The 55,972-nt window shown below is 42.0% G+C and overlaps 1 protein-coding gene across 2 annotated transcripts; it reads right to left on the bottom strand.

Annotated features, from left to right (window-relative positions):
- Window positions 1-2,006: 2,006 nt before the first annotated feature.
- LOC137621827 (uncharacterized) lies at window positions 2,007-42,066 on the bottom strand. 2 transcript variants are annotated; one of them, XM_068352344.1, is made up of 4 exons: window positions 42,054-42,066; window positions 40,448-40,655; window positions 40,199-40,286; window positions 2,007-3,542 (listed from the first exon to the last, which is right to left on the bottom strand). In XM_068352344.1, the coding sequence occupies exons 2-4, from the start codon at window positions 40,612-40,614 to the stop codon at window positions 2,400-2,402; spliced, it is 1,398 nt and encodes a 465-aa protein (XP_068208445.1). In that variant the 5' UTR covers window positions 40,615-40,655; window positions 42,054-42,066; the 3' UTR covers window positions 2,007-2,399. The 2 variants fall into 2 exon arrangements, with proteins under 2 accessions (XP_068208445.1, XP_068208438.1); XM_068352337.1 differs by lacking the exon at window positions 42,054-42,066 and adding an exon at window positions 41,963-42,049.
- Between the last annotated feature and the right edge of the window lie 13,906 nt (window positions 42,067-55,972).

Below are 55,972 nucleotides of genomic sequence, written 5' to 3'. Positions count from 1 at the left end.
CTACTTTTCTGGCTGACGACTGGAATGAGACCAATTTGGATTCATATAAATACAGTTATGAAGCCTTCATCTATCAATTACGAAGTTAATGACCTTAGATGACAGGATGCCCGATAATTCATGATCAATCAATTAATCATCTATCAATTACTCTTCCAACCCGATGATATGTACCGTTCTGCTTGAAACGAGTTGCAACTTAAAGAAGAAAAAGATCACCGAACCCTGGAACGTCCCTGGACTTTGTATATAAACGAAATTTCATAAGTTGTCTTTGAAGAAAAATACTCTATTCATTTACTGACGACTTTACAGAATGCAATGCCATTGAAAAGATGAAAATTAAATTAATAAAAAATGTTTTATAAATATTACGCCACTGAAGCAGCCTAGTCTTCAATCAAACATGCATAAATAGAGGATTTCCTACCGAAATACATTAAGATCTAAGTTACCTACGGGAACAAGTTTAGCTACATGTGATTGTAAGGCCAGAGAATTTACCATTAACAGTTTTCAGTTCCCTCTCGTACAGTTTTGCTTTGTTTGAGATGAAATCTTATGATAGAACAAACAGAAAACCAACGTTTTTATATCAAAATCTCAAACATATGGGTTTGAAATTAATCATACATAGACAATGGTGAAATCAGAGAGTATCAAATACAAAATCAAAGTTTTTAGATAATTATGCTAAGTTATAATCATCTAAAGATCAAGTGGTGAAGGGCATGAGCGATCATATAATGGGAAATTTAAAAGATAGAAAAACATATTTTATATAGACCTTGTGTAAATACAAGACATGCATGATATAGGTAACAGAATTATTAGAAAGCCATGAACACGTCTGCCATTGCAAAAGTCAAGGTTTTTCGTCCTAAAGTATTGAATGAGTGAGCAAGCGAAGACTAAATAATTCATTCATAAACTAATATATGTGCAATTTCTTTACTGGGCCTATATACTGGGCATTTAATTTAGCTTAGGGTTCAATATGGGACCTTAATCTTCAATATTAACAATTAATTTGGTTATCATCTGCGGTTTAACACCTACCAAAGGTTCCTAGTAGCATATGCATTACAGTATATAATATAATAAACAAAATATATTGGAATATGTTGGTGTCAAGTACGATCCTTAATTGCATAAATTGGAACAAAATAAAGCCCAGAAAGTTCAAGATTAAGTACAATTCAATGAATATTTGAAAAAAAAAGTGCTCGGTCATTACATGTCAAGTGGCGAAACAGACCACTGAACTAAACAATTAGGTGGCTAAAAGTCAACTTCCAGCTATTCAATAGTTCTATGAGGAAATCTATCTTTTATAAACACAAATCAACCCTCAGAAACACCAGAAGGTATGAATAAGCCACAACTCCTAGAATATTGACGAAAAGCTGTAAATAAGCTTTCTCTTTCTGGATGTGATGTAACTAAATTTTTATCAAGCGAATCGTAAGAGGATTTTTATTTTGAGGAATTTTTCTTCATATAGTCAAGAAAGCAACAATAAGGTGTTGGGACAATTGCTGGAGGCGACAACAGAAATCGATTGGTTTTGTAGTGCTCGAGTTGGCTGATACTGGAGTGGAGTGCCACTTGGAAGAATGTTTATAGTCATGTTTTTAGTCAACCTTGAAAAGAAGACATTTGTATTCCCATGGCAAATGTGATGAGTTGGATAAATGCAGCCAGCAAATAGCTCCTAGAGGCAATGAAAATGAGAGTAAAAGACTGGGGGATAACCCATCAACGAGATATTAAAGGGGATAGGCCCCAGATAGTTGCTGGGAGACTGTTGAAGTAGATTGACCAGTTGTGGTACAAGGAGGCAGTTGTGAGTCGATTTTCTAGAAACAAATAACCTAAGCCTGACGCCTTTTGGCCACTAATAAAAACAGACATAGTGTATTGAATGATATATTTCTCCACTTCTTTGAAACTAGAGATCACCTCATCTAATATATACAATACCAACAGCTGGTGATTTATTTTATAAATAAAAGTACATTTCTTTTAAATAAAATATATAAAAATTTATTCATATGATGTTGACGAAGATTTTATTAACCATTATATTCCATGAGCAGTACACAGATTTATATCAACGAAATGAGAGAAACAAAATGATCTCTAGAAGCATGGATTTTATAAAGGGTTACCAAGACAAACCATTTCCATAAAATTTATTTTATTTTATTCAAAAGCAAAAGTTGTTAAAATATGTTAGAAGGAAATCTTAATTCAAAAAGCTCTTTTAAGCGGTAGAACAAGAATTCAGAAATCTTTTCCTGATTATAATTCATAATTTAGATTTTAGGTACAAATTTCTTAATAAAGCTAAATTGTTTAGTAAAAATATATCAACGTTTAATTTACTAAAGGGCAGTCTAATAAAAAGTACCATTTAAGACCTTTTCCATTATGCTAAATATCTGGTCACAGTGTTTTTGAGTTACAGCTTTTGTAACGAACTTAGTATTATACAGTATACTTACTATGAATCGACCCCTAAATGTATGGATAAAATATGAAAAGTTTTTGATATCTGAATAATGGAGTGAAATGTGTCGCCCTAAAAAATAAGGTTTTACGTGACATCTAGCGTCTTCCAGAAAATGAGTTACGTCTCCTAAATTAGAAAACAAACAATCAATCTGCATCAGGTTGGATAAACTGAATACATCAGCAAAATTGTGATCTTTGGTGGTTAATTTTATATAAGCTTCGTGAGTGAAAACCGACTCAACTTTAATATGGTGGAGAAGATCTCGATGAAGAGTTCGAGCAAAATCCCAAAACTTTTTACCGAAATCTCTGGGTACTTTTGCCCATAAATACAGTGGAGTAAGGATATGGCATCCCAGTGATTCGGTTCGATCAGTTGTCCAGTACCGACGTAAGTTGATGGCGTGACCACTACACATTCTATAGCAATCTTCAATATACTGGTTCTCCACCAAGTACGATGCTATAGCCACATTGACAAGGGCAGAAAATCCTGCATTGAATGTAACTCCTTCGGCTCTACATTTGTCAATAAATCTTGATGTGGTGTCTTTGTCTAAAACATGTGTTAGATTACAAGTCTTGTCTTCTCCTTCTGGAGGAGGTTGAACTTTTAAAAGCAGTGGGATTCCAATGCCTTTGTCGTCTGCATTTGAAATGATCTCCTGCATTAAAGATGGGTCCATTTGAACGATAGACATCTTAGCAGACACAATTTTATTTGTTTCTGGATCATGTACAAAATAGCCAATCTGATCCTTGTCACACACAGGTTTGTTGTCTATGACATCATTAAGAATCCTGACAAAAGCTCCACAGACTTTCATCATGGTGAATCCGTCACAGATGCCGTGATGTATTCCAATGAATAAGTGAGAGGTGTAGGGGAGTTCTTTATCCAAGGCTAAAGGATCATCCTTTTCACCTATTAGCAATCGGGCACACCATAAAGGGCCTTCTTCGGAGTTGTACTGATAAGTCTGCAACAAATCTCTAATTTCGTCAGGATCTGCATCTTTCACAACCTATGGAAAAGAACAAAAAATTCGGCTTCATAATTGATCTCAATAAAACTGCTATGAAGCGTTATCATGTTATAAGAATTCGACAAAGATCATAACAATTTCCAATTTGGTTTTACTTGAACCACTTTTAAGAAAGAAATACATGTCCAAATTGTTGTTGCTTACTTTTGTATAAAATAATGTGAAATGCCCACCCATGAAATCAGTAAGTTGAAGCTGTTTGGTAAATACTTGAAGGAAAGTAGGGACATAAATCCTCAATTAATAAAAACAAAACAGCTCACATTGTTTTATTCACGTGAGTAAAACATAATCTACCTTAACCCCTTGACTGAAATATATTTACTAATTCCGTATTTAATAGTCATTCAAAAAGAGGAAGGGTGGACATTTACCTGGAGTCTGGATAGAGTTTTTATAAAATGCGAAAGCTTTAACAATTAGTTCATAAATTTATACAAACGTTCTTCCACCATCGGTTCTTTAGTTATCATTCTGGATATTAAACATTCTATATGAATACAGGGCAATAACATGCTTCCTATCTCAAAATTACAATATAATGTATATATATATGATCTTACGAAGCTGGTCTAGTATAGAGTAAATACAGTAGTTTATTAATGATTTTATTTATATTTTATTTGTGCATTGAAGAGAGGTTAGCTAGCTCTTAATGCGAGTTCTCCTCATGTAGATTCAAGATTAATATGTAAGTTATGTAAGACTTTTGTCGTTAATTTCAATGTATGCTTTATTCAAGTTAGTGTTTGTAAATTTACGTTATCTTTAAGAATTAACTTTTTATTTCACGTATTTTTGTTACGAAGTCTTACGTAACCTGTTTGAGAGTCTTATGTGATCATGCACGACAGGAACAAGGGCTTATGTATTGTTCTTTTATATTTTACGAGGCATTATGTCATGTTTGTGAGAAAATACGCACCTGCCATGTGCTTTGGTAATTTCGCAAAGGACCTAGTGATTTGACGTTATCTTTTTTTATTTCGGGGATAAAGGTTAGGCGGAGCTAGTTGACTGAGAGAGCCGTCACGCGTGACCTGAGTGGCGTTCGAGAGAACGATACTTGGTAACTCTGATGCTTTTTGCTCAGCCCGCCCCCCTTCCTAGTTCATTGGAAAGTTTCTGGAAGCAGTTAGGTTTTATATAAAAGGCTACACCAGGTTTACATAGACAGATAGCGATTACCAGCCTTAAAATCGTCATCTCCCTACTTCTCTTATTCTGTTTTAAAAGTGTTCAGTATGTATAAAGTGTCCTCTCCTAAGTGACTCTGGGCCCCAAAGCAAATCGTTTATCGAAAAGATACGCAAGACAAAACGGTGATTTTGAATTCATTGTATTAAGGTGAGTGTTGGTATTGTGTAAAGTTTTTGTAACAGGCCCTGTAGGAAGGTTAGGTATTTGTATTGCAATCTGGTTATCTATTTTTCATTAAGTGTCAAACTTAAATATTGTATTCAGATTTAATTTCAAGTGAAAAAAGTGAGTGTATAATTTTCATAAGAGTTATTTCTTTTCTTAGTCTAAGGTTTATTCATATTTAATATTTAAAGTCAAGTAATTGTATAAGTTCAGACCGTAAAATTTTTGTCTTAATTTAAGTTTTGTTCAGACTTAATTTATTCAAGTTATTTATTTCATTATGTAAATTCTTTTCAAAGTGTTGTAATTTATGTAGAATATATTTATCTTTGTAAAGACTGTATTATTTCAATCACCATTGTTTAGAATAGAATCCGCTCATATCCTGTTAGAAAGCCGTAGTAAGTCATAAATAATTCTTAAGAGTAATTGGCCAGTTTAGTTTTGAGTGTAATTAAGAGACCTTTATTGTTTTATATATTGCTGTCTGGGAGTTATTTAACTGTCTCAGAATTCGTGTATTAATATTTTAAAGTGTAACAGTTTTAATGTAAAAGCAAACAAGTGAGTTTGGAATTCGAGAGGTTGAGTAACTTGGTTCCCAGTCACGAGCCATAGTATAATATATTTTTGGGGCCCAGACCCGAGAGCCATAATCATATAATATATTTTGGTGCCCAGACCATCGGGATCAAGTGAGTCTGTTTTAAATAGCGGATTTTGAGCAAAGCGAAAAATCTATTTTTGGGTGATATGGCCATGTCGTCCTAATGGAAGGTTCCTTTAGGCAGCTTTCTAAGGGAATATAACTTTAAGGATATCGCATAAAATCAGGGGACGTATTTTTTGATACGACACATGGCAATCTTCACCCCGAATAGATTTTACTCTTTGAGGGGGAAGAGTGGCGAAATGAAGGGAGCCGTTATCAAGTACCCGGTGGATCCCCTCCCTGTACTACTATGGCGCCTTATTCCTTGTTGCATTTAAGCAGGAATAGCCGCAGATAGAGTAGTTTCGGGTGGGGTCTTTCATTACATAGTTATTTTACTCCTTATGAAAGAAGGGAGGGTCCATCAGGACAACATGGTCATATCACCCAAAAATTGGTTTTTCGCTTTGCTCAAAATCCGTTTTTTGGGCTCAGCCATGTCGTCCTGATGGAAGTTTAACAGAGAATTACTTGAAAGTACTATATCTGTGGGTTTGTATAAGTGCCTTTACTTTGAACGAGTTCCTTATATGGTCTCCTTGACTTTATATATATGACATGACATTACCGTTATTTGTCATATCCTCTAAGTTTGGAACTAACTTAGGGCTTCCTGCCCCCGGCAGGGAAATTGTCGACTTCGACTATAAGGGTTCAAAGTTTGTATTTCTGTAGGAACACGAGGGAAACTTCTTGAGATTACCAGGTTGTTCTTTTAGAAATTTTACTGACAAGATTTTATTTTAGGAAAAATAAAAGGCTCTGGACAATTTTATTTGTACTTCTAAGGGCGAAGAAGACGCAGATACATTTATATAGTTTTTTATTTTCATAGACAAAATATAAAAATTTGCAATGTATCACTAGAAATAAACTATCTTGCATATATGAACATCTTGGAATATATATATATATATATATATATATATATATATATATATATATATATATATATATATATATATATATATATATATTTCATAACCTGTAAGGGAAGAATATACATATATTAGTTCATTGGTAAATGCCACTCAATTTGTGAAATTAAATTGTTTGATTTTCCTTAGATGTTGGATATGCTTCAACACTGTGTACAAATGTTCACACAGCACTGTTGTTATTGGTTAGATTCTACACCTATATAGAACTGTCAGTAAATCACCGTAATGATTTCACTACAAGGTATTACACTCGAAGGTGCTAACACCTGTTCACCCAATACGCTGTCAAGTCCCAAAACAGTCCACTATTCATCGCAGCACTAGACGACAGGTTTTATATCACTACCTGCCGCCCACCACAGAGTGTTTTATCTCGTGCACTGGCTTCGCATAATGTTTATAGAAGACTCTGGATGATTTCCAACCCATATATGAGCGGATTCTATCAAAGTCCATGTGTTGAAAGAAGTTCAATGAGGAAGCAACTTTTCTAGGATCGTGACCTGCGGGGGTACTGTCAGGATCCGCTCTGTGAATAAAGTAGTGAGTTTTGCCTTCAGTTGTTTTAGGGATAGGTTTGATCCTGAGGTTTCGCCTCGGAAGAGCTGTCCCTCCTTGAAGTCTGAAGTTCTTCAAAGATAGACCTTAAGACACTCTACAGGTTATAGAGAGATATCTTCCTTCAGAGGGCAGATTCTCCAAGGACCCCACCTTTTGGTGGGCAGCTTGTTTTTGGCGAGAAAGGTAAGATCGGGAAAGAGGTTCAGTTCTCCCTCTTCTGTGAACTGAATATGGCCTTCGTTCCTGGATAAGGCCACTATTTCACTAACTCTAGCCCCTGAGGCTATAGCGAACAGGAATATCACTTTTTGTGTTAGATCCTTTAGGAAACAATCCTCATTGTTCAAATTAGGAGCATAGTGCAAGATTTTGTCCAAAGACTATGATATGGGCTTTGGAGCGGTTGCTGGTTTGAGTCTAGCGCATCCTTTCAGAATCTTATTGGAGATTTCACTTGAAAGGTTCACCTGAAAGGCGTAAAGAAGAGGTCTAGTCAAAGCTGACTTACACGCAGTTATTGTGGTGGAAGCTAGGCCTTGTTGATGAAGGTAGATGAGGAGAGGCAGAAATCTATTGAAATTTCTGTCGGTTTCATTGTTTTCAGGAAGGAAACCCACTTCTTCCAAGACGATTTGTATTGTCTTCTAGTTGAGTTTGACTTGTATTATTCTATAAAGTCAGTGTTGTCTTTTGAGATCCCGAACCTTTTCTTGGCCGCTAAGACGAGAAAATCATGAGATGTAGGTTTTTGGTTCTCAAGGATGAAGCATAGACAGTCAACTTCTGGACCAGTTGGGATAGAACTGGGTTTGGTAGAGGGAACAGCTTCAGTTTCAGTTCTAAAACTAGAGGGAACCAATTTCTTCTGGGCCATTTGGGGACCACTACTGCTGCTGTTCCTCTTAGGATCTTAGCTTGTTGAGGACCTTCAGCAGGAGGTTGGTTGGTGGGAACAGATAGATGTGATTCCCTCTGTTCCAATCGAGAGACATGGCGTCTATCGCTTCTGCCCGAGGGTCCTCGTAAGGGGCTACATATCGAGGTAGTTTCTTGTTGTCGCTCGTTGCGAAGAAGTCGATCTGCAGTTCCGGGACTTTTTCCAATATGAAGGAGAATGAGTCTGCGTCTAGGGACCATTCTGTGTCAATCAGCTTTCGCCTGGATAGAGCATCCGCCGTCACATTGCGGAACCCTCGCAGGTGAACTGCTGGTAAGTGCCATCTCTTCTTCCTTGCCAGGCGGAAGATGGCTAACATCACGTGATTGATGTGAGGTGATCTCGAGCCTTGTCGGTTCAGACATTTCACTATTACCTCACTGTCCAAGACCAGTCTGATGTGGGCTGATTTGCGAGGGGATAGTTTCTTCAACGTTAGGAAGACTGCCATAGCTTCCAGGATGTTGATGTGAAAGGTTTTGAACTGGTGTGACCAATTCCCCTGAACTTTCCTTTGATGGGAATGGCCTCCCCATCCTTCCGGTGAGGCATCTGTGTGAATTACCACTGAAGGTTCAGGTGGTTGTAAGGGAATTGTTCTTGTCAGGCTCTTGACCGTTGACCACAGCCTTAGGAGCGTTCACTGTAGGGTTGGTGTCAATCTTTGTTGATTTCTTCAAGCATTTGATTGATGCGTATTTTCTCCAGACTCCTGACACATCTTTTAGATGTACTTTTAGCACTGGGTCTGTCACTGCTGCAAACTGGAGAGAGCCCAGCACTCTTTCCTGTTGGCATCTTGAAATCTTCTTGAGTTTCAGTAGTCTCTTGACAGATCCCGCTATCTCTCTCCTCTTCTTTGAATGGAGTGGAGAGACGATGTGACTACAAGTTCCAATGGATTCCTAACCATTTAAACTCCCGAGCTGGAGAAAGGCAAGACTTCTTGTGGTTGATCTTGAAGCCTAGGTGTTCTAGGAACTGAATCACCTTTGTGGCTGCCTGTAGACAAGCTGTCTTGGATGCTGCCCACACCAGCTAGTCGTCCAGGTATGCCGCTACCTGAATGCCTTCTAAGCGCAGCTGTTGGACAACTGTATCCGCAAGTATTGTGAATATCCTTGGGGCTATGTTTAGCCCAAAGGGCATGGCTATGAAGGCATATTTTGTCTTCTGTAGCCTGAATCCTAGGTAGGAGGAGAGGGGGTGGCTGACTGGTAAGTGCCAATAAGCATCCGCTAGGTCTATTGAGACTGTGTACGCTCCTTTCGGTAACAGGGTCCTTATGTGTTGCAGAGTAAGCATCCTGAACTTGTTCTCGATGAACTTGTTGAGTGGAGACAAGTCTAGAATGACTCTGAGTTTGTCAGAGTCCTTCTTGGGAACACAAAACAGCCTTCCCTGGAATTTGATGGACTTCGTTTTCCTTATTACCATTTTGTTCAAGAGTTCTGAGGTATATTCTTCCAATAAGGGGGTGGAGTGTTGGAAGAATTGAGGAAAAAGGGGTGGAATTTTGTTCCATTTCCAACCGAGTCCATTCTTGATTAGGCTGTAGGCCCAGGGATCGAAGGTCCAACGATCCCGAAAGTGGAAGAGTCTTCCTCCTTCCTGGAGCATCTCATTTCTGAGATGTTCCTGAGGATTTACCACCTTGACCATGTCCTCCTCTACCCCTTGAGGGGTTCCTCGAGGAGCCTCTTCTTGAGCCTCTACCTCTGGGGTGAAAGGTAGTTGTGTGCCTCTCAAAGCCTGGGTTGAACACTGGCGATTGAGATACCAGCTGCTGGGGCGCCATCTGGAAGCTGGTTTGCGGCTGAGCTACCATTTGGGGCACTGTGGTCATGGTCCTGGTTGGATGCTGTGCAGGCCTGCGTGGCTTCTTTGACTTCCTGTTTTTCGGATGGGTACCAGCATCTGAGGATGATTTCCCCTTGGAAGACATGCCCCACTTCTGGAGAAGGTTCCTATTCTCCGTGGCGGCTCTTGCGATGACCTCCTGAACCAGTTCTTTTAGGAAGAGGTCCTTGCCCCAGATACATGAAGTGATCAGCTTCCTGGGCTCGTGTTTGACCATTGCTGCGGCAAACACATGCTCTCTACAGGCCCTCCTGGACCTGACGAAAGCGTACATGTTCTTGAAAAGGGTACCCATGTGAGTTTTGGCTAGGACCATGTACATATCTGGGGTATTGGAAAGGCCTGCACACATTTCCATACAGTTCTGAAGAGACAAAGAAGCGGCTAGTCTCTCTTTTGTCTCCTGTTCCCTTCTCAAAAGATGCTCTGGCAGTTTTGGAAGGTTCTCATTGAACTGTTGACCTGCTATCTCTGGATCCAGTTTAGAGACTTTGAAGGTTAGATGAACCTCATTCCATTCCTTCTCGCAGGTAGGCATGGCTAGAGATAATGGTCTGCATTCCTCTAACACTGGGCATGGTTTGCCTGCGTCAAGTGCTTTCAACACGCAGTCGAGAGCTTTGACCGAAAAGGGGAAAGCTCTGGAGGAAGGAGCAATGAAGGTAGGATGCTTCTTTAGGGTCTTGGACAAGAGAGCCTGTGCCTTGTCATGCTCAAAGACCATGACCTCTTTTGGTTCCGTCTCCTCATGAGATGCTGGTTCATCCCGCATCCTCACATAACAATCTGGGTATACCGATAGGTTAGGTCAGAATTGGAGATCTTCGAGGGGTTTGGCCCCAACTTCTCGGAGATGTACAACTTCACATTCATCATGGGCATATGCTCCGCATACCTCCAGGGATTGGTTTCGGAGCATTGAGGTAAGTCAGAGACCTTAATAGGCTTATGAGAGCCTTTGAAAGCTCCCGGGTGTTTCACTTCTCTTACTTCCTTCCTAATCTCCCGTTGTTCCTTGCGAAATGATTCCATCATCTGCTGAAGTTGTCCTAGGAGCACCTCGCTCTTGGCTATCAGCGGCTCAAGATGGGGAGTTGGGGCTGAGGAAGTTGATGGCACGGGTTGATATGCCGTCAGAAAAAACTGAGGGTCTTCAGTTATCGTAGATATGGGTCCTTCTTCCTCTGTGGGTGGTTGAGCCACCTCTTCTTTAGGATCTTTTTGCAGAAGGCCCTTTTCGGTGTCGGTATACACCTCCGACATCCGTTCCTGGAGGATATCCATGCCTTCGAGTGCCTTATTAATGTCCGCCTCTATTGTCAGCTGGATGAAGGGAGGGTTGACCTGTACCTGGGGCACAACCGCGTCGGATTGGGCCTTAGGGGACAGAAGGCATCTCATAACTTCATTAGGCAGGTAAGGTCCCGGAGAGTTCTTTTGGAACCCTCTTACCCACCTCCGAAGAGTTTCTCGTGCTGCATCCTTTGACTCCGTAGTCTCAGGGATGTCTTCATCAAATCCCTCGGTCATCAGAGCCGAGCAGACGGAGCAACCCTTCGGGTCCCAATACTTCAGGGTTTCAGTTGCGATGGAGCAGGGGGCATGAGACCTGCACATCGTGTGCCCACAAAAGTCCTTACTCTTGTGGTTGCAGAACAGGACTGCACACTTCACCTTAGGCTCCTCCTGTAAGGAAAGAAAGAGTGAAATGAGTATAGGGTTATTTATATCACTGATATAAATACACATGTTTAACAATAGTATTACTTACTATTATTTATAATAGCTTAGGATAGTAAGCTAGAAAAGAAGTAGTCAAGACGCATATCTGTGTTTCCTCTCCAGGCCATTGCTGTGACCTCCTACAATATTAATATTTTTAATTTCCTTATTAGGGAAAATACAGAGTGGAATAACTCTCGTACGTAGAGCCGGAGTCAGAGAATATTAACACTAACTCCTCCACTTGTAGAATATTAATACTGAATGGTAATAATTGGTGTCCTGATGATCTAGGATTCATCAGGATGTTGAAGGAATACTTCACCTCAACATCTTAATCGGTCTCAACAATGGACAGTGAAAGGACACACAGAGTATGTTGGAAATTTTATACTAATGTATCATTATATATTGTACTTTTCTAACTGCTGTATTGTTATATTGCAGGAATACTGGCTACTGTATTGTCTTACACTGTAGTTTTACCGGTATACTACCGGGTTAGGCTAGTACCTGGCGGCACTAGCCGACAGGGGGAGAGAAAGAATGGAAAGAAGGACTCCCGTATTATTATAGTTTAGTACAATAATTGGGAGTGTAGGGACTATTGCCTCTAGAGCCTTCTTCCCAGAATGAGAATTCAAATTTGAAGGGGAGGAATACCTTGATTCTAGCTTCCATCCAGCCACAAATTCTGTTGCCGGCTGTACTGCCGGTTACAAGGTTTGTGGATGGCAGTCCAAGAGAGGACTGAAGAATTCTCAACAGTATAATGGGTTTCCCACCGGCAGCCATCAGGGCCGGCTCAACTTTTCCCGGAGCTTTGCTTCCGATAGGGAGTTGGTCGAGGCGGTAATCTAACCTCCGTTGTAGGAACCCGGCCGGTAACCCAGTCAGCCCGACAAGCAGGGATGATTGTAGAATACCGCCAAAAGGACATTTGTGACAGCTACGCCAGCACTAAAGGACAGAAAGGGAAGGGAAAGGGTCTTATATTTTACAGAGGAGAAAGGTGGCGGCAAGTATGCCTCCTATTTTCGGCCGTCATGGGCATCAGGGGAATAACGATTCCCTATCCTGTGACCTTGCCGTATATAAGACGTGTCTTCTAGTCCACAAGGGAGAAAGGCGGCGGCAATTATACTGCCCACTTTTGGTTGAAGACTAAGGAAGCCTAGCTTCCTTTGCCGACAACGCTGTAGCCGGCAGAGGAATTACTATTCCTCTGTCGATAACGTTGTCGGCTACAAGACAATACACTCTGAGTTACTGTCATATTTCAAGGCCGGGATGCTCGCCAGCAAAGAGGATCGACAGTAAAACCCTATCCAAGTCAAGCCGGAGTTAACTACTCGATGGCGATGACGGAAGCTAGGGTTGTCACCTGGGATGGCGGCACTCAGGTAGGAAGAAGGGTTTATCCTCTTTTCTCTAAAAGAGAAGCGTATCGAATTATACCAATAATTCTAGGGGATATAAATATCCCCGACCGAATTAATAGAAACGATACTAGAGGTTAAACGGGGGATTAACGTTACTAAAGTATACTAAAATGGGTTAGGCTAGCCTAACTCGAGTGGGGATCTCGGCTAAGAGTGATACCACCGAGACCCTATCGTATACGAGAGAAACGTTTATTCAGAAGAGGAAATATCATATGTGTAACGCTATCTTCACTAGTATAATTTTGCCTAGCTAGCTAGAAATTTCTTTATAGCTAAATACCGAGAGCGTCGCACTACTAACTAAATAATTGCATTCATGGCGTGCGACAGCTGTCTCAAAATAGCCGCCTCCGGAGATGGCAGTGCTCCACTTAACACACCTAAATTATGTTAATTTAAATGTAAGAAGGTAGTTATAAAATTATACACAGGAAAGATTAAATACTCAACTTTCCATAGGATGAAGATGCTGGAGATTGCATGATAATATTCCTTAAAAACAGTAACAACACCGAGAGAAACGTGGGAGAGCACCGTGCTTAAATGCTACGTTCAAAGGAATAAGGCGCCATAGTAGTACAGGGAGGGGATCCACCGGGTACCTTGATAATGGCTCCCCTTCATTTCACCACTCTTCCCCCTCAAAGAGTAAAATCTATTCGGGGTGAAGATTGCCATGTGTCGTATCAAAAAATAAGTCCCCTGATATTATGCAATATCCTTAAAGTTATATTAAGGATACTTGTGCCAGGAGTTAGAATTCTGGAGACCTATGGTTAATTTTCTGGGAGTATCACTGTAGCTAAACATCCCTTAGAAAGCTGCCTAAAGGAACCTTCCATCAGGACGACATGGCTGAGCCCAAAAACTGGTGATAACAGGGCCATGTTTTGATTGGAATTTTGAACAAATTCAGTGTTAATAAGAGTTTGTGTATTGTTTGAATATATTTTTGGATAAGAATTTAATATTGGTAAATTAAAAGATGGCACAGTTTAATATCCAAGAGTTTTTGAATAACCCAAGTGTTCAGGAATTGTCAGAAGCTAATGTAACTAAAGCTGAGTGGCTCTCTATCTTAATGGCATGTGGTGGTCATGCAACAAGTGGGATGATTAAAGCCCAAATCAAGTGTCTAACCTTAAAAGCGTTGATAAACTTGGGAAAGTTGTCGGAAGAGAATATTGTGGAAGCGCGTGAACAGTTGGAGGAAGCCGAGGAAGAATTTTCAACGAAGCAAAGACCGGTTGACCCACAGCCTAAAGGCATGAAAGCAGATAAGGATGTAGAGGCTGATATTTGACGAATTGCAGCGGAGGAATATTTGATCAAGTTGAAGATGATGGCAAAAGAGAAGAATGTGGAAGCAAGGCGAGAAGAAGAGAGAGAAGAAAAATGAAGTGAGAAGGAAAAGGAAGAAAAAGAATGCAAGGTTATTGGAAGCGAGGGAAACCGCAGAACAAGAAGAAGAGAGAGAAGAAAAACGACGTGTGAAAAAAATAGAAGCAAGACGAGAAGAAGAAGAGAGAGAGATCGCAAGACACGCAAGGTTAATGGAAGCAAGGCAAAAAGAAAAAGAGATGGAGGAAGCGAGGTATGCACGGGAGTTGGAGTTGTTGAACCCCCATGCACAGCTGACAACGTAAACCGAGGCAGCCCCTGCTATGCAAAATCCAGTGTTTAATGTGTCGGAAGCCCAGAGGTTAATTCCAAGGTTCACAGAAGAGTCTCCAGATGAGTTCTTCAATCATTTTGAAACGGTCGCAGCGACCATGAAATGGCCAGAAAATGAATGGTCTGTGTTATTGCAGAGTATGCTCTTTGGAAAGGGCCGCAGTGCTTACTTATCCTTATCTCAGGACCAGAGGATGGAGTATCAAGAAGTGAAGAGGAGCGTGCTGCAAGTGTATCAGATGTCCCCTGAATATTATAATGAAAGATTCCGAAGTTTGAGAAAGGACGAGAAAATTACTTTCTTGGATTACGCTTATGAGGTACGACGATGTCTTAAGAGATGGACAGAGGTTGCTAACGTAAAGGAGATGGCGGATTTAGAAGAATTGATAATACTAGAGCAGTATCTACGAGGAATTCCTGAACATATTAGAACGTACTTGAGAGAGAGAGAGAGAGAGAGAGAGAGAGAGAGAGAGAGAGAGAGAGAGAGAGAGAGAGAGAGAGAGAGTGAAGAAACTTGATAAAGCCGCTTCGTTGAGTGAAGATTATATTATCAGTCGTAAACCCTCCTCAGGCATGAAGTTCCAACCGTCGTTCTGACCAAGTGTCAAGTATTCGCTGAACCATGAAAATGCGACAGGCCGAGAGAGGCTGTGACTAAGAAGGCAGGACGAAAGCAACTGAGTAACTTTATTGCAGAACATCCATTCTTATATACATAAACTCCAGGCAAAAAGGACATAAGAACATAACGGGCAATTTCATGTTCAAGGGCAATTTCATGTTCAACCGACAACCGTTGCTGTTAACAGTTAACGGTGAGAAAAACAGACATGTTTATTCAGGTCCTTATCAGTGCGAGGGGAGAGCGAAGATACAAAGCATAATATATACAAAAAAAAAGGAATGTCGTTACTATGTACGATCGTGTGACACACGGTTGGTACATGGCTCCCCCCCTAAAAATGACATACTGTACATGTTAAATAGGGCGCTCTGATCTAGAAAGGCGAACTGTAGGCGGGTCATCTGACAGGAGATAAGCAGGTTTTAGACGATTAATGGAGACCCAGTCTTCTTTGCCACGAATGTTTAGTAGGAATGCTTTCAGACCGCGTCGGATCACAAGGAAAGGGCCCGTGTAAGGGGGCGTTAGCGGTGGGTTGCTAGTGTTGTTGCGTAGGAAGACATGCGTTGCAGAGTTCAATTCTGTCGGTATGTGATGCTTCGGTGGGGGCTCGTAAGTTTGGCGGTATGGAGTAAATTTTCCCCACGACGTGACGTATGCGCTGGAGATCGTCGGAGGAGGTTGTAGAAGGAAAAAATTCGGCAGGGACAAGCAACGGGTCGCCATACACCATTTCAGCTGCCGAGACGTCGAGGGCGTCTTTAGGAATGGTCCTTTGTCACAGAAGGACCCAGGGAAGCTGAGTGAACCAGTTGGAATCCTTGCAGCGGGACATCAAAGCTGCTTTGAGGGTGCGATGAAAACGTTCAACCATTCCATTGACAGCGGGGTTGTAGGCAGTTGTCTGATCTAGGGTGATGCCCAGGAGATTCGCTAATGATGTCCACACTTGAGAGGTGAAAGTGGTACCCCTATCAATAAGAAATATGCTCAGGGATACCAAATCTTGCAATCCATCCTGAGACTAAGACAGATGTACATGAGGCGGACGTTGCAGTTTCCATGGGAATTGCTTCTGGCCAACGAGTGGAGCGTTCGATGACAGTAAACAGGTAACGATGTCCTTGTGATGTGGGTAGGGGCCAAGAACGTCGACGTGAATGTGGGGGAAACGATGCTGAGGTTAAAGAAAGGTGCCCACTCCTGAATCCGTGTGTTGATGTACTTTGGAAGTGTGGCAAGAAGTACAGGCACGGACCCAATCCTAAGCATCCTTAGAAATGCCGTGCCAAATGAACTTCGTCTTCAGCAGCTGTGCAGTAGAACGGCACGAGGGATGAGGAAAGGCCATGAATGAAATCAAACACCTGTCGGTGCATGGGAGCGGGAATCCAAGGTCGCGGTCTACCAGTACTGACGTCACAGAGGAGGGTGGTGTTGGAGTCGTCGGGGGGGGGGGGGGGGGATGTCTTCCCAACGGAGGGATGTGCAGGATGTCCTACATACTTGATACTCTGGATCCTGTTGTTGGGCTTCACCCAAGGCGTTGTAATCCAATCCCAGTTGAACGGCAGCCAACGTGTTTCTTGACAGGGCATTGGCAACGGGATTCATTTTCCCAGGGACGTGTTGAAGGGTGCAATTGTATTCAGCCACGGCGGAGAGATGTCGGCGTTGACAGGCGGACCAGGCGTCAGACTGTCGAGTGAAGGCGTGCACCAGAGGCATGTGGTCTGTGCGAATGACGAAGGGCATACCTTCTAAGAAATGGCGAAAGTGACGGGCAGCCAAGTGCACCGCCAGCAATTCGCGATCGAAAGGAAGAATAACCCGATTCTGCCTTGGACAGTTTTCTGCTGAAGAAGGCCAATAGGCGGGGCGAGCCATTGACCACCTGTTCGAGTACTGCATCAATAGCGATGTCACTGGCATCGGTGGAGAGAAGGAGAGGGGCATGTGGGATGGGAAAAGTGAGAGCTGCAGCAGTTAATAGGGACTTCTTAGCAATGCAGAAGGCCACTTCTTGAAGGGGACCCCACTTCAGATCTTTTGGCTTGCCCTTGAGGGAGGCGTAGAGGGGAGCAAGAGTGGTGGCAATGGCTGGCAGAAAACGGTGATAATAGTTGATCATGCCCAAGAATTCCTGCAGAGCTTTGACAGTCGAGGGCGTGGGGGAAGTTCTGAACGGCTGCTACCTTCTCAGGAAGGGGATGGACTCCTTCAGGAGTGATGCGGTGCCCTAAGAACGACACTTCATTGGCGCCAAAGGTACACTTATCGTACCAGACTACAAGGCCGTTTGGTTGCAGGCGGTCGAGCATGATGCGCAGGTGATGGAGGTATTCCTCTTTTGAGGAAGAGAACACAAGTATGTCGTCCACATAACATACACAGAAGGGGAGGCCCATGAGACGTAGAAAAGTGGCCCCAGCGTTACGAAGGCCAAAACAGGAGTAATTGAAGGTGTATGTACCAAACGGAGTGGTGATGGCAGTCTTGGGGATGTCTTCTGGGTTCATAGGCACGTGATAATACCCCTTCAGGTGGTCGAGCGTGGAGAAAACCTTTGCTTTGTGCAGGTAGGAGGTCACGTCGGCGATGTTTGGGAGGGGATAGTGATCCGGTTCTGTTTGCATGTTCAGGCGCCTATAATCCCCGCACGGACGGAGGGAGCCGTCTTTCTTCAGAACGATGTGTAAGGGTGACGATCATGGGATGGAGGACTTTTTGAAAAGGCCCATTTCCTCCATTTTGGCGAACGTTTGTTTGGCGGCTGCCAATCGTTCCGGTGCCAGACGTCTGAATTTTGCGAAGACTGGGGGTCCGTTTGTCTTGATATGGTGATAAATACTGTACTTGGCAGGAGCCGTGGGCATTTGGTGAAGTTCTGGACGGAAAACTTCCGGGTACGACGTGAGGAGTTGGGGTATGCATCCGTGGGTGCGCTGATTTGGAGAGCGAGGTTGGAGGGGGAGGGTTGATGAGGTGTTGACAAGTACGAGTCTGCGATGACCAATCGTCGTTGGGCGACATCGACCAGAAGGTGGAAATGAGAGAGGAAATCCGCACCGAGGATTGGCAATGTGACGTCAGCAACGAGAAACTTCCAATTAAGTTTACCGTTTCCCAACGATATTGTGAGGTTCTCGTAACCGTAAGTGGGTATTGCAGATCCATTGGCAGCTAACAGGTGGACATCGGCAATCGTAGACAGACTACGTCGTGTCCTGAAGAGTTCCCTTGGCAAAAGAGAACGTCAAGCACCCGTGTCTACCAAAAATCACACGCCCGTTCCTGCATCATGTAAAAAGAAAAGAATAGAAACACGTGAGGCCACTGCCAGGAGCGATGGCCTACTTGCACGTTTTTTGACCACTGACAATCCTTGGCATATTTCTTCGCGGCTGCCCCGAATCTGTTGTGGTAGTAGCAAAACTACGGCCGATGGGTGGCAGTAAGTGGCTGTAGAAGTCGTAGGTTGGGGTGCGAGCGAGTGGTGGGTGATGGGTGGCTTCGTCACCGCTCCGGCACATCACGGGGTAGGTGTGTATGTCCTACAGCATTCACGTCAGCTTTGGTTGACGTTGAATAGGCGTCCTCTTTGTCAGGAGTGGAGGCGTTGATGGAGGTCTTGAGGGTCGTGAAGTGGCTGTCCATAAGGGAGTCGGCTTTGGTCATCATGTCCTTTATGGGTAAACTATCAACATCGGGTATGGCAGTTCGTACCTGTTCGGGTAAACGACGTATCCAAAGGGTACGAAGTAGATTCACCTCACGAGGAGAGCCGTCTGTGGCAGGTTGCAGGCGAGCGATACTGGTCAAATCCCTGAGGGTGAGTGAACCCCTTTGGTCCCCAAATGGTTGTTGAGAGAGCTTTGCTATATGGGCGGCTGGCGACGGCGAGTACTGCTGCAGAAGGTATGTTTTGAGGGCGTCATACGCTATTGGGGTGTCTCCTTCTTCACAAAGCCAGCCGGATATTTCCGGGAAGCTGTCCTCGGGTATCGCCGCGAGAACATAATCTGCTTTGGTGGTTGAGCGAGTCATGCCCTTGATGCGGAACTGGACTTCTGCCCGCTGAAACCAAGCAAACGCCTCCCCGCTGGTGAACAACAAAACTTCTGTGGAGTCCGTCATAGTACCAATGCCGGGGTGTGCGTGTGTGTGTGTGTGTGTGTGTGTGTGGAAGGCGGGAGGAGCGAGTCGACTTCCGGGGTCACCAATGTGATGGGCCGAAAGAGGCTGTGACTAAGAAGGCAGGATAAAAGCAACTGAGTAACTTTATTAGAGAACATCTGTTTATATATATATCGATTCCAGGCAAAAAGGACATAAGAACATAAGAGGCAATTTCATGTTCAACCGACAACCGTTGCTGTTAACAATTAATGGTGAGAAAAACAGACATGTTTATTCAGGTCCCTATCAGTGCGAGGGGAGAGCGAAGATACAAAGCATAATATATACAAAAAAAAGAAATGTCGTTACTATGTACGATCGTGTGACACACGGTTGGTACAGAAACCAGTTCAGTAATAACTACGGGAACAAGTTCAACAGTTACAACGGAAGTAGTACTGTTACTGTCCCTAAGCAGAATGCGATAGTACCACAGCAACAAACGTCGAATCGTCCTCCTTTAAGTATCATGAAAGATGTGCAAAAGGTTGATATTGTCTGTTTCAAGTGTGGCAAGAGAGGCCGTATCAGTAAGGAAAATTGGTCAAACCAACCGAAACCAGTTCAGTAATAACTACGGGAACAAGTTCAACAGTTACAAAGGAAGAAATACTGTTACTGTCCCTAAGCAGAAAGCGATAGTACCACAGCAACAAACGTCGAATCGTCCTCCTTCAAATATCATGAAGGTTTCTCAAAAGGTCGATATTGTCTGTTTCAAGTCTGGCACGAGAGGCCATATCAGTAAGGAATGTTGGTCAAACCAACCAAAAGCAGTAGCCCGAGAGATTAATGATAATTTGACTTCACAGAATGCGAAGACTAAGAAGCAATTGGGAAAGGACGGAAAAGAAAATAAACCAGCCATCCTTTACATGACGAACAGGCCAAACCCAAACAGCGCAGATGCCTTTAAACCATATATTTATGAAGGTATGTTAGCAGCAATATACGGCAGTGAGCGAATCCTGGTCATGATATTTCGCGACACAGGTTGTAACCAAAGTGTGGAGGTACAAGGAGTACAACCGTTGGTGGATCATTCTCTCACAGGAGACTCAGTTATTTTGAAGGGGATAGGAGGCGAGGAGTTCACCCCTATTTTCCGCTTGAAACTGTCATGCGACCTGGTGACAGATAATTTTGACTTTGCAGTAAAGGATTCATTGGCTGTCAAAGGAGTAGACGTCCTGCTAGGTAATGAGGTTGGTGGAGCGCCGTTCGTACCTTGTCCCATTGTTATGGAGAAACCTTTGAAGCATAATCCTACGACTGAACTTGAGAACGACCACCCGTATCAGTTTCCTAGTTGTGTTACGACTAGGAGCATGAAGAAGAAAGTGGCTACTGGAAAAGAAGAAAAAGAAATCGAAGGGACAATGAACTTGGAGGATTTGTTTTCCAAAGAAGAGGATTCCCTTGATGGTACGCAAGAATAGAACTCCAGAATAGGCCCGGGCAAAGAGGAATGACAGGCGAGTGGATAAGAGGACAAAGAAGAAATGGGCTTGGAAGAAATAGAAAATTCAACGTTAGAAGCAAACAAGTAGATTCGCAATTCGAAAGGTTGAGTAACTTGCCAGTCGTAATATATATAATATTATATGTTTGGTTCTCAGTCACAAGCCATAGTATAATATATTTTTGGGGTACAGACCCGGGAGCCATAATCGTATAATATATTTTCACGTTAGAAGTAGGACTAGTGAGTAGGAAAAGGCTGGTAGGATTGCAAAGGAAGGATGCAACGTTAACAGAGTTATTGTACCGTGTTGTGGACGAGACGGACCCGCAGCAGTCTCTGACCTGTTATTATCTTAAGGATGGGTTGCTTATGAGGAAGCATATACTGGGAATGCTGAATGGGGGATTTATTATCAGAAATTAATTCCCGCGCGATTGAGAAGATAAGTGATCTCCGTCGTGCACGAGACGGGACATATGGGGGTAAGGAAGACGACGGAGAAGATAATGAAACACTTTTTCTGGCCTGGCATGCATAAGGATATGTGCCAGTTTTGCCGTGCATGTCACGTATGTCAAATGGCTGGAAAGCCAAACGAGTGCATTAAGAAAGCTCCCTTACACCCCATAGAAGTGCGAGGAGAACCCTTCAGCAAGATAATGATCGACATTGTAGGAAGGACGAAAAAAGGTTACGAATATATGTTAACCTTAATGTATCCAGTAACGAGATACCCAGAACCATACCTGTCAGGAACATCAGTGCCAAGATAAAAGCCGAGAAGTTATTAGACTTTTTCACTAATTTTGGTAGACCAGAAATCGTTCAAAGTGACTGAGGAATGAATTTCACATCAAAATTATTTCAGGACATAATGAAACTGTTGGATGTGAAGCAACAATTATCAACTGCTTATGATCTGGACACCCAAGGTGCATTAGAGAGGTTTCATCAAAATCTGAAAAGTATGTTAACGAAGATCTGCAACAAAACGGGAAATGAATGGGACATTGGACTACCGCTGATGTTATTTGAGGTACGTAATGCTTATCAAGAAAACATGGGATGTAGCCCGAATCAAATGGTATTTGGACGAGAAGTACGAGGACCGATTAAAATGTTAGCAGAAAAATGGAAGGATCGAGAGGAAATGGATGGAGAATTTGTCAAGAATTTGAGTTAAAGGACCGGCGAGATTAGGAAATTTTCTCTGGGAAACATTAAGGCGAGTCAAGGAAAAATTAAAAGATTCGATACGAAAAGTAAGGACAGATAGTTTTCGATAGGACAACAGGTATTAGTTTTCCTTCCGATAAGGAGATTCCCACTCACCAACAAGTTTCAAGGACCATTCAAGATTTTAGAGAAGGTCGGTTACCTGACCTACGTTATCGAAACCCAAGGACGAAGGAAAAGTCAAAGTAAATTACATGTCAACCTACTGAAACCCTACTTGAGCGAAAACGAGACCGAAGCTTCACAAGGGTATATGGCACAAACCATACCATCCACAGAAGAGGACGATGGTGAGGTAGGGGCAGTAAGCAAAGTGAATAATTCGTCTATCATTTGGAGTTTGGGAGAGAAATTAACTCATTTTGACCAGGAGCAACTAGAGGAATTAAGCAGATTAACTAGAAGTTTCCTTGAAATTGTCTTATATGTCCCAAAACAAACCAACCTGTTGAAGCATGAGATACACCTCAAAACAACGGAAAGACCATTTAAACAATGCGCCTATCAACTGTCGCTGTATCACCAAGAAGTCATGAGAAAAGAAGTGGACTACTTGTTGCAAAACGGATTAGCCAAAAAAAATTCTAGCCCTCACAGTTCTCTATGCTTGCTCGTAAAAAAACAGGACGGATCTTTTAGGATGTATGTGGACTATCAAAAGTTAAACTTGATCAGTATGGGCGCTCATCGACCAACTACTCGACAATATCGGACAAGCCGTCATGTCCTTTGGCCTAATGAACGCTCCTGCTACTTTTCAACGAGTGATGGATAACCTTCTAGGATCGATAGATGGATTAGGAGTATATATCTCGACGATATTGAGGTATATTCATCAACGTGGGAAGAACATCCTGAAGAAGGTATTTCAAAAGCTGCGAGGAGCATGCCTGATGATTAACCTGGAGAAGAGCGACTTTGGAAAGGCAACAGTTCGGTATTTGGGATTTGAAGTAGGACGAAGACTAACTGCCCGGTAGCTGCTAACGTCGAAGGAATAAGGAAAGCATCACCACCTCCCACAACAAGGAGGCAGTTAAAACACTTTTTAGAGATGGCAAGATTCTACCAACGCTTTTGCCTGAACTTTTCGCCTGTAGTCGCTCACTTGATGGATTTGATTTGCCCCAAGAAAAAAATTGTATGGATCAGCGATTGCCAGGAATCCTTTGACAGAAGAAAGGCCATATTAACTTCGAAAGCAATACACCTAGCCCCTGATTTCAACAAGACATTCCTTATTCAAGTGGATATGTCGGATAACGGGATTGCAAGAAGACGAGGAAGGAATTCTTCATCCTGTTTGTTTCATGTCGTAGAAGCTAAAGAAACATCAGCGAGCCTACTCAACAGTTGAAAAGGAATTACTAGTAACAGCGATAAACAAGTTTGAGGTTTATGTGAATCGATGAGAATCGACAACAAAATGAAGAGATTACAGTATATTCCGATCATAATCCTTTAACTTTTGGGAATAAGATAAAAAATAATTATGAATTAATAATGAACGGTTTACTAGGTGGTCATTATGTTTACAACCTTATTGTATTAATGTAAAGCATATATCAGGTAAAGATAACGTGGCTGCAGATTATTTATCTCGGGCTGAATCGATGGATTCAGGCCCAAAATAAATAATTTTTTTGGGGGGGAGCTATCTTAGTGTAAAGTAAATACAGAAATTTACTAATAATTTTATTTATATTTCATTCGTGCATTGAAAAGAGGTTAGCCAGCTCTTAAGGTGAGTTCTCTTCGTGTAGATTCAAGGTTAATATGTAAGTTACGTAAGACTTTTGTCGTTAATTTCATTGTAATCGTTATTCAAGTTAGTATACGTAAATTTACGTTATTTATAAGAATTAACTTTTTATTTCCCGTATTTTTTTTTTTATGAAGTCTTACGTAATCTGTTTGAGTGTTATGTGATCACACACAACAGGAACAAGGCTTATGTAATGTTCTTTTATATTTTATGGGATATTGAGGTTGAGTAACTTGCCAGTCGTAATATGTATAATATTATGTTTGGTTCCCAGTCACGAGCCATAGTATAACTTATTTTTGGGGTCCAGACCCGGGAGCCATAATAGTATAATATATATACATACATACATACATACATACACACACACACACACATATATATATATATATATATATATATATATATGCATATATATATATATATATATATATATATATATGTATATATATTATATATATATATATATATATATATATATATATATATATATATATATATATATATATATATTATTATATATATATATATATATATATATATATATATATGTATATATATATATATATATATATATATAGTTTATTAATTTGAATGAGAATAATTTTCAAGCTCTTGGGTTGCATACTCATTTTTCGTATTATTTATGGAAATAATCTGTAGACTAGAAAATTTTATAGAAGTATTAGCATCTTAAATATTAGTGGCGTCAGCTGAAAAGAGAGCATCACTAAATTCCTTTTTGGGAAGACATAGAGCATACCTCCCTGCCACTGAAACTCTCAAATTCTTTGAAACTCACAAGAATAATTATTTGAGATCGACATAATCAAGCATTGTATGCCTAGTTTCTCGGTAGCTTTAGAAGGATCACTGATGATAGCATCCTTCACTTTAAAATTGGGTAAAGAAGACGGGATGACTTTGTCACCTTGCTTTCCATTCTTTCAACAAACAGCTTTCACTTAGATCTTAGAACTGATTTAGAAAATGTAGTATCAAAACAAATTTTACATTTCATGAACTATTTTACCTAATTAGCAATGGTACAACACAAGCAATTAGTTTCATATCTTCTTTAGTGGTAACTTCAGTAATCTTTCTGAGAACACTACATGTTTTATTCCACCTTGTAACTTCAAGTCTATGAGGATTACCATCAGTTTCGGTATAGAACATGAGCACATTTCAAGGTTTCTTTCATGAAGACTGAAAGAGTCAAATTCCCTATGCACAACCCTGCGCTAAATGAACAATGTAGATTCTATACCTTTCATTTAGGAGGACATTCAAGAAAATCCTGTAGTGGTCTCTTGTCATAGGTGATAAGAGATTACCAAAGATAATAAAAAAATAATTGACCAATCAACATGTAGATAATGGATTATCAATATAATCTATTGTTTACCCTTCTTTGTACAATGCTTGAACACCCTTGAGAGGATTAATGCAATGAAAATATCAGGAACTTAAAAGGAGACATGATGCTGAATTACTAAATTCCGAGCATAATTTTGATTGAAGTCACACTTGAAGAGGGTAGAGGGAGCATAATGTCAATTGTCTATCTGGCCTTATATTAGTAGCCATTGTTTGCAAATAATTATTCATGTCTAAAGCCGACCATACACACAGATGACTGACCATACGGTTTGTCCTGCAGGACTGTAGCAGCGCCTCTGTCCTGTGAAAAATGCCCACACACTATGGACTAGCCTGCTTAGTTCAAGATGGATTGAGCACCCAGGATTACGCCTACATGGTTACATTTATGGTACTTGTTAACCAAATTTGGTACAGTACGGAGTATCAAGTACAAATGGTAATCTACATCTAATTTTGAAAATGCCAACTTTTGGTACTTTTTACTTTTTTTATTCTTTACTCAATATAAATCTGACTTAAAATAACATGAAGGAACGTGATAGGCATTCCCTGTCTGCTTCTATACGATGGTGATTTGTCCGCTACGGTGTTAATGTATTTATTTATCTTGAAGTGATTATAAGACCAACTTTTCCGTTTATCCCTCTTAATCCAAGAGTCCAAATGTATCCTGGGAGAAATATACTAAAAGTATTTTTGGACCTTTCAAGAAATTATCTCATGCTGAAGCAATACCACACTTTTAATTAGGCGTATTTGTTTGTGCGTTAATTAAATATAAATTTGAAAAGGATTGTGTTTATGTAGGCAGAGAAAATTTGAGATATATATATAGGTTAATGGAATTATCGGTAGCTACTTAATTTATCCTCTATGCATAATTTACAACTTAATTTTTTTCCCATGATGAGAATTCATAACATTTAATCGGAATATTCATTTTTTCCCTTTGTGTCAGTAACTGTTTATTAAAGACAAAATATACTATGAAAAAGGAAAGGAAATTTAAGGAAATCATAACTTGGTGAATGAAAACCTAAAATTATGATCAATGAAACGCAAAATATTACAAACTGGTTTGAGAAATAATCAGTATGGCAGACGGAAATTTCAAATAATAAAAAAAAGAATAAATAGAAGTTACTCTACCGACAAGATTATAAGAAAATGTCAGACATGATAAATGGTAATGACTAATTTTGTATCACTTTTAAGGAAAAAAGATAATCGAATATGTGTAATATAAGCAAAATTTAAAGATATAAGTAAAAAAAATATATAACCATAAATAAATGCTCGAAAGTAATAACATAAATTGCAATAATTGTTTTAACACAGTAATAAGTCAAAAAATTGTGGAATGTAATCATTGTATCATTATAATACAAAAAGTGCTCCGATCAAGGGATGAAGTATGGAATGCTGTACATGTAAAAATAGGTGTGTCAACCCAGTCACCATGCTAGTCCATGCCCACACACGCAAGAAACTGGCGGGGCATACTGCCAATGGCGGCGGGAATGGCCTGTCCGGTCAAACATGCTGACAGGATGAGAGGACAGGCTAGTTGCGCTGGGTTTGTCCTGTTCACTAGGATTGGCAAGTTCGTGCCAATCGTGGTCAAATCAGCGCCAGTCCTCTGCGTGTATGGCCTGCTTAAGATAGAGAGCTGTAAGGATTTCTGTACTTTTATGAGCACAGTCATCATAAAGAGGAGGAGCGGAAAACAGAATAAATCATTCCATAAAGAGAACAATCTACCCAACAAGGGTAGCTTTCAGGCTCTATTAGAATATCAGAATTTAATTTAAAACATTATTTGGAATTCTACTAGACATACTTGCTCTGGGAGAGGAGGTATGTTGTTACATTTTTTGGAATTTTACCAGACATACTTGCTCTGGGAGAGGAAGTATGTTGGGTATAAAAACTTTAAGAGCATCTTTACCATAGGAAGAAGAGGAATTTTTTAGCATTTACTCGAGTATCTGATTTTAATCTCTCCATTTAGATGAGGTTCACCTTATTCATGATCTTTTCATATTAAGAAATGAGATTCATAGTAACAGCAACACAGTAAGTAAACACAGAACATATTTTTTGTATCTCAAGAATTTTAGTATCTTTAGGGAAATAATGACTAGCACAATTCTTATCACAAGGAAATATAAACGCCACCCTTTTTACTGGAAATGGTATGCCAATGGATGGCAATGCGTAACTTAGCTAAAGTGTATTCCACTGGGATTTGGTCCTCTTCCTCCCTCCCTATCTCAGGCAGGTTAGGTAATGAGCCCAAGATGTTCGGGAAGAATTAAGTTACAACAAGAGAACCAGACACAAATATGATTGAGCTGGAGGAGGTAAACCAGACCTATTGATAGCCTACTGGAAACGTCCCTGATTAGCAATCTGCTGGACTGGGATTCTAGTCCCGCTCAAGCTAGATAGTTTCTTGTAGTGTCAGCAACCTCACCATTATTGTGAGCTACGGATAGGGGGGGGGGCCTACAGGTCTACCTACTGGGCCATCAGCAGCCATTGCCTGGCCCTCCCTGGTCTTAGCTTGGGTGGAGTGGAGCTTGGGCACTGATCTCAAGTGCATATGGTCAGCTTCTAGGGCATTGTCACTGTGACTTGTCTCGTCATTCATGAGTGATCTTTAAAACTTCAAGGACATATTTTGATGTAGCAGTAAAACCAAGAATGGAAAGTTCTTTGGATGGGATAAAAATTGGTTGTACGTATTGTTCGGGACATGCAAGGTCTATAAGGGATCCTCTCTAAATTTGAAGGATTGGAGGTTTCCATGTTTTACAACCGGGATCAGACTTTTCGTCCGATGTCACTTCGTCCACATCTTTTTGTACAATGATGTTTTTGTCCGATTTTTCTGTCCAAGGTGAACATTAAAATAAAATGATAATTGGTAACTTTATTGACGATATACACGTAAAATACTGTGGAAATACAATTAAAAAGATTTATAATCCTAGATGTAGTTACTTTCATCAACTATTTTCCTTTTGATTACTGTCGTCGACATAATGAACTTTGCCATTTCAGGATTGGTAGAGAGTATTAGCTAAATTTGCATCACTCTTTATATACCGTGCCATACTCAAGAGAGGGAAGAAAAAGAGAAAGTAAAGAAAAAGACTAATGAGCAAAAGAGAAGACAAGCATAGGGTTTTGACGATACAAAAACTGTTAACAGAAGAAAAAGAGATCGATAACAATTCTATAATGAGGCTCGTTACAGTTCTGAGTATATCATTGAAGATATATTTCCTCATGTTTTTTTTATTTTTTTTTTGAAAGAGTTTATTTACTAAGATAAAAAGTCATGGATGAAGTGACGTTGGATGAAAAGATATAGCACCATTTACAACAGAGGTAAATGACAAATTCGTAGATAATTTGTATTTTTCCTAACTATACAAACCTTAGCTATTTATTAGGGGTTATACTTTCGGCGGAGCTGAAATGACGAGCCATTAAAATTTAGCTAGGGTTAACTACCCACACCGCTAGTTAGCGGGGGTAGGGGGAGGGGTAGCTTGCTACCACTCCTATTCACACACCTGTGATTTAGTCACTTTGCTTGGAGGTAGGACTTCAAGAGGGATAGGGATGGTGGGCAAGTTTGTATAAATAGCTAAGGTTTGTATAGTTAGGAAAAATACAAATTATCTATGAATTTGTCATTTGTTCCGTAACTGGAATACAAACCACGCTATTTATTAGAGGTGACTCACCCATTAGGAAGGGTGGATGTCCCTGCCAATCTGGCTTTTGGCTTTGCCCGGGGACTCCTTATCTGAGTATGTTAGTACTAAAAAATAAGGAGTCCCTGCCCTCGCTACACCTTGCTACGCAAGGTCCGTGGCCTATGCAAGCTGTGTGTTGAGACGTGCAGAAGTGTGACTGTCTAGGTAAAGTTATTCCGAGTCTATGTAGGAAAAACCTGACGTAACCAAGCCTTCCCAATACCACCTCGCCAGGGTATGGGGACGCAACAAGGGAGCATGGTTTACCTGCAGTGGTTTGAGGTCAGCTTATGCAGAGAACCCAGGATGCTGCTTTCCCCACGAGAGGGTAGGATGAAGAAAAGAATAAGAGCCAGTCAAATCTTTTCATTCACGCAGACTAAAACCGGGTAACAGTACCCTCAACCTTCTGCTAATTGTCCAATAAGGAGCTTGAGGTATACAACCAGCTGTTGTGCAGCCACCACCGGACCGATAGAGATCGTATCAAGTTCCTGTGGGTCACGTCTTGCAGGAGAAAGGTTGTGAAAGTCACCTGGAGCATTCACATCCTTCCTTGTAAAAACCTGTGTCACAGAGTAATCTACTAAGAAGGACCAGGGGCATAGTTATGCCCCTGACACTGAGTTGTCATGTCGAGATGATGTTTCGGTGATCCTCCTCTAGTCTCTCCCAGTGCTGACAAGAGGAGGGACCCGGGCAGGCTGATGCCGTTTTCTTTAGGTAAATTCTCATACCTTACCCTGGGTACAGTAACGGATGATCTGGATCGTCTGTTACCTAGTTGAGACTTGTGTAGGATCCGTCACCTCTGGAGACTGTGTCTGGCGACATACTCAGGGACGAAACTGAACATTGTCTTTCGCCCTTCTCAATAATGGGCGATGTCGAAAGAGAGACCATGAAGTTCCTTGACTCGTATGGTTGCTGTCCGAGTGTGTAGGAACATTGTGTTCTTAAATCAGGAGAAAATTTGTTGCCTGGTGAAGTGGAACATATGGAGTTCCCTTTAGGGATCGGAGATTTGAACCATGTTCTGAGAGGGAGGTCTCAATTCCGACTGGGGAAAGGCAAGTTGTATGTCCTTATGAGTTATGAAAAGTCTATCGATGAGAGGGTGTCCCTTTCTTTCAGTTTGAAGGTGAAGGATCAAGGTTGAGTGATAATCTTTACCTGTCGGAACTGAATAGGGGGGCTTTTCCTCTTGCATATACTCGAGGATTCTGCTATTGCTGGAATCGAGGTATCGAGTGGAGAGACACTTTCACATGACACCAACCACACAAGACGCGATACTGCCTGGTAGACTGATACTGAGGAATTCCTCAGATATCTAGACAACCTTTTCATAAAGAGGTATTGGGTAGTCTTCAGGCGTACAATCATAGCAAAGCTATAGCTTGTGGTAGGTGTCGAAGTGGGTTGTCTGTGATGTGGAGAGGGTTCTCTTGGAGACTCTATCAGGAGCTGCAAAAGGTTTGGAGACCGTTCTGCAAAATGCCATAGGGGAGCTAGGAGAGTCCTTGAGAGGTTGACCGATGTTCTAGCCTTGTTGAGTGCCCTTCTCCAGATAAAACAGGGACGAGACATAAACGTCATTGTTGTACCCACCGTTGTTGCCAGCGAGTGTGTAGGAGAGTACTGGAGCGATGGTACACAGGATGATGCTGGTGCTTAATATCTGCCTGGAGAGCAGGCAAGCGCTGATTCTTAGGCAAGAGCTGGTGCATTGGATCTGCGAGCCTTGACTCTTTGGCAAGAGCTAGCACATTGGATCCGGGACCGTAACTGCACAGGAGGGCGCAGGAAAGTGAGGAAGAGCGCTGGCGCGCAGTAAGGCACTGTGTAGTTTCGTGCATTCTCCCTAGGATGCGCCGAAGCGTGTGACTGGTTGCGCAAGGGTGGGTGCATTAGCGTGTGCGTGAGAGTACTACGTGGAGACTGTTGGAGCGCGCGCGCGGAAGACTATCGGTCTCCGTGCGCAGAAGATTGTCGGCGCGCGCGGAAGGCTGCCTGCGCGCACTTAAGATTATTGGAGCACGCACGCGCAAAGGCCATCGGCACGCGTGCGCGGTAGACTGTTGGTGAGCTCACGCGCCCACAAGACTGTTGGCGTGCGTGCAGGAGACCATCGGCGCCCGCGCACAGAAGAAAGTCGGAGCGCACGCGCAATACTGTTGGTGGGCGCGCGGGAGACCCTAGGCACCCGCGCTCAGAAGAAAGTCGGCCCGCATGCGCGGAACTGATGCCAATACTGTTGGTGCATGTGCAATACTATTGGCATGCGCAAGAGCATTGGTGCTCGCGCGTGCGGAAAATCGTCGGCGCGCGAGGAAAATGATCGGTGTGCACGCGAGCGCAAGACTATTGGCGAGCGTGCGGAAAATCGTTGGGGCGCGCGGGAGACCATCGCCGCCCGCGCGCGAAAGATTGTTGGCGTGCACGTGCGCGGAAGACTATTGGCGCGCGCGCAAGAATATTGCCATGCGCGCGGAAGACTATCTGAGAGCGCATAGCACTAGTAGATTGGCAGGTCAGCTGGTAGGATGACCAGGAGCAGGACAATCAGGAACTGGGATGTGCCCTTTAAAAAGGGCGAACATCCACCGATGGGGACCGTAAGCAGGTCTGCGTTATAGTCCAGGACCGAAGTCCAAAGGACTTCGATGTAGCGCAAGGCTGCGCTGGTAGATCGGTAGGTCAGCTAGCAGGATGAACAGGAACTGGGATGTGCCCTTTGGAAGGGCCAGCATCCACTGATGGGGACCGTAAAAAAAAGGTCCGTGTTAGAGTCCAGGACCGAAGTCCAAAGGACTACGTTGCAGCACAAGGTTGCGCTGGTAGATCGGTAGGTCAGCTGGCAGGACGATTAGGAACTGAGATGTGCCCTTTGGAAGGGCGAGCATCCGCCGATGAGGTCCTGGTAGATCTGCTGCGCTGGTAGGTGTGCTTGATCCTCCGAAGAGGTGTCTCTATGAGTGGCCTCTCTCGTGAACGAGAGAGGTGAATACTTCGTAGAAGAGACTTGAAGACACCCGCGATGATGCCCATGAGGGCCGGTGGATCAGCAAGCTGACCTTTAACAGTAGCGGTCCTCCGAAGAGAAGTCTCTATGAGTGGCCTCTCTCGCGAACGAGAGAGGTAAACACTTTGTAGAAGAGACTAGAAGACGCCCATGATGATGCCCCTTGAGGGCCGGTGGATCAGCAAGCTGACCTTAACAGTAGCGATCCTCCGAAGAGGAGTCTCTATGAGTGGCCTCTCTCGCAAACAAGAGAGGTGAACACTTCGTAGAAGAGACTTGCCAAGACCGTGCTCCGCCCCTGAAGGAAGAGAAACTCAGCAAGGGGGAAGAGAAGTCTGGGTGAAGGCAGCAACAGCAGTTGGAGACGATGAATATATTAGGATGTGGGAAGTTCTCCCTCTGAAGGGAGAAACAACCTCACACCTGGGGAGGAAACTTCCCTCGGAAGGGAAGTTGTCCAACCCCTAGAGGAGAACCTCCTTTAGCATTCTAAAAGGATCTGAATTGCTGGTCATGTTGTCACGGGAGTACTTCTAAGAGAATGATGACGCCCATGACGACGTCCTCTGAGAGACGGCAGTGACAGCAGAGTCCCCACGCATGAACTGAACAGCTCTGCTTCGTTGGCACTCTTAGTCGAACTAAGAAAAACCGCATAGTTAACTGGGAAAATAAAATTAAATAATTAAAGAAGAACCCCGAGGAACAATATAAATAAGTATTTCACCGACAAAAAAATAATTATTTAACAAATTCCCCAGGAGGAACTCCGAAGAGGGGAAGCATAAAATTAAGTATTGCGCCCTTCCTTCCCCAGTCGACATCCACGGGAGAAGGGGGGAGCAGAGTAATTGTAATAAAAACAGAATTACAATTATTTAAATCAGCTAAGAATATTTACTAATAGTGAGAACCACTGACCCTCCGAAGGGAAGTGTTCCACACGGAGAAAGCTGAAAAGTTAAAATACAATTATATTTTCACTAAAAATAATTAAGACAAACAATCGGAAGAGCAACTTAACCCGCGCACGGGAAAGGAGCTTCCCCAATAGTACGCTGTTGTTGTAAAGGTGAATGACCTCGAGAAGAGAGAGACCATAGTCAATCTTTGAAAGGCCACATTCTCTTCGCTCAGAAACCATGTTTCTCATAGGAAAAAAGGAAAAGGCGAAGACAATAGTTGAATGAAGAAGGTCCAGGCGATGACGATACCCTGCGGTGGCTGAGTTAACAGTTATATACCGACGGGAAGACCGATGGACCAGAGAGGGAGAGGTCGTTCCCCACGAAGTGGAACTGTGCTGGCCTTGCTACTACGCAAGTGTCGTCGTATATGTATCACACACACAGCACAAACACTGAAAAGGAAATTTACCACATTTCTATACACACACACACACACATATATATATATATATATATATATATATATATATATATATATATATATATATACATAAACATTAAGAATGTTTTCATATATATACAAGTATAAGAAAAAGTAAGTTAAAAAGACAAAAATTAATGGCAGTCCAGAATAGGCGAGGAGGGAGAGAGGTAACAACCGCTCTCGATCCAAGCCAAAAGTAAAGTGACTAAATCACAGGTGTGTGAACGGGAGTGGTAGCAAGCTACCCCCTCCCCTACCCCCCTCCCCCAACTAGTGGTGTGGGTTGTTAACCCTCACTAAAATTCTAATGGCTCGTCATTTCAGCTCCGCCGAAAGTATAACCCCTAATAAATAGCATGGTTAGTATTCCAGTTACGGAACAAATGTGTATTCAGGGCTCCTAATAGTATCAATAACATATATGGCACTGGTTATACTTTGTTTGCAATTTCCAGGATAACTTGTTGAAAATTAGACCAACAGCATGCACTGTGAATAGAAATGTCAGTTCTGTTTGTTACAGCGCTTTAATTCAGAGTATTCAAATCATTTAAAGTGCTGACCAGACCTACTTATGATATTTCAAGTCACAAAAGTATGCATCCAATGGTTATGTAGTCAGGCTAAAAATTGAAAGAAAGGGTCAATGAAATGGTGCTGTTCCCCATGCATGGAAAGAGCAACAATAAAAAAAAATTTGTTTCAACACGAATACAAATCTTCGTTCTTTACATTGGAACATTGGAGAAGAAATCAGTGCAAGCTGGCATACGGCTATAAAAAGTTAAATGAGGTGTCACCAGTCATCGGTTGTTACCAGTGGTAGCAGGGAAAGCACCTAAGACAGACGTCTCCTTCCACGTGCTCTGGCTTTGGCTAGAGATCAACACTTTCTTTTTCCTCTCACGTGTGATTCGGTGTGCTTGTGCTTAAGGATACACAACATGAGGGTTTACCCAAGCAAGGCGGCACATTTATGTTGAAAGAGGACACGGAGCGTCACTGTCTTTATTTTTCAAGCAGAAGGCACTCCTGCATAGAGACTTCACCTTATTCTGAGTGTCAGGAGTGCCTATCCTCTCAGTGGGAGGGGTATGGCAGGAGAAAGTAAAAGTCTAAAAGAGATTCTTCTCCTTCTGGGTTTTCCTCGAAGTCAAAGAATTTCCGACTTCTTTTCTTACTCCTGGTACCCTATGGATGGAAATAAATTATGAGGAAAAGTCTTCCCATCACAAGAAAGAATCACAAGATTCATAGGAGTGGCTCACCAGTTTCTCAAGCGAAGTTCGCTACAAGCACATCTGTGGCAGTGCCTTTTGGGTCACATGGCCTCATTAGAATGTCTGGTGCCCAACAGTTGCTTTTGCATGCAGTCATTGGAATGCTTTTTGGTGGGTAGTGGGGTGGCCAGGGGACCAGCAGCCACCGGGTGAGATACTACCGCTATACAGTTTTTGGGCCCTTTGACAGGCCAGACAGTACTACATTAGATCCCTACCTCTGGTTACGGCTTATTTTTTCCATGCCTACACATACACCGAATAGTCTGGCCTAATCTTTCCACATTTTCCTGTCCTCATACACCTGACAAGGGCAACACTGAGATTACCTTCTAGATCACTTAGTAGTGTTGACGAGCAACAACACAACAGTAGTAGCATATCTAAATAGGCAAGGAACTACTATTTCACAGAAACTCTGCCAACTGGCTGTTGGAATCCTGCGATGAACAGAGGGCAAGGTGATCTCCCTGTTCATACCACGCAAATATAACATCCTGGCCGACAATCTGAGCAAGAAGACTCAAATAGTTGGAATCAACTGGTCTTTGGATCCTCAGATAACGAACAAAGTAGTGACTCTGTGGGGTTAGCCAATAATTTATGTTTGCAACATCCCTCAACCAGAAACCTACAGTGTACTGCTCACCAGTACCGGATCCGCAGATGGCATTTCAGAATGCTTTTCAACATCCATGGGACAATCTGGCCACGCATGCATTCACCCCATTCTGCCTAATGAGGAAACTCCTCAAAAAGGTGACATCCTCAATCAACCTATCTATGATGCTGATAGCTCCAGTATAGCAACACACATAATGGTACCTAGAACTATTTCTGCTGCTGGCAGAGGTTCCGAGAGCTTCCTTCCCTCCATGACCTGCTATGCAAACATGCACAGGTCTATCACCAAGCAGTAGGATCCCTTCAACTTCACATTTGGAGGTTATCCAGTGGAGAAGCAGATGTCTGGGTACATCAGGAGGTCATCAACCTCAGGCTGCCAACCAAAGTTGGTAATCTTTTGTGGTTGGTGCCGTGGAAGGGATGTCTCTCCACTCAGAGGGACTATACCCCTGATTACCAAACTTTTACCTCATCTTCGTGAGGAAAACTTTGCTCAGTTTCGGTGGTGAAAGGCTATAGATCGGCCTTAAGCCAGTTTCACACGTTACAAATGTTTGAAACCCCCTTTTGGGGTCATGTGAACGATCTCTGCCTGCTGGCTTCGCTTGGGAATACACACTACCTCAGCTTCCATCGGCGACAGAGTTCTGTTGCCCTCTCATTTCTATTGACAAGGACTTTTTGTTGTCTCCTCTTTGTTCTTACAGATTGTGTGGGAAATCTACAGCCAGGAGACAAGAATATCCGCTTGGTAACAGAATGGACTCCTACCTCGACACCCCTAGGAAAGATGGCACCTACCCCAGGACGCTATAGGACCATATCTTGAGAGTCTGCCACACCTAGAGTCAGTTCGAGGAGAGCCATGTTAGAAAGCTCGCGTCACTCTCTCCGTTGTACTAAGGGCACCCAAGCTAAGCGATTGATTTGAACTTATACTTTTTTAGTGATATGTTGAATTTAAAGTAACTTTTAAAAAACTAGTCTCCTAGCTGTAGTCTCGCCCAGAAATTATGATGTAAACTCATTGATTGTGAGAGCACTTGTAAGCATTTATTTAAAACATTTTAATATATAAACAATGTTTTAAGAATGCTATTCAGAATTTTTGAACTTAAAATATTTTGAAGTGCTCAAGACTGAAGTTGTAAAATTTTCATCGAAATATATGTAAGTTTGAAAGATCAGATTCGCCTCTGGCTTATCCCGTTTCCTGAGACTGAATTGAACTTAGATTTAAAATTAAATTTTGTCTGTCTGAGACACCATATCTTTAGACTGAAACTTCATATTTCCTCTTTTGCAGTGCTATTTATGCTCATACAGAGTTTTGAACAGACTTGCCCTTAGTCAGAAGTGAGACCACCTTTGTGGAACTTAGTTAAAGCTCTCTGTTCCCTGAAAGGAACACCCTACAAGACATTAAATCAGCCATCAGGCTGTAATCTATCTTTACCAACGGCTTTCCTTCTCACTTTAGCCTCTGCCAAGAGGGTTGAAGAGTTGCATGGTCTCTCCTACGAAGTCATCCATTCAAGGGGATAGGGGCAGGTTATGTTCAGCTTTGTCCCTGAGTTTGATGATAGAACTCAAAATCTTGCAGTTTCTGATCCTTCTAGATTTTGAGTCTTTGGGAGATAACCAATTATCCTGATTAGCTGCTTTTGTGTCCTGTGAGAGTGCTAAGGCACTATCTGAGATAAGCTGGTGGAGCTACCACTCTGACTAAACATCGGTTTGTTATCTCAAGCAGAGTCAAGTAAAAGGGTGACGAGAAACACCATCTCCTCTTGGTTAAGGCAGGTCATAGACCAAGCAATTAATTGTTCTCCTTCTCAACAACAAGAGGTACGACCAAGAGCTTATGACATCAGGGCATAAGCACGTCCATGGCATTCAGGAAGAACTTTTATGTGGTACAGGTGCTTCAAGTAGGCGTGTGAAAGCGCCAGACCCCATTCACTGCCCTTTACTTGCTAGACATAACACACAGGTTCCTAGAAACTTTTATGCTAAGAACTGTGGTAGCTCCTTACAGGACTGTTAGCAGTCATTCGAGGGCAGAAGTTAGTCTGGGATGAATGTAAAAGGAATGACTGGCCTTTTTATTTCCTTCATCTTACCATTTCTTGGGGCATAGCATCCGAATATTGTGTTGGCTGAACTGCTCAACTGCAGTTAAGCTCCACGTTGCTCGTAGCTAGAATGTATGTTATATATTTCATGTTACATCACCAATCTCCTTATGAGGGGGTATTGGGACGTCTGGGTACTCAGTGTGTATAAGCACAAACCTGTTAATTATACACAGCCCAAGACATCTCACTTAAAAAAGTATGAGTGAGCGAAGGGGGGGGGGGGGTTGCTTTCCCTGCTACCACTAGTAATAACCAAATGGTTGTTGACACCTCGTTAAAGTCTTTTACAGCTGTATGCCAGCTTATGCTGATTTCTTGTCCTAAGTTGAAATCTTCAGGTTTGTATAGTTAGAAAATATACAAATTACTTCCAAATTTGTAATTTTTCTAAGATTTCAAAGGCGTTTTTACTGAATATTAGCCTTTTTAGGTACTGAATAATCTTTGAGGGATAACAGGTTAAAAATTCATCTGGAGAACTGTTGAATGTGCTTAGTTGAACTACTTAGGTATCATTACTTTCTTTCACAAAGATAATTTTGCCGCAGTATCTGATAAAAGCAAGTAAACGTTGCTAGTCTTCTAATGGAGACCTTTATTTGCTTTATGAAATATGCAGAAGCATTATCTGAAAAGCTAAAATAAGCATCAAATTACTTACGAATAGATGTAATTTTAAGCTTAATCCTTCTAGAACATTTTATACTATCAAACGATAACTCATACTCTGAAAAATTTGGAACTCATGTGCAATGCATAATTCATATTTCCATTAATACCACCAATAATTCTATCAATCTGACATCCAAGTGATTTATTTTGGGAGAAGTTTATAGAGTCCATGACTGAACTGGAATCTCGACCAGGCTGTCACCAGAAGTTACTGGGATCGACAACAGTGTTTGGGAAATGGTAGCCAACTGATCTACGGAGGGGTATAATGGTATTCGTTCATGGACATATCAATGAAAGTTAGAACATTTTTAATAATAAATTTCATAGACAATAATGAAAGTATCATAAGATGTTCAGAAAATTCATATGGTCCAAGACTGTTGAAGTCATATGGGATAACACCGCAACAAATGGAAAGGCACTGGTGTAAGCTATATTTACCTCTTAGGAGTGAGACTATACGAACAAGGAGCAATTATCTACTTATTTGACTGAACTGGAATCTCGACCAGGCTGTCACCAGAAGTTACTGGGATCGACAACAGTGTTTGGGAAATGGTAGCCAACTGATCTACGGAGGGGTATAATGGTATTCGTTCATGGACATATCAATGAAAGTTAGAACATTTTTAATAATAAATTTCATAGACAATAATGAAAGTATCATAAGATGTTCAGAAAATTCATATGGTCCAAGACTGTTGAAGTCATATGGGATAACACCGCAACAAATGGAAAGGCACTGGTGTAAGCTATATTTACCTGTTAGGAGTGAGACTATACGAACAAGGAGCAATTATCTACTTATTTGTAATGACAGGCTTTTTACCTGAAGCCGAGAGCCCTTACCCAAGTTGCGGTAGAGTTCCAAATTATCACATGGGGCAGTTGACGCCATAAATATTTCTCACAGACACCTTCGAGGCAAACTCCTTCCTAACCTATTCTCATACATCTAAGCAATAAATTCAAAAGAATGAGGATACGTTCACGTTGTTTACATAATCCTTTATATTTTTTTTACCAAATATCAATATTTGAGAGCGGAAACTATAGAGGTTGGACAACACGGTGGAAGAAAACTGAGAAAAGTTTATTGAAGTACGGAATGAGAGTTTTGAGAAATATTTGAAGTGAAACCATGGAGAAAAACTCCCTTCTCAAAAATTTTCTTGCTCATTATACGGCTTCAAGACAGATTAAATAAGTCAATCTCTTAATGAGAGGTTGGCATTAATATGATTATTCTTGTACCTATTAAATTTCTAACAACCAATAAAATTATTTCTTGGCTGCATAAATGAAAGTTCTATTTTGTTTCATAAAATAATTCGAATTTTACTCCACAAAGTTACTAATGGGCAATAAATACAGCAGTGATGCAAGTTGTATGAATCAACAATGTTCTGGGAATTACTGACTAAATAAATATTTTGCCATATTGGATGCTACTTCACATAAAAATAGGAGAGAGCCAAATTGTAACTTGAATGGTCAAAATTATACATTGTACACTACCATTTCTTTTATAGCTTGAGATACGCTCAGCCATATTGAATGAACATTGACTAAAGGCCTTCACTATAATAGTATATAAAAGATTATATAATAGGTAGAATAAATGTGATTTGATTGAGAAATATGGTGAAATAGAGCTTGTTCGTTTCTCACACATCACTTACTTTAATCTCCACGCAAAAAAACTCCCTTTGATATCCATGCGAATACTCAATCAGCATAGTCAAACAATAAGTGTTATTTTGGGTAGATTGGCAAACATATTTATCAGATAATGAGTAACATTTTCATTTCAAATCCACCCCTTTCTACGATGTATATTTTCCAGTACCTGAAAATCGAGTTCCTCCTTCCTCATGTATCGAAGCCAAGTTTGACCGTTCTGTTCACCAAAGCAAACGCGGAGAGCTGGACACTTCCTGAATATTAAGAGGAAGAAATAATAATCTTTCATTACAAGCAAACACACTTTGGATGAAATAATATTTTCTTAAAACAAAACTTCAGAAAATATATACATCTAAAAGCAATGTCTTACTGACAGGCTTTCTTTCATTCAGTAGGAACTAGTAATATTTACCTGTGAAGATGAATAAGGGCCTTTCTTACATGTTTTTCCTCAAGGGGCTGGAGACTGCTCAAACTTAACTGATAAGCCAATAAGAAACTTCTCCTTTTATGACCCAACTCGTAGAACTTCTCAATATCAGAAGCTTCCCTGATCCACTCTCCCTTTTCGGATTCCATATTGATTAAATCAGGGTAAACCACAGAATCAGAATAGCTTTCTGTCCAAGGGAAAAGTATAGCATATAAATAAACGAATGATCTTCAGTTTCAGAACTTACTGTTTCTCTGAAACCTTTTATACAATTAGATTGAATAGTATTAAGACACTTCCAAAAGAGCGACAACATGAGCATTAGTCATTACTGGCTATTCTTTAGAGCAACCTTTGAAAGTGAGTTTCTTGATTTTTTAAATCATTTTCTAGAAATACATTTTTCTAGCAAGTTCAAATGACATCATCATCCCTTTTTACAATTTGACTTATAATATATGAGCAATTACTTTAGAATGCAGATAACTGCCTAATATGCTTATCCTTTGTCAAAAGAAATATATTAATTAAAACTCTTATCTCAAAAGTCCAAACGAATTGACAATAAAAAAAAAAGTACGAATAAGAAAGACAAATTGGTTTCATGAAAACTTTGGTAGTAAGTGATACAGATGTTTTGGGCAATAGGTTCCTGGCAAACTTACAAGTACAAAAACCTCTTCACAGCCGTAAATATTTACACAAAAAAGCACTAACTTAAAAAAAAATATATATATATTTTATAAACATGGAGTATAAAAAATTTAACGCTTATATGGAGCTGTGTAACTTTAGAGTGTTGTTATTTGTGTTGACGAAACATCAGATACATAGGTGTCATACACTTTTAAAAAACCGTAATTACAATCCAAAATTCTCCATAAAAACATACTGTTCTCGGCCGTATTTCAGTAAAATACAGGCGACTGTAATTTTAACCCTACTTTGTTATCTTCTTTTACGGGTTAGTGACCGTAATATCACTCTTTTACGTCAATTTATTCGTTTTTAAAACGGTAAATGCCTGGAAAAATTTATTCCAGGATTTTTACCGTTTTTTTACGGAAAATTGTTACCTTTGTAATTTTATCATATGTGCCATTGAATTGCAAAGATGTAGGTTACATAGTCCCACATGACGAGTTATTAAATACCATGGAAGGAGATCATTTATATGATATTTGAATAAAAGCCGAGACTTATATATGAAAAGGACGAGAACCATCGAAGAGTCGGAGAATTAAATGCAGCTCAACTTTAAAGACTGAATTTTTCAACTGCAATGTTTATGGAATAGATTGTGAATTAAGGTCCGAAAACAGAACATCGTTCTGAGAATTACAAGATATTCGATGTTTCCAAGCACTAAAATGTGTGCATATGATCATCACACATAGTTTGTGCCACGATATTAAATTTTCAAATAGACTACAAGTCCAAATCTAATGAATCCAGCCATGTTGAACTTTCGGTGAATAATACGATCATTATTACATCATATCCTTCCATCTTCTTTCAATCAATCTTTAGTATTTTCTTAAATTTTCTACCACCGACACAAACACAACACCTGAGAAGCACAAACCTTCGACAATGTTCCCTACAAAACTAACCTTGAACCTACCACTGACATCATACGAGAGGCTGGTGATCAAATTGCAAGATGCGTTCATGACGCTTATTTTATTCTTTCCCTTTTACAGCTATTACAGAGTTGAAGCACCTTAATACACGACCAAGTATCAGGTTTCATCTTTGCGTATTAGTATTTGTCACATAAAGAAGTGATCTTAACCAGATTCTGTTATACAGAAATATTAACATGATATGTAGCAACTTTCAGTCACTTACTAGAATGCAAACGATGGCAACTTCATCACTTCAGACCGATATGCTCTTTGCAGAAAGTAAAGGAAATGTATACATAAGATATACTTATTCTTTAAAATTTTTCAATTATAAAACAGTTTATGTCATTCTAACAGCTAGACTTCAATGATTCGCATCTGTCTCTTTGTGAACGAGTGTATATATATATATATATATATATATATATATATATATATATATATATATATATATATATATATATATATATATATATATATATATATATATATATATATATATATATAGGCTACATACATATATATATATATATATATATATATATATATATATATATATATATATATATATATATATATATATCATCTCCTACGCAAAAGGCCTATATATATATATATATATATATATATATATATATATATATATATATATATATATATATATATATAAAAGTATTGTTGAGACAGTGTTGTAGACATAGAATAAATGAAGAAAAAGAATAGTCACAGCTTCTATAGCCAAAGACTTCCACCTGAGAATATAAAGAAGCTGAGAAAATACTGGGATTGCTGTAGGAGACTCATTGACGCCACTAAGGTAAGCACCTTCAATGAAGAATATATATATATATATATATATATATATATATATATATATATATATATATATATTTTTGGGCTCAAGCCATGGCGTCCTGATGGAAGGTTCCTTATTGGTAGCTTCCTTGGGTATATTACTACTAAGATATTCCCAGAGAATTTAACCACAGGTTATCACAGAATTCTAACTTCTGGAGCGAGTATCCTAAAGGTTTCCCTTTAAGACATCGTATATCAACAGGGGACGCATGTATTAACGCGCCACATAGCTATCTGCACCCCACATAGAGTTAACACTTCGATATGGAGGGGCGGAGAATAGCTGGGGAGCCGTTCCACAGCTATACTCGTCCGTGGCTACTTTTGGTACTCGAAACGTAAACAAACGGGCGCCATTGCTAAATGACGTCACGTCCATCACCATCCTTCTTTTAGTAGCTTGCCTTGCTAAGACGGATTTCTCCTTGTGCTTTTTCATCGGCTTGCATCTTCGTAATGTCGCTACCTTCAGCCTCGCCTTATTCTGGAAAGTTGAGTACCAGGTCCCAGTATTGTTAAAATAAGCTCTGACTGTAAAGTAACTTATACTTTTCGAGATATTTCATGTTTTCTGGCAGAGCTGTGCTACTACCGGACCCGCCATTTTATGGCGTCGCTGTTCCCCTGCATACCTTATTTAGCTAGCCTGAACAGCTTATTCCGGCCTTTTAACTAATTGATACTATTAGTTATTTAGTCTTCATAGCTAGGAACTTCATAAATCGTGTTTTGACGCCTTTTTATCGGTCATCGCCTGACCCCCATACTAGATCGCTAGCTTAGCCCCTAGGCTAGAGCGCCTATCACCAGTGTTCATGCATGATATATTCCAGTGATCCTAGGTTAAGTTATGAAGATAGTGGCATTATTTTATGATACTGTTTACTGTGATGCAAGTGTTTTCGCCTTCGGGGACCATATAGGGGATCGGTTTGATAGTGTGCCTTTTTAACCTAACCTAAATGTAGGACCCCTATATGCTCCCTTCACCCCCTGCCTTAGGGCATTCCCTCTGTGTGGCCATGCTCCCCCTACCACGTAAGGGGATCAAGTCCGTATCAGAGTATTTATCGCTTCTCTGTCCTCCCTAAGGGAATGATCCCCCCTTAGGGTTGTGTCCGAGAAAGAGGAACGGCCTGTCCCTCCTCACTTGCTGAGGTTAAGTGTGGTGAAAAATATGATGGATAAAAAGTGGACTGTATACTTAATGTTGTTACTGACTCAAAGCCGCCACAAATGTCCTTTCGTAACAACTATCACTATTCCCTTTACGGCTTCTCAGGAATAACGAGAGATTTCTCTCTCCAATAAACTTAATTATTAGTGTAACCGATATTCAAAAGCACCACAGTCATATAACTCTCAACAATAGGACTACACTAAGTCCTTTCACTTACTGAGCTGTCATTGTTAACAGGAACTCAAATCATAAGTTTCAATAAAGTACAACGAGACACAAGTTTTAATTTTCCCCTCTCTCTCTCTCGCGAGTACTCACGGGTAGACTTTCCGACCTTAGAGGACCGCAGTTTGTAGTCTCGTTTTCTATAAGTCGTACAAAATTCTTAATATGAACACCTTGATGTTAAATAAGTATCAGATCAATTCTTAATTACAAACTGTACATTAAAACATAAATCAATAAAGGATATCGAAACGCACTTGTTACTTTACAGTCAATTAGTTTAATAACTAAAAATTGAACATAAATGCGTGATTAAGCAAAGACAAACTCAAGGGGGTTTACAAGTCAATGGCACTTCACAAAATTACGACAAGTCCCAAAAATAAGAGTAGATCACTACTTACGATCTTATACACACACACAACCACCACCTCGACAACATAGTAACAGATCGGCTCAAGTTTGAGCCCTGAGGCTCATGAGCAAAAGCTGTCTCCTTCGTCATGCATTCGTGTTTTATATGAGGAAAAGAGACAAGTTATACAATTACAATAGATACAAGACTGCTTACAAGATTTACATTAACACAAAAAACCTTTTAGTAAATTCAAAGATTGATGTCAAAAATAAATTCAAGACACATAGTGTGCAATTTCAAACATATTCTTTAAACATAATTAACTGGTTGGAGGTGTGTGACAAATTCAATCATGATCAACGTCATAACCATATAGTGTACATACATACGCACACACCTAAACAGGGGCGAAAAAAGGGTGATCTAAATGTGCAAACAAATCGTCCGTGTTGGTCTTCTGACCCTTGACCTCTCCTAATGGGTACTCTGGCAAGGCAAAACAAGATGTTACTCTTACAAGTTCTACTCTCCTAGTCCTCTAATGGAGAGGCATCATTAATCAAGTTATGGAGTGGCATCAATCAGATATCATTACGTTCTCAACTACTACGGCACATAGTACAACATATGAATTCAATTACTGTATCTGAATGTTACTGTTATGTAAAACCATTTCACTGTGCTTAATCGCACTTCAAACACTACATGCTAAAATCATAGTAGTACACACAAATAAACAATTAATGTAAGAGTGTCATTCTCGAGTTAGATGTGGTTCTTTTAACTCTTATCATAACATGCAAAAGAACGAACATATTTCTACAAAATATGAAAACATGCAAATTTTGGTCTCATGAATAAAAACAACTGCAATAACATAATTTCGTTTGTCATTTACCTTATAAACGACACTTCCCAATAATAATTAGTCAATAATTTTTAAGAAGCATGCAATAATAACAACCTTACGCTAAGAGGTAGATTATAGTTGTACAGAGGAATACACAAGACATTATATTAAATTGTTGTGAGAAGAATTCTTCACATTAGGTTTCCTGACCTTATTTGTAATGTGCGATATGTCTTCCAGCCTACCTAGCTTAGGGTTTAACATCCCTTCTCTAGGTTAGGCCTCGGGGGGGGGGGGGGGGGGGGGCTAGTTCTGTACAGAGCCTCCCCTATGGAAGACCCTTCTTCTTCTCCCTCCCCCTCCTATCCTTTGTATGGTCTAGCCTATACTTAGGTTAGCCTATACTCATCTGTCCCTAGTCCTACAACTCCTCCTTAGGGTGGAGTGACAGGGCTATCTTGAGTCCCTGTGTGCAGTCCACTCTGGTACATATACCCTTCATAGCGTCCTATGGGGTTAGCCACTGGAAGCGTTTTGTCCGCAGGGGTTTTCCCCACTCTTGGGTGTTCCCTGGCCCTCCCTTGGGCTACTCTGGCACCCGGCCGCCTGCCGGCCCCCTGCCATTGGGTGATAGGGCCAGGCTCTATCATGGGTACACTCATTCAGGTGGGATGCTATAGGGGTTCGTATCCTTACCCCTCCATCCCTCCTTCTGTCTCTCTTCCTGTCCTGGTGCCGGTCCCTTGCCGCCTCTACTGCCGGCGATACCGCCCCCCCCCCCCCCTTGGTGACACATTCCTAGTATCCTCCCTAGTCGACAGTCCTCCGCGTGCCGGAGGGCTGCCGCCTTCCGTCGGTGTGTAGCCGATGGCCTACCCTTACTCTACCTAGCTTCGGTCGTCCGTCCTTCGGGCCGGCCTCCGGCGTGCCGGCATCGATTGCCGGCGGTCCGGGTATGCTATAACCCCCTTCCTTATCCTATGACCTTATCACCAAACCGGCAGCTGAGCCGCCGGCTCCCGCCGGAGTGCCGCCGCTGTGCCGGGGGCCGCCAACCGGGCATTACACCTGACTTCTCTATGTGTCTTCCCTAATGCCAGAAACTCTGCTGGAGCGGCCTCCGGCGTGCCGTCGGTCTGCCGGCGCCTTCCGGAGAGGCCAAGAGACTTGCACCCCTTCTCCCAGCTATCAACTTCATGCTGATAGCCCTACACTGCAACCAGATAGCCTGGCTACCCCAATGGATAGGTATTGTCTTACCGTTCTATTGATGGCCGTGCTGTCTTCTTGCATATCACAATTTTCCAGCATGCTGTGTGTATCTTAGCACAGCTGGTTGCCGGAAACCGTTACCCTATGGGGTCTTCTACAACCCCCCATACTAATGGCCTGAGTGTTCTCAGTCCTTGATTTACATCTGAGGCAATTCCTGCTAGAATTACCTTCTGCCTTCCTTGGCGACCTATGAAGAATTCTGCTTTGTGTCCTCGGTCACAAACAAATTGCCTACTGATAAGGTTACGGTAACCAGCTGGGCAGGATACACAGAGTATGTGTCTATCTACTTCATTTCCCGCTCCACTCTCTAACATTACAATGTTATTATTTAATTAATGTTAAGTTAAAGTTAACTACTTAATATTTAACTTTAGAGTAATATAAGTCATTTGTATGACTTCCGTATACTCATGTTCTCTTTCTCTTACAGGAGGAGTACGTGAAATGTGACCACAACTTCTGTGGAGTGAAGCGCCCGCACTTCTAAGGGCACACGGCGTGTAGGACCCACGCCCCCTGCGCCAACAAGAAAGGCGATCTGAAGTTTTGGGACCCGCAGCACTGTACAGTCTGCAAGGACCGCCTGGTCGAAGCGTTCGACAATCCTCCTTCAACGGAGGTTAGGGACTCTTCTCGAGAGAAGCTACGCAAGTGGGTGCGTGGCTTCCAGAAGAACGCCACCGGACCATATCTCGCCACCGAAGATTTGAGGGCCTTGCTTTTCCCGAAGGCATCCCCAGACTCAGTGGTCCCCAAAGGTCAGATTCCCACCGTCCAGATAGTGGTGGAACCGGATGTAGTCATGGCTCAGTCCATGCATGAGTGCCGTTTGGATGCCGACAACGCGGAACGTATGTTGGAAGTGTCGGAGAACACGGAGAGGAACCTCATGGGCGACGAACTGGACTATGAGGAAGATCAGGTGGAATACCCTGAGTCGGAGCAGGAAGTCGCTCCAACATCCACCCCCACACCGACTCCTACACTGACGGATGTATCACTCCCGTCTACATCTGCTACCCCGGATCCTACCCCATCCAACACCCAGGAGATCTTCAAAATGCTTGAGGCTCTCATGGATAAGAAACTCCGCGAGACGCTTGAGTTCTTCAAGTCCAACATGGGAAGTTCGAAGCAGCCGAAAAGGATTTCGGTTAAGGACCTCCCTGCATGCTCGGATACTAACCCCTGGAGGTATGCCGAGCACATGCCGATCACTACGGGCAAGATCTTCATAAGCGAAAAGGTCGGCTCGATCGCGCTGGAAGAAGTGGAATTCTTCCCAAACTTTGAGGCTTACCCGGACTGTTACGTCCGACTTAGATCTGAACCTGCCTCTAAAGAAGAGACCGAACCGAAGGAGGTTATAGTGTTCGATCTCCCGAAGGCCCAGGCTTTGTTGGCCAATACAGTGAAAAGTAGGGGCTTCACCTGCTCAAAACTACCGGCGCTTAGCAAGAAGCACCCGACCTACGTCGCACCAGACGATGCGACTCTCCCCTTCTTGGAAAAGGCCTTTACTGCGGTGCATAAGGCAGTGGAAGAAGGAAAACCTTGCCCTGCACTGGAGGAGTGCAGACCCTTCTCCCTGACTACTCCCCCTGATGTTAGACACTGGAAAGATGTCCAGTCAACATTTGTGGTGGGAAAACTAGAACCTGACGTCGTTGGTCGTCAGTTTAACGAGGACCTCCCAAAACTTAATGACCATCTCCTTCGTCGGGAACATGATACGAAGGAAAGGCTCACCGCATCTATGTCCCTCCAAGTACAGCTCGAAGTCATGGCCGGTGACACCAGGGTCCCTGACTACTACATGGTTCTCGCCAAAACACATTTGGCGACCATAGTAAAGGATCTGTACAGCTTCACGAAGGCTCGTAGAGCCTGTCGTGAATTCGTGTTCTCAAGTGCTACAGTGAGACACGAACCCCGGAGGCTGATTTCCTCCAACATCTGGGGTAAGCACCTCTTTCCCTCCTCCCTAGTGAAAGAGATCACCGACAAGGCCGCCACGGAGAACAGGAACCTTCTCCACAAATGGGGCATGTCGAAGAAAAGGAAATCCTCTCAGGACCACGGCCCTCAACCTAAGAGGAAACCCACAAAACCGAAACCCCAGCAACGTCAACAGAGACGGCAGTTTCCGGGATCCGCTACTCCCTAAGTGGCAGCTCAGCCACAGCAGACCTTTCAACTGGTCACCCAACCGGTCTTGTCACAGTCGCCGGTCTTCACCCCTGCTTTTGAGCAACAGTCAACTACCTTTCGTCCCAAAGGTAGAGGCTCAAACAGAGGTGCAGGCAGAGATGCATCTCGCAATCCCTCCAGAGGCAGAGGAGGAAAGGGAGCTAGCGGCCGAGGTGGTAAGCCCTCAGGAAACCAGAATCAATGAAGTGCTTCCGGTGGGAGGAAGACTCCGCCAATTCCAGGATCGTTGGACCTTCGATCCCTGGGCAAACAGCATCGTCAAGAGGGGTCTAGACTGGAGCTGGACTCAACCACCCCCATCCTTCCAGCAATTCTTCCAACAGTCAACCCCCCTTCTGGAAGAATATGTCCTAGAACTCTTGAACAAGAAGGTGATAAGGAGGGTAAAGTCAACCAGGTTCCAAGGGAGACTGTTTTGCGTCCCCAAGAAGGACTCCGACAAACTCAGAGTCATTCTAGACTTATCCCCCCTCAACAAGTTCATAGCGAACAACAAGTTCAAGATGCTAACTCTTCAACAGATAAGGACCCTTCTGCCTCAAGGTTCCTACACGGTCTCCATAGACCTGGCGGATGCCTACTGGCACGTTCCAATGAGCCACCACGCTTCCTCCTACCTAGGATTTCGACTCCAAAGGAAAAGCTACGCTTTCAGGGCCATGCCCTTCGGCCTCAATATGGCCCCACGGATCTTCACAAAGCTGGCAGACGCCATCGTTCAACAGCTCCGCCTCCGCGGCGTCCAGGTGATGGCCTACCTCGACGACTGGCTGGTTTGGGGTCCATCGCCCAAAGATTGTCTAAGATCCTGCAACAAAGTCACCCAGTTTCTGGAACACCTGGGATTCAAGATAAACAGAAAGAAATCTCGCCTCTCTCCAGCTCAGAAGTTCCAATGGTTAGGAATCCAGTGGAATCTTCAGTCACACCGCCTTTCCATTCCCCAGAAGAAAAGGAAGGAAATAGCATGGTCTGTCAAAAAACTGCTGAAATCCAAACGGATCTCAAGACGTCAGCAGGAACGAGTTCTAGGCTCTCTACAGTTCGCCTCAGTGACAAACCCAGTGCTGCGTGCACAGCTAAAGGATGCCGCGGGAGTCTGGAGACATTCCGCATCCATCGCTCGAAGAGACCTCAAGAGACGGCTCCCAAACAGACTTCGGTTACTCCTAAAGCCGTGGTCGGAAGCAAAGGCCCTGAAAAGGTCCATCCCTCTTCAACACCCACCTCCATCACTCAACATCCACACGGACGCTTCGCTGGAGGGTTGGGGAGGTCACTCCCACCAAAAACAGGCTCAAGGAACATGGTCTCCCCTATTCAAGACGTTTCACATCAACATCTTGGAGGCCATGGCGGTCCTTCTCACTCTGAAGAAACTCTCTCCGCCTTCCTCGATCCACATTCGTCTGACCCTGGACAACTCGGTGGTAGTCCGATGTCTCAATCGCCAAGGCTCAAGATCGCCCCAGATAAATCAGGTGCTTCTCCCAATCTTCCATCTGGCAGAGAAGAAGAAATGGCACCTGTCTGCAGTTCACCTTCAAGGATTCCGCAACGTGACGGCGGACGCTCTATCTCGGACAAGCCCGATAGAGTCGGAATGGTCTCTAGACGCAAGATCCTTCTCCTTCATCTCTCACCAAGTCCCAGAACTTCAGATTAATCTCTTTGCAACGAGCGACAACAATCAACTTCCTCGTTATGTGGCCCCGTACGAGGACCCCAAGGCAGAAAGCAGTGGACACCATGTCACTGGATTGGAACAGATGGTCCAGGATCTACCTGTTCCCTCCCACCAACCTTCTGCTGAAAGTCCTCTCCAAGCTGAGAACCTTCAAAGGGACAGCGGCCCTAGTGGCTCCCAAGTGGCCCCGGAGCAATTGGTACCCCCTAGTCCTGGAGCTACAGCCCACGCTGATCCCTCTCCCGGGCCCAGTTCTCTCCCAGCAAGTACAGAAGTCGACTGTCTTCGCTTCATCATCGAAAGTCAGGGACTTTCATCTCATGATTTTCTCTCCCTAGCCGCGAAGAAGAGGTTTGGGATCTCGAAGAAAAGTCTAGACTTCCTCGAGGAATACAAGACCGAATCCACATGACGGCAATACGAATCATCCTGGAGAAAGTGGGTCTCATTCGTCAAGGCAAAAAATCCTATGGAAATCACCATTGATTTTTGCATGTCCTTCTTCATTCACCTTCATGGACAGGGCTTAGCAGCCAACACGATTTCTACCTGCAAATCAGCCTTGACTAGACCACTACTGTACGCCTTCCAGATTGATCTGTCCAGCGACATCTTCAATAAACTGCCGAAAGCATGCGCTCGTCTACGCCCAGCACCCCCACCAAAACCTATCTCCTGGTCCCTGGACAAGGTGCTCCATTTTGCCTCCAATTTGGACAACGATTCGTGCCCTCTCAAGGATCTGACCCAAAAAGTTATATTTCTTTTTGCTCTTGCCTCAGGAGCCCGAGTCAGCAAAATAGTGGCATTATCAAGAGACGAGGGTCACATCCTGTTCGCAGATACAGGAGAACTTACCCTCTTCCCTGATCCGACGTTTCTCGCAAAAAACGAATTACCCACCAAGAGATGGGGCCCCTGGAGAATCTGCCCCCTGAAGGAAGATGTCTCTCTATGTCCAGTAGAGAGTCTCAAGGTCTATCTTCGAAGAACTTCAGACTTCGGTGGAGGTCAACTCTTCAAAGGAGAAACATCGGGTAGCGACCTGTCACTGAAACAACTAAGAGCAAAAATCACCTACTTCATTCGCAGAGCGGATCCTGACAGTACACCCGCAGGTCATGATCCTAGAAAAGTCGCATCGTCTCTGAATTTTTTCCAGAGCTTGGATTTCGAAAGCCTCAAGATTTTCACAGGCTGGAAATCCTCGCGTGTTTTCTTCAAGCACTACACGAAGCAAGTGCATGAAGTCAAACATTTCGTGGTAGCCGCAGGTAGTGTTATGAAACCTGTAATTAACTCTGCATAGAACAGTGAGTTACTTGGGACTTTAACTCTTCGGGTGCCTATGTTGACCCTCGTATGATACGTAGTGATTTCAGAGACACTTAGTGTTTTTCATAGACTTTTCTTTACAAGGTGAAATGTCATAGTCGTCACATGAGTGCCGCATGCCTAGAGCATGATGTGTTTTTTCCTTATTAAAGACTGACGTTCCTATGGAACCTGTGCCTTCTAATAATTTGAAATTTTCTTTCAGATTCAAGAGCGAAGTCTTTCATTACTATGTACATTATAATTTATTGTAAATTAATTTTACATCCCTTATTGCATTTATTTTACTATATCCTGCAATTGTGAAATCAAATTTCTATCTTATTACTTGTGCGTCTCACTCCGCTCCTACTCATACTATGAAATACATGATTGTCATAGTTTCATTATCCCCTTTCTTTTAAAATAATGAAGAATAATAGGTTCAATCCATATTATATACTCACCTATGCTGTGTAATATTCCTAACTGAATACTTACTTGCGCTATATCTTTGAGACCAGATCGTTCTCTTGCTATGAAATGCAGTGCCTAACCACCACTTTTCTGTTATTGAGAATATTCCTATATGAATATCAACCATTCTGTCTTGTCTCCGAGTTCTTCACGTTCTCTCCGCAAGGTGGGTAGCCCTTCGATGACCACTTTGATCTTCGGCATGGTCCGTTGGGACTTCTCTGCCAAGGGGGGCAGGAAGTTATATCCCCACGGAACCTCTATCGAGGTCACTATGCTTACCTTATTCAAAGCCCTCGGCACTTACTCTACAAGGGGAAATCTACCACGATACATTGATTCTCTGGTATTCTTCCATCAGGACGCCATGGCTTGAGCCCAAAAAACGGATTTTGAGGGAAGCGAAAAACCTATTTTTGGGTGAGATAGCCATGGTGTCCTGATGGACCCTCCCTGCTACTTTCGTCCAGCCTTTCAGGCCCCACCCTGTCCTGCTGTATCATGGTGATCGGCAAGCAATTGGCATCAGGGTGAGGACGGACGTGACGTCATTTAGCAATGGCGCCTGTTTGTTTACGTTTCGAGTACCAAAAGTAGCCACGGACGAGTATAGCTGTGGAACGGCTCCCCAGCTATTCTCCGCCCCTCCATATCGAAGTGTTAACTCTATGTGGGGTGCAGATAGCTATGTGGCGCGTTAATACATGCGTCCCCTGTTGATATACGACGTCTTAAAGGGAAACCTTTAGGATACTCGCTCCAGAAGTTAGAATTCTGTGATAACCTGTGGTTAAATTCTCTGGGAATATCTTAGTAGCAATATACCCAAGGAAGCTACCAATAAGGAACCTTCCATCAGGTCGCCATGGTTATCAATCCGTTATATATATATATATATATATATATATATATATATATATATATATATATATATATATATATATATATATATATATATACATATATATATATATATATATATAGGTAGTAGGTTGGCCAGGGCACCAGCCGCCCGTTGAGATACTATCGCTAGAGAATTATTGGATCTTTTGACTGGCCAGACAGTAATGCATTGGATCCCTCTCTCTGGTTACGGCTTATCTTTTCTTTGCTTACACTTACACAGAATAGTCTGGCCTATTCTTTACATAATCTCGTCTTTCCTCATACACCTGACAACAATGAGATGCTAAACACTTCTTCACCCATGGGTTAATTACTGTACTGCAATTGTTCAGTGTACTTTCCTCTAAGTAAGGGCAGAAGAGACTTTAGCTATCGTAAGCAGCTCTTCTAAGAGCAGGACACTCCAAAATTAAACCATTGTTCTCTAGTCTTGGGTAGTGCCATAACCTCTGTATCATGGTCTTCCACTGTCTTGGGTTAGAGTTCTCTTGCTTAAGCTTACATTCGGGCACACTATTCTATCTTACTATTTTTTTTCTTCCTCTTGTTTTTTTGAAATGGTGTGTTGGGCAGGCTTAATAGAAGGGCCATGGATGCCTGATGGTTTATCAAGAGGTTGTCTTTTCCTTTTTTGATTCTTTTTCTTCTCAAAACCATCCTTACTGTCCTCCCTTCAGTTGAAGTGGTGTACAGGCTCCTCCATGTTGACCAGTTTTTCCGACTTTTTACTATAGTCTATGGGTTTTATCAATCACTTTATTTATAATTCTGTACGTATTGTTTTTGTTATAATTCTTGTTAATCTAGTTTTTAAGTATGCTGTCTCTTTTTTATTTCTATTAATTCTTATGCTGTCTGGAGACATTGAGCGAAATCCGTGACCAGTACGTCCTAGATTTCGTCAATGTCGTCTTCTGTATTGCAATATTCATGGTCTTCATGCAAATATGCAAGACCTTACAGTTGCGTCCAGATAGTATGATATTCTTTTGTGCTCAGAAACTTTGATTTCTAATATGAGGCACTCATCTGAGCTCCCTATAACTGGTTTTAAGAACCCAATAATGTTGAAACGTGTTGCCATCCCTAGGGCCAGGGGAATGGAGGTGTAAATTAGGACCGAGTACCCTGCTTCTCATAAGTCTTGCTATCAATGTGGATGTCATGAGATTCAGGTAATAAAAGTTTGTGGCAAGCATAACAACTTTTATTTGTGTTCGATCTAACAGAATCCAGACATAGATGATTCTATCTTCGATTGTCTTCTTACCATTATGGCTAAGATACAAGAAGATGATAGAAAGGCTTCTTTTGTCTTTGTTGGTGATTTGAATGCTCACCATAGGGAGTGGTTAAGTTCTATCTCTCCTACCGATCGTCATGGCTTAAGAGCTTTAGACTTTGTCTCTGAATCAGGCTGTGAGCAAATCATAAATGAAGCTACTCACAGGTCTGGTAATTGCTTGGACCTCGTATACACTGACTCCCCTGGCGTTATAACTAGTAAGGTTGGTTCTCCAGTCGGGACATCTGATCATGCCTTGATTTCATTAGTAGTGAAGACTGAGCAGCCTGTCCCTGATGTATCATACTCTTGTAAAATTTATATGAAATCCCAAGCAGACTGGAATGGGCTTTTGCATAATCTTTTGTGCCTGAATTGGTCACAATTATGTAGTAGTGTAGATCCTGTTGTCCCTTTGAATGAGAATCTAGTCAACATAATTGATAGGCTTATCCCTTCTCGTGTGCTAAGGTACCGAATGAAGGACAAACCGTGGTTCAATGATGATTGTAGACGTGCTTATTTGGAGAAGCAGAAGGCCTATCATCTTTGGAAGGGTAACAGATCAGATGTGACCTGGAATAACTATACTCAGCTTCGAGCTTTTACTCAGAGAGTTTATGCCTCAAATGAAAAGGAGTACAATTTAACAATAAAAGAAACCCTTTCTGGTACAAATCAGGAACACAAATGGTTGCCTACCCTTAAATCTGCACTCTTTGGTTTAGATGCAACAGTTCCTCCTTTACTTAAACCAGATGGCTCAGTCACTCACTGTCCAAAGGAAAAGGCAACCCTTTTGGCTGAGGTTTTTGACGGTAAAAAGAGTAGTGACAACTTGAACTTCCTCATTCCTGTTTTCCTAAGGCTGAACTAACTAGTTTAGCTTTCCGATCTCGTGAAATTAAAGCTCTGTTGATGGACCTTGATGCTTATGGAGGTATAGACCTAAATGGTATTTTTCCTTTGTTTTCTATAAAGACAGCAGATTTCTTAGCTCCAAAATTATCTGTTATTTAGCGCAAGTTAGCAAGAAGAGGGGCATTAAGCACTTGTTGGAGAATTGGTAATGTTACTCCTCTATGTAAATGTGTTTGTTGTAGCTCAAATCCCACTGATTACCGCCCAATTTCCATAACTCCCATATTATCTAAAGTTTTTGAACGTCTTCTAGCAAAACATCTTAATAGGTTTGCTGAAGGTAATCATCTATTCCCTAGTTTGCAATTTGGTTTTCGTAAAGGCAT

The sequence above is a fragment of the Palaemon carinicauda genome, chromosome 2 (assembly GCF_036898095.1).
Source record: "Palaemon carinicauda isolate YSFRI2023 chromosome 2, ASM3689809v2, whole genome shotgun sequence".
In the NCBI taxonomy this organism is placed as follows: domain Eukaryota; kingdom Metazoa; phylum Arthropoda; class Malacostraca; order Decapoda; family Palaemonidae; genus Palaemon; species Palaemon carinicauda.
This window is presented reverse-complemented; position numbering and strand designations above follow the sequence as displayed.

Coding starts and splice junctions, on each gene's coding strand:
- LOC137621827 (XM_068352344.1), bottom strand. CDS start 40,614: ATGGAATCCGAAAAGGGAGAGTGGATCAGGGAAGCTTCTGATATTGAG. Junction 40,287..40,447: donor GCCCTTATTCATCTTCACAG/GTAAATATTACT, acceptor CTTAATATTCAG/GAAGTGTCCAGCTCTCCGCG. Junction 3,543..40,198: donor AGGAGGAACTCGATTTTCAG/GTACTGGAAAAT, acceptor TCTTTTCCATAG/GTTGTGAAAGATGCAGATCC.